At 38.7% G+C, this 72,089-nt stretch overlaps 2 protein-coding genes across 3 annotated transcripts; both read right to left on the bottom strand.

Annotated features, from left to right (window-relative positions):
• Window positions 1-51,969: 51,969 nt before the first annotated feature.
• On the bottom strand, window positions 51,970-52,398 carry LOC145994054 (protein GVQW3-like). Its single transcript, XM_083130138.1, has one exon. It carries the CDS (start codon window positions 52,396-52,398, stop codon window positions 51,970-51,972), a length of 429 nt encoding a protein of 142 aa, XP_082986264.1.
• A 3,888-nt stretch (window positions 52,399-56,286) lies between these two features.
• Window positions 56,287-64,632, bottom strand: LOC145994320 (uncharacterized). 2 transcript variants are annotated; one of them, XM_083130424.1, is made up of 3 exons: window positions 64,525-64,632; window positions 59,717-60,289; window positions 56,287-58,151 (listed from the first exon to the last, which is right to left on the bottom strand). In XM_083130424.1, exons 2-3 carry the CDS (start codon window positions 60,215-60,217, stop codon window positions 56,583-56,585), a joined length of 2,070 nt encoding a protein of 689 aa, XP_082986550.1. In that variant the 5' UTR covers window positions 60,218-60,289; window positions 64,525-64,632; the 3' UTR covers window positions 56,287-56,582. The 2 variants fall into 2 exon arrangements, with proteins under 2 accessions (XP_082986550.1, XP_082986551.1); XM_083130425.1 differs by having other exon boundaries at window positions 64,453-64,525.
• Between the last annotated feature and the right edge of the window lie 7,457 nt (window positions 64,633-72,089).

Genomic DNA, 72,089 nt, shown 5'->3' with positions numbered 1-72,089 from the left:
CATGATGAAATCACGATAAAACAAAGACCGAGTCTACTGCCACGCGCATCTTTTTTGAGGTTCCAGCAGAAAAAGAACGTGGCAGCAGACACTGCCATATATCTTTCAGCACAGCTTTTACTCTTCTTCTTGTAGTAACTTACCGGAAAGAACACTTCATCATAACATTACTAACACGCTCGCTGGTGACCACAAGCCATGTTGTTTCTCCATTTCGCATGTTGTGCAGATATTTACCTGCAGATCCATAAAATAGACATTTCTTTGCAGATAATGCCTTTCTTGTCAGAAAAACAATTCCCACGGCAACCTTGAATGTTTGTTTACAACGGAGTTTCTGATTTGTATCACTTGGCGGCGCCACAGGGCTCCTCTGGATGAATGACTTTGACGTCATCTACGAGTACTATACTACAGCGCCTTGAATAAAGTAGTGTGGAAAACGACCCAAGAAACTGGATCCCCGAGACGATGACAAGTAGATGGCAGTGCGATCGGCACAGGTGCTAATTTTGTTATGAAAGTAATGCGGCTTAGTTAGTTTTTGGAATATATCAGAGGCGAAGATATAGTACAAGCAATGCAAGCACTGCTTGCATAATTCGAATATCATTTAATGTACTTAATGTTCTAACCGTATTTAGATTCCATCGCACTCGATTTCGCGAAAAAATGCGGCCGCAAACTCCCCAGCAGCTCTGTAGCAAGCACCAGCCTCAATGCTTCCAGCCGTTCTGCGGGAAAATAAGGCCTCCGAAGGAGTCACATGGCGAAGCGTGAAATTCTGGTGGAACCCGTCCACAAAGCTTCTACAAAAAGCTGTGCTTTCCGAGCTTGCGTGATTCCCGAAAATAGCCGAGTTCAACCGAAAGCAGGAGGATTCATCTATGGGTACGTTGCCAGCAAAAACTAGTAACGAATATTTGTCTTCATGAACACGTAAACAAGATCGCAAATATAATAATAATTGTTTGTTAGTCATAAAATAACTAAAAGAAGTTATTATCACTGTTCTAAATTCCATATATATCATATTATATTACAAATTATTTTAGATTTCGCGAAATGTAAAACGCGTAAAAAAGTTGACATTGGGAGTTGGGGCAGTGGAATTTCTGCACCCCCGTGAAGAGTTTTCTCAGGGAGGGAGGGAAGATTGGACGGACCTTGGTCCTGCACCCTGCTTCCTGGTCGGTCCAGCTCAAATTACGCCAGAAGTGTTGACCGCTACCAGTGTTTGCAACTGCCAAATTATTTACGCAGTAATTCAAGTGAGCTCTTTCACAAATTTTACAATCAATAAATTGACTGCTTTTGAATAAAACTTGGGGTGAAAATAAAGCTATCTGAGAAAGAACTATCTACTGATATTTGTACATGGCATAGAAGTAAATCGTATACATTCTGCATATTATGAGCACAAGAATATGTTTTAATGATTGATTGATTTGTTGTTTTAAGTCCACTTTATGCACAGTAAGGCTAATCGGGACTGGACCTACAGTTTAAAATGGGATCTGAAACACTTGTGCCTCCACCGGGTATCGAACCCGGAACCCCTTGATTACAAGGCGACGACACTACCACTGCGCCATCGGGGAGGCCCGAATATGTTTTAAGTTCTATTATTATGACGCAAGTGGTCTTCCCAGGGTCTTTTTACGGTCCCCATTTTGTCATCTTTTCCTTCCTTTGACGTTTTTTCTTAGATATACTGGGCCAAAAGGGGGTTATGTCTACCACCCACCCACCCCTTCGCCCCGGGCACGCCATTGAATGACACTTTATTAGAGTGCCACACACGTAAATTTGCCGTTGCGTAGAAACGTATTTTCGTTTCGTCTCCCTCTCTCTTAGCATCACGTGTTCTACCCTGCTCGAAAACCTTCGCTATTGTTGCCATATTGTCATTCCATTCCTGGACACACTCGCGCAAACTTCATTGAAAACAATTGAACAGCGCTCCAGCTCGCGGTTCCCACCGGTCAGCAGGGACGGCAATGTGGCAATATAGCACGGCGTAGTCGTTGCTTCTTTTATGCAGTGCATGTTCATTGGCTAGCTAGTAACTAGTGTTGCCACCTGTAATAATGAAGCACTATTTCTGTCACGGAAGGGGAAAGCAGGTAAAGTGGCGGTGAGTTTTGTTGGATTGGAAGCACCATATTTTTATTTTATACTAAGTATTTGACCGGTTTGACGTTGTGTGCGTGTATTGCGTGTGTTTATGTAAAAGTGTGTGTTTGCTGATGAACGTTAAATTCCATAATGCCTCCAGTTCTGTCGAAGTTGAAATCAAAAACCTTGCATAGCCAAGCTCGGGAAATTCTAAGCAACGTGCACGAGTTCATGAAGGAGGAAGCCAGTCATGGTGTTAGCATCCCAATAAAGCATTTTGGCAAGAGAGCAGCGAACAGCAGCAACAAATTGTTCATATTTCATAATTTTGGAATTATTCAAAATAAATAAATTATGTGGCTCCAACATCATTTCAACTCTGGCTCCGGCACGTGTTCTTGTAGAAATTGCATAGAGGAGGCTGTCATTTTTGCTGCTTAATGCGATACATATTGTTTTCTGTGTTAAAATTGCCATGCTTTGATGGGTGACCAAGTTCATAGCAGGGCCGGCGGAAGGGGAGGGCGAACCGTCCCATCGCCCAGAGCGGCAAAATTTGAAGAGAAGAAAAAAATAAGCCTATTGAAAACTGTGATCGAGCGAGATATTCTTTTGCGCTGAATAGTATTGAAATAGCATAAGAAGTCTCATTATTTATTTTATATTTTGATGTTTTAGTTAGGAATATATTGATTTTCAATTTTCCGTTGCTGCGTAATGACCGGGGGGGTCGAAATAGAGCGGCATGTGCCGCCACCTCCCAGAGAGGCAAAATGACTAGCGCCGGCCCTGGTTCATAACATTTGTAAATGTACAACAAAGGCAACCGACTGTCGCCGATCTCAGAGAGGAAATAATAATACTGCTTCAGGAGGAGTGTTATGGTGCAATTGTAGCGGTTTAACACGTTGGCATGTTATTATCTGCCGTTGCAGTTCCATACCAGTGTATACGGGTTTTGGGAGTGAAAAGTTAGAACGCCACCAGTGCATTAATGCAATGAAAAATAATATATATATTTTTTTATTTTGTTTGAAATCACTCAAATAAGGAATCGTATGAAGAAGTCTTCTTTGCAGCATTTTTGGTAATTTTACTTATGTGTTAGTTCATATTTTGCGAATTTTTAGTCCATATGTATGTAGCTACATACATAGTCACTTGTTAGTACATATTAATCCTAGTCCCGGTATAATGCATGACGTTTAAAACTCAACGTTAGATAGACCTGAATTCTCTAATTTTATTGTTGTACGTAACAGCTGTGCATCGGCGCACCGCAGCGATTTTTCTATCTGCTCCATTAGCAACACTGCTTCTTTAGTTCTGTCGCGCATTGCACGGCAGAATTATCTGCGCTGGACTCTACTTCAATATTAATGTACATACTCGTTCTGCTGAAATGATTCTGATTCCTCCGCGTAATTTTTATCTCCAAACTGATATATCTTTTGTGACGGATAAAAAAAATTAAGGAAATAGGTTGGTATCACTTTCTGTTGTTTCAGAGATTTTCAAAGTGATCTTGTGTGGATACTTGCAGTTGTGGAAAGCGCGTGGGATAGTGTGAGTGTTTGTTGCTTCGTGTTTTGTGCTGTGAATTTATCGGAATGAACGCGTATTTAGGAACGGTTGATGTGAAGTGCGGGTGTATTATTGAGCAATTGAAAATTGCTTCCTTTCGCTCGAGAGAGATACCAACACCGCATTTACCGGACTTAAAAACAAGTTAGCCCAAAGGGCTTTGTGCGACATTTCCAAAGGGTGGCATCCAATGGACCAAGAGTTTGAAATTTATTGTGGTGAATACATCGTCTATGCATGTGTTTCTTTGCTTTGAAATGAATTTTTTTATTGTTTGTGTTTAACTTTTTATTTAGTGTTTAAGTTACTCCAATGCGGTTTTTAGGGTGCCCAAAAATACTAAATTACATCATGCAGCGTAAAATAAACAAATGATTCCCATTTTTTTTTATCTAAATCGGTTTGGTCACCGTTTGACCATATTAAATAATAATGAACAAATAAAGGTACTAATAAGTAAGTAAGAAATTCCGTCTCCCTTTAGTCGTATGCGGAAAGTTCGCATATGCAAAACGTTTAATATCATATGAATAACGTTACCTGGATTTTTTAAAAAAGTAAATGTGACGTTTGCGGATCATATGGTTTATTTTTAGTACAGTCACTTTATTACGATATTTTGACAAATCCAGCGACTGGGTAAATGAGGCTATAAACCTTGAATCTTTCCCCTCGGCATGGAAACATTGCTTGCCTCCTTCGTAAGACTACGCTTCGCTACTGGAATATATTGTGTAGATTTGTTTCTCTAGAAAGGCGGTACGTGAATTGATGGAAACAGTTATATTTGTGGAGTGATTTGCAGTCACGAAATGGCATTAATTTGGAAAGAAAAGTAAAATAAAATGAATAAATAAATAGGATGCGTGCGTAACACAAGAAGAAACATCGCAATGTGATTCCGGACGTCAGGTCTTGGACTGTGTATTAGAGTTTATTTTTCTATGTTATTAGAATTATTAGAATATAAATAGTATCCTGAGAGATATTTCATACCGAGGCGACAAACCACAAATGTCGCTTGAAAGCGAGCAGTCGGAAATCAATGCAGCCTTTCGAACCGTAGGGACAAAAGCTCTGACTGCACCGTTTCCTCAAGGAAATTTTACACCAAAGCGACACGCGACAAACGATACGAGGATTTCACATCAAAGCGACACGGGTCATTCGGTTCAAGGCAACTTTCATACCGAAGTGACACATGTTGCTTGGAAAGGAGCCAATCAAGAGCAACATTTCACATCGTAGCGGCATGACGAGAAGCACAGGCCAGCGTTCGGTTAGTGAAATCCTCAAGCGATAAGTGTCGTGTGCCGCTTGTCGCTTTGGTGCGCAATCTCACTAAAGGAAGACACTCATTGCATCGCGTATGCGCGAACAACAAACCACGGCAACATGTTGCAAGCTATTGAGGAAATGTCCCAGTTTGAGCGACGCAGAAGCGACAAAGCGACACGTGTGGCTTCTCGTATCGCCTAGATCTCTTGTTGTAATGTGCGGTTTATCGTGTCGCCTATCTGTTGTTCGCAAGCAACGCTTGCTAATAGACTGAAGACACCATGTCGCTTGTCACTTAGTTGGGAACTCCCCCCTGTAGCGCGTCGTTTCGGTCTCAGCGCCCTTCCTTTAAGGAGCTTTCCGACAGAAGTAACAAGTAGCACGCGAATACGCCATATGAACGTGTCGCTTGCTGTTTGGACCCTCATGTGCAATGGATGCTATTTTACAATCTGGAAGTGTGTGTCACTAGTGTGACAGTGTGAACATCCCGTGTCGCTTGTCCCATTGGTTTGAAAGTTGCCTTACACTCATGTCGATGGCACTAAGAAAGTTTTGTGGGGTTCCCCTTGTCGTTTCATGCAATCATCATTATCATCATCGCCGCGATTAGTTTAAAGCGGAAGAAAAGAGACAGCAAATATCAAAAATACAAATGCTTCAGTGTGTATATCTTTAAAAGAAATGATGATGATGATAATAATAATGAACCTAATTCATACACAAAAATTTAGTTGCCAAGAGCATTCCACGCGTATTTTTTCTCCCATATTATTAACGAAAGTATGACGATAACAGGACGTGGTCGACTGTCTAGAATATTCGTTAATATCTTCGCGACCACTGTACCAAATATCATAGCAATTATCACATTCATAGAAATGCTTCATGTAAAAGAATCAGACGTTGCAGCGAAAACTCCATTCACTTCCATTATAAGCAGTCGAACACCAAGCACCGGTGTCAACACCAGCGCCTCTAGCGGATCATTTTCGAGTGGAACCAGCCAGGGAGCGCAGAAGCATGCCGTTTTCCACACTACGTTATTCTAGGCGCTGTAACTATACTCCATGAGGACTTAAAGAGACCGCTTCGCGGGCTTGCAGCAGACGACAATATGGGGGTTTGCAGGGACGGCGACAGGGGTGGGCAAGCGCCAACTCAAAAATTCCTGTGCGCACCCAATCAAATTCACTATGTACATATACTTAGTGAAATGTGAATCTTGCAATAAATTAGTGTATTCTGGTGTTCATTACATGTATATTTTACTCATGAACATCATTCCATAAAAAGCTGATTTAACTTTGTGATTGGAAAGCAAAAGGAATTACTAGAGATCTTGAAACAAGAAAACTGTGACTAATTGAATACTTCTATGATTAGAAGCAACTACTGGGCTTAGGAGGCCCAAAATTATGCAGGGTATGGTCAAAATGAGATCAGGATTTACGGTGAGCTTGAGGGCTGCAGCCAGGCACGTATCCAGGAATTCCTTTCGGGGGGGGGGCTCAACACCAATTTTTAAGGGGTATAGTAAGAACCTCACAATTGTATGTTTAAGACCAGTGGTGGCAATTGGGTTCCAAAACGGCGGGGGTGGGGCAGAGGGTGGTGCAAGGAAAGTTTACTTTCTCTTGGTAGACAAGGCTTAACATAGAAAGGCCATAATGTTGAGGCAATAAAATGGGGAGCAACTATCCCTTAAATCGTCGCCACTGTAAGGCTGTCATTTTAATCAGAACGTGAAATCGGAACATTTTTTACCACTCAACTCCTCTGTTTCCATGCATTACACATGCACGGGATGGACAATCCACTCGACAACGCGAGATTCAAATTGTGGGCTGAGAAATGGACTCTGATTCGAGCCTGAACACCACTAACGTGTCTTGTACTCCCATGTTTGCAGCTCTTAGCCAGTAGGCTTAAACAAAAGTATTTTTTTAGACCATGAAATTCTCGGACTGCATATACGAAATTTAGTTCTGGCAAAACTAAATCATCACTCAAAACTTTGATTTTCAGTTGATGTATGCAGTTTATATTTGTTTTAATAAACCACTCCAATATCCGGTACTGCTGAAATATTCACTTTAGAGAGAGAGAGAGAGAGAGAGAGAGACCTTGATCTCTTCGGCCCTCGACTCGAACTAGCACTACATTGAACCCCCGGAAGTTCTACTGTCGTCAATGTCTTCATTTTCGAATCACTATATCCTATAAAGCAACCAGAGGACGCTGACTGATCACTACTTGACTGTATGAATTGTCACACTTACCTCTGAAATCTCATTAACCGATTCTTTGTAGAGATGAACCGAAAAATTGAATCCGCGTATTTATATCTTCATTATATTCTAGAACGTTCCACAGATAAAACGATTCGTTAATATTGCCAGTAATTGACTCCTTCTCTCATTCAAGAACGTACCCTCTCCAGCCTTCCAGAGATTATAAATTACAACAAATCGTCCTACGTGTGGCGCTACCTTTGTTGTGCAGCTTCCAAATGCTGACAAGTCTCTACATAGTGCTCAAGTGCGCTGCGACAACACCGAGAGCGCAAGAAAAGTTTACGTGCAATATTATCAACAACAGGGTTATAGAACTTTCTCTGTCTTGCCTCGATAATTGTCTATCTCCTTAAATCATCGTCACATTATTCAAAAAGCCAAAAACATAATTTTATCTAGTGAAACAGAAAAAAAAATCCTGGGGGGGGGGGGGCTCGAGCCACCTCAACCCCGCCTTGGATACGTGCTATTAACAATAACAGGGTTATAGAACATTCTCCGTCTTGTCTTGATAATTATTTCTCCCAAATTATCATAACATTATTCAAGAAGCCAAAATCCTAATTTTATCTAGTGTAAACAGAAACATTTCCTGAAGGGGGCTCGAGCCTTCTGATTCCCACCTTGGATACGTGCTATTGACAATAGTAGGGTTATAGAACACTCTCCGTCTTGTCTCGATAATTATTTCTCTCAGATTTATAAATTTATTATCTTCACATTATTCAAGACGCCAAAAACCTAATTTTACCTAGTGTAAATTTCCTGAAGGGGGGCTCGAGCCACCTCATTCCCACCTTGGATACGTGCTATTAACAGTAACAGGGGTATAAAACATTCTCAGCCTTGCCTCGATAATTATTTCTCTCCTTAAATTATTTTCACATTATTCAAGAAGCCAAAAACCTAATTTTATCTAACGTAAACTGAAAAATTTCCTGGGAAGAAGGTCGAGCCCCCTGTGCCCCATCTTGGATACGTGCTATTGTCAATAACAGGGTTACGGAACATTCTCCGTCTTTCCTCGATAATTATTTCTCTCCTTAAATTATTGTCACATTATTTTATTTCACACCACAAGAAACAAAAAACCTCATTTTATCTAATGTAAACCTAAAACTTTCGGGAGGGCTCGAGCCCCCTAAGCCCCCCTCTGGATACGTGCCTGGCTGCAGCTACGGGCTTCAGTGGGGGGAAAATGCTTTTAAAAGTACCACATAAAGAAAAGATTAAGTACTTCGGATGTGATGAAAAAATGCCGAAATACGTATAACTAACCACCTCATGTAGCTTGGCGAAAAGTTATAACTGAAACTGTGGAGGGGATTGGGGTGGGTTCTTGGTGTTGTAAGCTCTGGGCCTTCACATATATAAATCCCGGCCTGCGTATGATTAAAATAATCTCTAAATAAACAATTAAAAACCTCAGCGTTGCTTCCTCCATCAACTCAATAAATTATTTCGACTTTTAATTAGGTCTGCATTGAAATTCCAGAAGTATCTCTTTTTTTATTTTATTACAATTTTTATATTTCATTTTGAAATATCTACATGGAATTCAAAATAACAACTTTGTACTCGTTCTACTAATAAATACTAATAAGAAGCAATCACAATAACCACTACAATACCGAGGTATATTAATTTTGATGTAACAGTTATGTGGGTTTGGATAAAGCAACAGAATTATTGAATTGATAATGGGTGGCTAATTCTATTTAGAAATCCTAGTTCCACACATAATTTTTGCCTATCAGTTACGTAATCATGCGATTTTTCTTGTGATTAACTTACGTAGAATTAAAAGAAGAAAATTTTGTTTATTTGTTTTTAAGTCGAATTTTATGCTCAGATAGGCTAATCGGGACTAAACCTACAGTTTAAAGTGGAGTCCGAACCAGTGTGCATTGTGCAGAACCTCTTCATTGTAAGGCGACAACGTTATGCCATTGGAGAAAAAAATATACAGAACTCACAGGGAACGTGTTATACCACCATCATAAAAGATGCGTTCATGTAAGAGAGTGTATTACCAGAGACAAATATTTGAGACTTTCGGAGAACAACGTTATTGTTCACGGAGTTAGCTGCCTTGATCCAACAATGAAACACTGTGAACTTGAAACTACCACCCATAGGCGCCGACTCCATAGGGCTTGGGGGGGGGGGGCTCGAGCCCCCCCAATGTTAGCGATGTGCAGAGCCCCCTAAATATTAAGAGGATCTAATGTATTATTTTGCTTCTCTTGTAAAGTTTACTCTGAATTGTGCCACATGAACTTAACTTGAAATACACATTTGAAATGTTCTAGACCATCAACTTTGGGGGGCTGAGACCGCTAAACCATCAACTTTGGGTGGGGGGGGGCTACGACCAGAGACTGCAAAACACATGAATTATTACTATATACTAAGTATATAATTATGAGTATTGTTAAAATATTTACTAAAAAGAGTTTCAAAAGACGATGTGCATGAACTAGGAGAGTGTGTAATGATGCGATCATTACTGGATCCTTTTTATGTTATAAATTGTGTATGTCTATGTCTATGTCCTGTACGTTTGAGTTCTTGGCCGTTGGGGAGCGGTAAGTTTCCAGTAACGGTTTAGGTCATTAGCGGGGCCTATAAAAGGAAGGGAAGGGAGCAGTCGGCCTCAGATGTTTCGGTGCAATACGGCGAGGTAAAGAGGTGTCTCTTCTCTATGGGGCGAAACGAAGACTTTTCTTGATAATATGAATAGGCGGATACTTTAACTTTCTCTCTTTCTTTTAGTACACACACTTGCTCTTTTCACATTATTCCAATAGTTTATTTCATGTGGGAAACCGGGTACACAACACACATACCTTCAGCCACCTTTTTTGGTACTGAGGGTTATATTTTTTTTTTTACTCGTGGAGCCAGTGGCTACGCGAGTCTACACACTCTCTTCGGGAAGGGGGACAGGGTACACCGGAATGTAATTTTGTGAATAACGGCCAAGAATTAACTTCTGTAAATATAATATGAATAAACCTATATATATCTAAAAGGAAAAGGGCGTTAAGTTGTAATTTGAAGAGGTACGTGTCTATTGCCTAAACTAGCATCCACAGAACTTCGGGTACTGCAAGTTTTGAACCTCGGGACAAGGATTCAAAAATGTATGGTAGTGTATATTGTGTATGTTACTGACAATCAGCGTAAAAGCACAAACTATACCGTTACATACTGGGGGATCGTCCGGGATATCTTTTTGTGAAAAGTACTGAAGGCATATGTTATTGCGAAGTGGAAAGAAAGTAACAGAAGACAAAATGGCAATTCAAATAGACAGGGAGCTCATTGGCAAGTTGCTAGGCAATGCGAACTTGGAGGGAAGGCCTGAGGAAGATATTGTTGGGGAACTTGAGAGACTTTCTCTAAACCGTACGCAAGGAATTTCGACAAGGACGGCCGAGGAGAAAATGAGCAAAATCTTGGAAAAAAGCAACATTAACATTCCGATCTTTAAGGGAAACGTCGGCGATGTAAGTCCACACGATTACTTGTATGAATTACGCAATTATCAGGAAATCATGGAAATTGGGGATACTTTTCTCTTAGATAGAATCTTGCCGCTTTCGTTGAAGGAAATCGCTGCAGATTGGTTCAGATTTTCGAGACCTTTCGGCACTTTTATGGAATTTGAGAAGGCGTTCTTGGAAGAATTCTTTAGTGTCGATTATGATTCGGAAATAGCAATGATCATTCAGAACAATTACCAGTCACCAGACCAGTCTCTTCTTGCATTTATTCGACACACCAGGAAGCTTTTCGCAATGAGGGAGAAATGGGGGACAGAAGACGAGATTATCCAGCATGTTTTGAAATTTTCCCATCCTAAATTCAGAACACACCTGTACGACAGAACATTCGCAACAATCAAAGATTTGGAAACCCATTCTATGGACATTCAAAAGAGATTGTATTCAGAAGCTCTGTACTATTGTCCTGAACTAAGAGATAGCAGTTTACCACTAGCGTCAACTTCAGGGAGTGTCGCAAGGCAATTAGCAGCCTCGGGGACAATGAACCCTTTCGGCCGCGTGGGAACAGAAGTATCAATGAGTGCCATAAATCCGAGTCTTTTCAACCGCTTGAGCCTTTCCGGGAATATTGGAACCCCGTCGGGAACAGAAGATCCAGCGAGGAGAAGAGGGTATGATGGTCAGCAGAAGGGCGCCACCTTTGCCATTTCTAAAGATACCGTTAGACCAGAACCAATAACTCCAGTTCTTGCACACGTAGAAGGAAAGCAAAACAGGGGGAGGAATAGGGAAATACGCAACTGCAGAAATTTCACTTCTGGCGACAAAAAACCGTTAGTCACCTGTAAGGTTCAGGGAAAGTACTTCTCGCTATATTTGGATTCTGGTGCGTCTGTGAGTACCGTGTCTGTTGAGATCGCAAGAGAATTGGAAAAACAAGGAAATAAGATTCACAATAAACGTATTAATATTTCTTTGGCAGTAGGCTCTGTACAATCATGTGGGGAAATGTATCTCACATTTGAATGGGATGAAATTTAAGCATAAATTCGTCGTTCTGCGCAATTGTTTCACGGGATTTATCGCAGGTCGTGGGTTCATAAGGAAGGCCGGCATATCGCTACATTTGAAGCAGGGAGGCTACAGTTTCGAGGACAGTAACGTCATTCACTTGTTTTCTGCGGAGAAGAGGGAAGTGGGAAAGAGGCTTCCGTTCTCGCAGCAGGAGAGAACGTCGACTGTGGAAGCTGGAGCTGTTCTAACCGCGACGATGGAAAGAAATGAAACTGTTACTGAAGCAACCGCGACGATGGGAAATTGCAAACCACACCCCGAAACTGAGGATATGATTGACCGTGTTGAATGTTCGACTGACACAGTGCAGAAATCAGTTGCAGATTTCAGCGCTTTGTGTACTGCAGAAAGTGCGAAGCAAATGAGGAAGAAACAGAGGGAAAATTTGCTTCCGAGCACAAAACTGCCCATGCTTCGTCTCTCGGGAAGTAAAGATATGGAAGATTCTTCATTGTTGCCATTCTCTGCCACTGAGGGAAATGAAGAATACAATTCTGAGGAGCCACGTAGGCTTCTGAACACAGCATCCCTCATTTCCGAGCAAATGAAAGACAAGTTTCTTGCTGACGTAGCGAGGGTTACAAGGAATGAGGAGGTGGAAGGAAGGAAGAAGTACAAGGAAAAGGTGAAGACCCAGGCCAAATCTTCGTATTTCGACAACGAGGGAGTTCTTAGGAGAAATTTGCCTACGGAAAAGTACAAAGAGAAGGGAAAAGGGAAAATATGGGCACCTACTTCTCTACGTTCGCAAATTCTCGTGTCGTTGCATGATAATGCATTCGCTTGTCATCCTGGGAGATTGAAAACGTTAGCGAAGGTTAGGGAACAATACACTTGGATAGGCCTAACTAAAGACGTTATCCAGTATTGTAAGTCGTGCCAGCCATGCTGCGTATTAAAAAATGACAGGAATAAGCAAGATTTCATGTCAAGTAAGGAGGAAACGAAATTCAGGATGGAAGACGCCAAGAAGAAAGCTTGTGATAGGAAACGCCGCAAATGCACGTTTCAGGTGGGGGATAAAGCTTGGCTTAAGGAACATCCTATCTCTGGTAAGGCCCGCAGAGAAACCAGTAAATTCTCGGGGAAGTCCTCTGGATCACACGCAATTGTGGAGCAAACTTCGGCAAATACTTTCAAAATGAAACACAGCGGGGACGGAAGAATATTGAGAGCCAACAGTGACCAGTTGAAGCCTTATTCTTCGCCACCTGACTTTGCAAGGAAAGTAGCCGAACCCAATTCAGCAGAGAGAGCGCACGTAACTTCGTCAGGAGGAGCAAGACGAAGATATATCCCGGATGCGTTACAAGCTGAGAAACAGATTCTGATCTAATTTCAAAAGGGGATTTTTGTAAATATTGTATATAGGGATTTATCTATCTTTTCATTTCTTTATTTTCTATGTTTCATTTCTTTTCTCTCTCTGATACCTCACACTACTCGTGCAAATGTTTCGTTCCGCAGTCATCTTTGCCGCGAAAGTAACGCAAAAATTTAGTGCATTTTTTTTTTTAACTCTCTTTTCGTCAAGGTCACAGTTCGGTGGCGAGAGAGCTCAGTATTAGCGGGGGGTGTGTCAGGTCGAGCTACGACAACGGGTGCCACGTGGTGACATCCAAAGAGGCAAGAGGGAAGTAGACGAATCCCAGGAAGATATCTTGGTTCTGGACACCGACACAGAGTTCGAAGACGAGCCATCCTTGCCCCTGACCCCAGGAAAATCTATCCCTTGGACAGAAATAGAAGTGCTTCAGAAGTACGGAGAGACTGCAATGAGTGCCCGCAGGAAGCTGTTCTGATCTTCAGCAACGAAGGAACGACATCCAGGTATGTGAAGTGATGTGCTGTGCGTCGGACCAAGTGATATATATTAACTGTGGGACTTCCGAAAGCTTCGTGTGAACATTGACTGTGAATTTCGGGTGAACTGTTAAGTGAACAGAAACTGCGAACAAGTGTTTTGTGTATATTATTATTTTTTTTTGTAGGTTACAGAACTTTGATATCTCTCTCTTCAGGAAGGGGGGACTATGTAATGATGCGATCATTACTGGATCCTTTTTATGTTATAAATTGTGTATGTCTATGTAGTAGTGGGGGTTGATGCTACTACAAGCGCAACTTTTAAGTGTAGAAAAGGCGAGGCTATTTGATTGAACAATCTGATTTGCCTACACTTAAAACAATGCCAAGAGGGGCCTATACCCCAATTTTTCAGGTGTGATATGCTCTGATTTTTAAGAAATTCTGAATTTCTAGTGTAGAAAAGGCGAGGGCTCAACAGATAGATTTACCCATACTTAAAACAATGGCAAGAGGGGCTTATACCCCAATTCTTCAGGTGTGGAGGTTCGGGTTTAAGTCCTCATAAAATGTGAAGCCTCCCCTGATGGCAAAATGATAATATTGCTGTCTTGTAAACAAGGGGTTCTGGGTTCGAGTCCTGATAAAATATTTAAGATTGAAAACATGTGGCAAAATAATATGTCCACAAGTGAGATTTTGAGAATAATTACTGTTAGTTGATATACAACTCCCAGATCTGAAAACCTGGTAAAAAGTATTTTACAATAATATATTGTACAAAAAACTGAATTTTCTTATTTTCTCATGTTTTATAACCACCTCCTCAATACAATAGGAGAAGAGCGGGTAAGCATAATTAATTGCTTGCGTGCCGGCAAGACACGCAAGAGACACGCTAGAAGGGAGCATTAATGATTTTTCTGTACGATTCACTGAAGGGGCCATTAATCTTTCTGTGCGACAGGGGAAAAAGTGTAACATGTCTGCAACATGTAAAAGTGTAACAAAGATTATTGAGATAAAGATACATATTTTCACACAGTGGCAATGAACTGCATCCCCTTTATGCTGAAAGCAATTCTATTCTGATAATATGAACATAGGCAAGACTTGGGAGAATATTATCACAGTTCAAAATCCAATTTTGTCTGTATAAGGGTCTCAGAACCCAGTAAAATGTGGGCATATTCCATTTGGAGACGTGTTAATATTGTGGCATTGTAATCAGGGGCTTTGGGTTTGAGTCCTGATATAAGATTGAAATATATACAACTGCCCACACATAAGATATTAACTGTTAGCTGATAAACAGTTGAGGTTTGTGTGTTGTACAACAGGATAATATCTTCTAGAACTGCTCTGTGACCCTCTCATTTCTTACATCATAAACATATGATTTTTCACCTATGAGAATAACAGTACAAATGGTATCATCAGGTAATGCCTCATGGAATTCACAGATAATTTTAATGTTTGTTCTATCATTTACCACAACTTGTTTTCTTTTTGAAGTGTTAATTACAAACATGGGTCTCTGTGCCTTGAATTCATCTGGTGTGTAATATATATCCGTATTGCCAGTAGTGACCCTTTTGAAAGCCGAAAAAGCTTCATATAATTTGAGGAAATCATTCTTGGACATGTCTAAATTGTAATTTTCTCTAGGAAAGACCTCATTTCTGCCATTTTTAAGATATATGTTCTTGATGTTGCAGTTATCAAATTTACTTGAATTTTTTTCCTGATTGTTGTGTCTTCCAGTCTGAAACAGTACCACCACAAAATCAGGCATGTCGTATTGAATACTGGAGAATGAATTTGTAGCATCAAATTCATAATATGTACCAGATGCGGGCTTCTGTACAGATTGATATGTGTAAAATTGCAGAGGAATCTGTGGATTTTTTATTATATCAGCTTTGTATTTAAGAGCATAACTGGCCTCATATTCAACAACAGGGATTCTTAACTCCATAGTCTGAATAATGCATTTGCCTGCATCAGGTAGGGTATTAGGCAGAGCTTCCCCTGTAGAGTTTATTGCACTGTACCTCATCAAAGCATTATTATCATTGGCAGCTCTTCTAAATGTGATTCTTAAACCACCCTTCCACATAATATCTTTGTAATCCGAGAAGAATCCTGGCAACAGGCGCATGGGGAACAGCACAGTGTGGTTTTTAGATAATATTTTATCACCAGCTTCAAATCCGCCGATTCGGTAGTAAGAAGCCTCGGTTTTGGATAATTTTAGTGTGGCCAAAGCTGTAGAGGTAATGCCGGGATAATCTATTCTGTTTATAACAACACCATGCTTTCTGATCTCAATTTCAGAGAACAGATGCGGCACAAAATTGTCTACAAGTCTTATATTAGAATTTGCCGGATAATCTGTTCCATCGAGCTTTACAACATCAAATTTGATGTATAGATCTGCTCTGTGAGGGTGTATAAAGCCATCCCCTATATCAAGATCAACCTCTATTTCTGTGTTGGGTTGATTTAAATTTGCAAATGTCCTCCTGTTTGGGGGGAATGATTGTAGCTCATAACTCTCAATATTTTCCATTGTATGTATTTTTATTTAAATATTAATCTCTATGATAGCAGTTGTTGTGGCTCCAGCAAAATCAACTAATTCTTCTTTTTCATTAGTGACCATCAACTCAATATAATCTATTCTATTATGACACACAGGAAAATATAATGTTGGGGATGGATTGTAGATGATTGGCTCCATAAATTCAGAATTAGGTTTGAATGTTGCAATGATGCCGGTTTGTTTGTGAGTGCCTATGCCATTTGATTTGGTGATCATACCCTCAGCCACATTGCAGTGAATATTCAGAGTCTCTATGGCTAAGAATTTAGGTATATTCATAGCAGTGTGTTTGATGCCTGCTTCAAGTTTTGTGTTGTTCTCAAAGCCTAACAGCTCTCCTATAGTACCCAGATCCACTGTTTCTGTAGCAGATACAATCTCTACTCTGTGAGTGACAGAATTTTGACTTAAAACTATACCTCTGGGTAATTGAGCATTTAGAGTGGACAGATTATATTGCCCTGGAGTGATGACAATTTTTTGATCCCCTACTGCAATTGTGTTGTTGTGGTGTGTAATATTGGGGATCAAGTACATGCCGTAAAATGCTCTGAGAGCTATTGTTTTGGGATACACTATGTCATCATGCAATTTGAGTTTCAATATTGAATTTTGGCTGGTGAGATGGAATACCCCCATGATGTTTCAGATACCACAAGGCCTTTTGAAAATTTTCAATTGATGGTTTATTTATTTGAGACATGTATCTGAGAACAGATAAACACAAATGTCCACAATTAACATCTTTGAAGTTTTGAACACGGGCATTATTGTAATAAAGATTAGCTGAATTTAGATATTGTACTAAATTTTCAGGTGGAACACCTCCAAATGAATCAAACACAAATGCCTCATTTTTTTAAATATTTAAGATAACAGATCCAGTGAGTGCCCTGATTTTTGTACTCATCCAAATTAACAATGCCACACTCTTTGTTGAGTGGTTGTTCCGGTAAAGAATCAGACATGTACACACCTCTAAAATGTTTGATGCCCAGTGGCTTGATTAAAGCTTCAATATCTTGGTTTGTAAGCGGCTCTTGTTTTTTTTAAACTTATTCATAACACCTTTGCCTTTTTTCTCCATAGCAAGGTTATGGCGCCTCTGCTCATCTAATTCTGCCCTATTTTTCTTGGCATCTATTACTGTTTTTGCTATGGCAGCTGATCCCCCCGCCAAGCTCCCAACTGCCCCGAGAGCAGCTAAGATGGCAGGGATGGTAAATATGAAACCCCCCACATGTGATTTTTTTCTTGATTGCTGTAATTTTTTTAATTGGGGGGTACTAAGCAACAATTTCATACCATGGCCCTTGGCAATACAAGAATTTTTTTTCTTGCGCTGCTTTTTGGTCAAGAGACTGTCAATAGTTTTAAGAGATTTGAGACCTGCATAAGGTATTTGATACATAACACCCTTGGCCTTCATTGTAGGTTTATTATATACATATTCACAGCCCCCACCCCAGTTTTTGTTTGGTGTTCATAGCTATGGTGGTCCCCAATGCTGCTATTTTTTCACTCAAAGAAGCATCTTTGCTTACAAATCTACCAAATGCAGCCTCTTCTAATTTTTTGTCTGCAACATGTCTCTTGTCAAGATCAGAATGTGTGTTGTATGCTATGTCATGGTCTCTACAAGCAGCATCTAGGGGATTAACACCAGGATCACCTCTGTTTAGTCTATGATCCAATTTTGTGCCTGGACCACAATACTGATAGCCTGGAATGTGTAGTTCAAATGGCAGCTTGTTTATAATGTCATTAACCAAGCCCCGACCCTCAGAAATATTCCAAAATTTAGGTGGTAGAGTATTAATAATTTTTATGAGATATCCAATCCCCTTAGTGTCATTCACTATAAAATTAGACAATTTGGTGCTTATCATGTCCATAATTCCAACCTTTTCATTGTAAAAATTGTGGTTGCCAGCATTTTCCTCCCCAGCTATCACCAGCAACCTATCTACAAGTTTCCTGACATCATCAACCCACACAAATTCTTTAGGCAGAGTGTTGTATTGTTTGATTCCACTGCCAGTCTTGATCTGTGACCATATGGGCTTGATTAAATTATTGTATTTTGCCCCACTGCTAGACTTGACTCTTTTTTGTGTGGGATCATTGTTCTGGTATAGAGCATCTGATTTTATTAATATTTCTTTGTAATCCTCATAATCTTGATCTGTATAGCTGCCAGGTCTCTTCCTAGTCATCAGTTCCCATAATCCAGGTGTTCCGGAGTACTTAACAAAAGCACCTTTTTCTCCAAGTCGAGATTCTGAATATACAATTATATCATCCCCCATAAATGTTACTCTGAAATTGCCAATTCTATGTATGATGCTGCCATCAAGCTCTGTATCAGCATATAAGCCAAACACCTCATCTTTGTTGTCTTTAGGTGTGGTTAAATATTTTTGAGCAAGAAGACCCAATTCAATAGGATCCTGAGTAGCTTCAATTCTTCTAGGAGCAACAGGACTAGGTGTATGAATACTGGAAAGTGGGGTGAATGGATAATCTAATATGTTTCTTGCAGCTACAGGTACAAGCTCCGTGATCAAATCTTGATTTTGCTCTGTAACAGTTTTGATATTCTTACCTAAATTATTAATAGCATCAATTACAGGCTGTTCTGTTTGTTTGTGTTTTTCATAAATTCCCCGGTTCTGTGATTTCCATCCCTTAAATCTTTTTACAAGATAATCTCTTAACTTAAGATCGTCAATGATTGGCCTTTTCATGGTTATTTATTTATGTCTCAACGTCTAGAAAATCGTTGATTTTATTTCTGTATTTGCCAGTATTGGGTTTTCTTGTCATATCAATTGTGACAAACCCATAACTGTCCTGGTTCCAGCACCTACTGCAAAACTTGGAAAAATCATTGTAGCTCAAGTCCCCACCTACATATTCATCATGTATGTGTTTGAGGTTGGTATGGTCTTGATGAAACACGCATATAAAATTGCTGTTGTCCCGGATCAGCTGCTTGGGTATTTTTGAAAAAGTCTGTGCCAGGTAGAAGCAATCAATGTTTTTGTGTCGGCCCTGTGTAAAGAAATTTCTAACCTTGTTTTGATTATCCAGTATAATGTCATCAAACACAACGACAGAATTATCGAGACATTCATGAAGTGGCTTAACATCTGGTTCAAAAGTGGCAATATCCAATCCATCATATAGCTTCATCAGCTGCTGATATTATAATTGTTCCAAGCTCTTAGAGAAGACATACAAGTGCCTGTTTTTCCAGTCTAACCAGTTGGGTGCCAATAAAAAATTATCAACCATTAGTGTAGTTTTACCACAAGCAGATGGCCCAACAATAAGACATCTAATATTTTCAGGCAGCAACTTGCCATTTCTCTTAATCTGCTGTTCAGGTTCTGGCAGCCTTTTTATAACATCCCAGGTGTTCATATTATTATTTTGTTTGCATCGATCCAGCTGTTTTCCGGATGACCTAGCCATTTGACAAGTAACTTGTTGCCTTTTCTGCGGATGATTTTTTCTATGAGATATGTGTCAGGCTGTTTAGTTTTGCTGAGCTCTTGTTCATAGAATCTGCCTTTGAGAATTTCTCCTCGGTGATCTTTTATTATATATGTGTTAAGGGTCCCAGGTTTAACCTGAACCACTGTAAATAATTCTGTACTCCAGTTTCTTGTAAAACCTCTCTTGAATAAGTGCTTATATTTGCTGATTCTTACTTGATCACCAATCTTGTATTTGGCCTTTCTTGTTGTTGGCTGATATCTAGGATAATAAACAGTGCTGATCAATTTTTCCTCATCAGATGAAGTTACTTCAGAGGGTTTCATGTTGATTGTGGAATGGACCGAGTTGTTATATTTATGTAGAAGTTCTGGAAGAATATTAATCCATTTATAATTACCTTGGAGTGTAAATTGTTTATACATAAGATTTTTTAAGGTTCTGTTGAATCTCTCTACAATTGAGGCCTTGAGGTCACTGTAACTCGAGTAATGTTTTATTGCCTGGCTTTTAATAAATTGTTGGAACACAGAATTATAAAATTCTTTGCCATTATCTGTTTGCAAATAGCGCGGGGATCTTCCACTCTGATTGATGATTGTCCTGAGGGCTTCTGTAACACATTTTCCAGTCTTGGATTTGAGTGGCACAGCCCAGGCAAATTTTGAAAATGTATCTATTACAGTGAGTAGATACTTGTAGCCCTTGTTGATTTTGTCTAAGTTTTTCAACTGCCCACTTGACAACTCAATCAAGTCGCTTTGCCATAAATCATCTATGCCTTTTGTGACTACTGGGAGTCTCTTAAAATTATGTCTGGCCTGTCTGTGTAATTCATCAACAATAATTTGTCTAGACATAATATGTAAACAAGAATATTGCAACTATGGGGTGTTCAGCAGCTGAGACTGCAGGATTTTCTAAATATAATTTGTCTCCTATTTGTATATGAAATTCCAGAGAGCCATCATCTTCAGTATAGGCTGTTTCTAATGTATTGGGATCTGTAAAATCCTCCAATTCTACACTGGTGACTTTCACTTTGTTATCAGCATTTGTTATTGATAATGTGGGGTAGTGGTGTGCCTGGGGTTGAAGCCAATATTTGATCTTGATTGGTCTCAATGTGCCCCCAACAAAAAACTGGTAATAAAACTGTGCAGGGGACAGCATATATATTTTGCCACCTGGTGTAAATGGAGAATCATATTCTTTGTTGGGGATGCTGTACAATTCAAGAATTACTGTATGTTTAGGATTTTCTATTATGCCTGTTATTTCTTTTTCTGCTGTAAGCAATCTACTTGTTACAGATTCAAGGTGCTCATTGATCGTTCTGACAACATCATCATGGCCTGGCTTGATTTTTATGTCCACAATAAGTTTCTTGTATTGTTGCACAATCTCTTGTAGCTGGGTAGCAAAAACAGAGAGGGCATTTGCTTGATTGGATTCCATGGTCCCTAGCTGTTGCTTGATATTAGCTACAATTTGTTGCAAATTTTCAACAACTGCCAATTTTGAATTTTGAGCTGTAAGATCATGGACCTGTCTTCTGATATCCTCAAACAGGGCATGCAGTTCATTAATATGTTGATTAGTTGGCAGAGTGGCCACTGTCTGAGTGAGTTGTTTGATCTCTGCCTGGATATTCTTGATATCTTCTGATTTCAATATGCGATTCACTGCTCTCTTAATATTTTTAAGTTCCTGTGATGTGGGAAGATTTGATACTGTATTTTGTAAAAATTCAAGTGCCAATTTCACTGTATTTAATTCAGATGCATGAGCCACATTTTGCATAGCATTTTGGAGCAGGGCTATATCTGCCTGAGAGGGTGTGGATTGTTGTAAAATTTCAAGCTTTGTTTGGATATCATCGATCAAGTGATGAAAATGAGATAATTCAGATTCAGTGTTGAGGTTTTCAAGCTTTGTGATTTGGTGCTGGACACTTACAAGGGTGTCTACAATACCGGGCAGGCGAGATTCTAATACATTTGCCAAATCACTTTGCACTGCTGCTATTGTACCTTCAAGATGGGTTATGGAACTTTGAATTTTTCCAAAATCTTCATATGTTTCAAGTTGCAGCTTAATATTTGCTACACTCCGAGTTATTGCATTCAAAGCATCAGAAGATGGCAAATTGTTCATAAAATTTTCAAGTGTCTCAATTTTTTCTTTAACCTCGGCTATGGCATTGTTCAGAGGGTCCAGATTAGGTATTTGGAGTGACTGAATCTGTTCCTTTAGAGTGGAAATCACTAGATCAAAATCTTCTTGTGACTTTATGCTTTTGACAATTGTTTGGAGCTGTGTCTGGACATTATTTATCTGCTCTTCCAATTGTTGCTTCAATTGCTCAGAGTTGGTGGCCTGGGTCTTAAATTTGGCTTGAAGAGCTGCAACAGCTTCTTCCAAACTTTGAAAATTATCTAATGTTGCCAGATCAGTATATTTCTGAAGCAGCACTTTGAGTTCAGAATCAATTTTAAGAAGAGGGTCCATGCATTGTGATTGCAAATTTGTAATTTCTAATTGAAGACTGGCATTGAGTGTAGTTTGTAAAGCTTGTAAATCACTTCTTAATTTCTTGACTCTGACATCAAGCATCAAAATCTCATCACTGTGATCTTCATGTCTTGTATGGCCAAATATATCATTAGGCATTTTTGTTTTAGTGGTTATTTATTATTGAATATCTGATTCTTAATTCTATAAAAAAGGGTATAAGCTTGTCATATGATCCCGGGACCTCAATATATAAGCAGTCACCAGCAGAAACAGTATAAACAGTGCCAGAAATCATGTTTGAGTGCTTAATTCTGTAAATATTTCTCCCTACTGAAATTTTGACATCACCCTCAGGAGTTGTAATAAATTGCAATTGCCCACCTACAGGTAATTGGTAATGATTTAAATTATTGTTAAATATGTACAATGTTTTGCCTGTTTCATCATCAATATCTGTAAGTATGCTGTTCAGATGAATAATTAACAAGCCACTCAGTTTAGATATTATATCAGGAGAGGGTTGTGGTGTTGGCAGGTCCATAATAGCCTGTTTTTTGAACCCAAATAAGTTCATAGGCATGTTTATTTATTTCAAATCATGCTCTGTGCTTGTGCACTGATTCCCATTTTTCAAATCACAATGCCCCCAAGGTAAAGTATGTATGCCACATGATAAAATGCATCTCTTGTCATCATGTGGGTCCAGAGCCACTTTTCTTACAATATTTGAAGTCAGCAAGTGATCCACACTCTGAATTCTGCATTCTGATGTTTTGATTGAACTCTGGGATTTGATGCAATTTTCATAATCTTCAAATTTAAGCTCTTTGTCAACAGTCACTCTGCCAATGCCCTTGGCTTTTTTGACAACAGCACTACATGTTTTAAAAGTGTACATCTTGGCACTTAACCCAGCAAATTTCACAATAACATCACCAAGTGTCTCATCTTTTAACTTGCCGGGCACCTTTTTGTTGTGGTGGTGTTGAATTATTGTATGTTCACTGGTATCAAAGTATTGAAACAATTCAGGCTGTAACATATCTTGATAAACATCTTCTGTTTGAATATCAAGAACAAAACTATCCGTATCCATGTACATCAATTTTACACGATCACCATAAAAAGGTTTCAACACATCATAATACAATGTTAACATATGTAATTTGGACAATTCCAATATTGCAGCCCCTACATAAATAGGTTTATCAAACTTAATCTTTGTTTTCTTCATGTTGAAGAGTGCCATGTGCTCATCATAAATTCTTCTGTAATTGAAGTTGGGCTTTGCAACCAATTTTTTGCTCAGGCTGGGGTCAGTAATTATTTTAACATCGGTATGTTTTCTGACATTTTCAATTGTTTTGCCATATACAGAATTGACCATCAATTTAAACAAGCCCTTATCAAATTCGCTTTTTGCAGATGTTCGAAGCTCCGTATTTGTATCAATGTATGGTTTCAACCATCTTGAGTGCCTGAACCTCAAAACTTTTCCAACTTTGGTTACTTGAACACCATGTTTCATCAGGAACTGGAGGTTTTTGTAATATATGACATAGCCTTGTTTCGGCTCCAATGTCATCATGAGCTTCTTCTGTTTAGAGCCAGGTGAGCACTGAACCTCGGGAATTGGGGGCAGATCAGAAAATTTATTGTGCAAATCATCAGGAATTGTCAGATCAACCTCTAAGAAGAGGCCATAGTCACTGTCATCAAAGTCCTGAAGATCCTCAATATTGAAATCTTCAACCCATTCAAGCCCTGCATGTGGCAGTTTTTGCATCATGGCATGACCATAGAGGTTGTTGGCATCTACATACAGTATATAATTTGATGGCCGTGCTGGATCATAATTGTGAATATGCTTGTTATTTGCTCTGGCATATCTCTGGGAACATTGCACCATCCCTCCTCTTATACCTTTCTCCATAAACAGATACGTATCTTGATCGTGGATCAGATCCAATTGCATGTTGGTGTTCAAAAACATTGCGGCCCATGCTAGGCCCGGGGCACTGTAAAAATACACTGGGTCCAGTCTATAATTTTGCATGGAAGATTTTCTGAATGTCTGTATTATATCAGCTAAGAGGGTCCCATCAAGTTTCGAATATGCCTTGTGATAATCACCAAATGTCTTGCATTTTAAATTGTTCCACACCAACTGGGCATGGTGATAATCATCATCAGTGATTCCAGATCCTCTGATTCTGCTGTAAAACTCTTCTTGAGGTGGCAGGGAACACTCATCAAATTTAGAAAAATCTGTGACATAGTCATATGGATATACACCCTTCCGCCTAATTAATTTCAGGTCCTGATTTGGAAACGAGGCACGTGTAATTTTTAAGTCATCATCAGGTAATTGACTGGCCAGTGTAGCCAGGCTAGCAGATAAAAATCTGTGAGAATCAAGAAATCTTAATTGAATAGGAACACCATCAACTTTAATTATCTTGGTAATGGCAATATATTTTTCATCATTTTCAGCTAAAATATTTAAATTCTGCTTGTCAAAACCCTCGTATCTGATCAGATGATGGAAATCATAATTGGATGCTCCATGGCAAAATATGGGGATAAATCTTGGTCTCTTGATCTTAATATTGCAGCTTTTACACAGGGCCATTAAGAATTTACCATCTGTATGAGAATGGTGATGTACCTTGATATTTGCATCTGAAAATTCAGAATCACATACCGGGCATTTTTCTGCATTGTTGAAATCTTCAATCTGTTCCTCTGTTAAAGGCAACATAGGCTTTGATTTTAATAAGATGTTAGATGCTATGTCACGGCACTCATTTTCTATTCTTTGTGCAAATTCTTTGACGGCATTTGGTCCCATGTATAAGCACAGCTCACCAGCTACACCACCCTGTACAACCATATAATAAAAACTGGAAGGTTCATGTAGCTGGTATGGTGTAATTGAGGATTCTTCAGGATCTGGATTGCAGAATGCAAGAGGCTTGAGGTTCGATTCAAAATCATAGACAATAAATGCTGGGTGTTCCAACAAGGCTTCAAACTTTTTGAATTTGCAATTTTCACTTGGATTGGGCATCACCATATGAACAGGTTTATGATTCCCACAGTATTTCAGATGCTCAATTAACTTGTTTTTGGCAATTTCTGCACTCTTTTCACGAACCCCCTTCACCATTTTTTGACCATCAAATACAGTTAAACATCTTCTGCACAACTTGAATATTCTATGAGTTTTGTCTAGTTGTGTTCTGACTAAAGCTTCAAGATTTTGTATCAGAGTGTAATGATATGTACCACCCCCTTCAATTAAGAGCAAATCAATCGGAATAGAAGATTCATCATCAAATGTACTGATTCTGAGAGGTGCTATCAAGCAATTGCCAGTGGAACAAATAAATACATTAATAGATAATTGCTTGCCATTGATGTGCCTGGCCTTTTTTTCAAATTTATCAATATTCTGGACAGACATTGGATATTCCAAACCCTCCATTGCATCGTCAAAAAGATGTTCATGTTGCTTGTAATAAGTTATTCTCTGAGGATCCCTTGAAACTGGATACAAAGCAGCTAAAATACACCACAAAAAGCATTTCTGGTCGGCATTTTTTATATTAACCACGGCTCTTTTGTTTTTGATATTGTCAGGTAATGGCAGATAAGTGGAACCTTGTAATGGGCTGAATTCAGAAATATGAACATATAACTTGTGTGAAGAACCGCATAGGCTCCATCCTGACTCTTTTGCCGCAAATTCAGAGTGTTTAATATTCAGTTGTTCTATCAACCTGCTTATTATTGTGTCTGAATTTGTATTTGAATATACAGGTACAGTTTCTGTTATGTGGGGCTGTGTAAATTTTGTGCCATTTGGTTTCTTATATTGTACAAACAATTTGAGGGACAGCTTATAAGAGCCATTTTGTGCATTTAGAATTGCCTGTACATCAGGTTTTTTACTGTTCAAAAAATTCTGAATGCAACATCTTGGCTCTGATACAAACCGGTGATCCTTTAATTGGCCGTTAAAACTGCTGTGGATAGGTTCATAGCGTGGCTGCTTTGCAGGTAAAGCATTAACAGGTGCTTCATGCTTTCTTTTCAGACCAGATGTGGATGGTTGTGAGGGCAATGTTGATGACTGTACATAAGAATTACACTTATGCCATTTGTAATATGCCTTGCTTAATATTTTATGGCATCTTGGACATATTTTCATGGCCTTTCTGCATTTCCTAGGCTTACAAATATGCCGGTGCCTAGCCCAATGAGAACTAGATATATTTTTATTACACTGATTGCAATATTTTTGTTTTGGCATTTTTTCTTGTTGTTTATTATATAAGATTTTCTGGGCTTCAATTCAAAACTTTATACTTAATAAAAATATCAGTTGGGTTCAGCAGTTAATAGCTGAGCTGGTGCTTTTATACCCAAAACAACAGCAGTAACTAGGTTTTGGTGATAGTTTTGCTGATGTACAACACACTTCACCAGGTTTAAAACCTCATCTCTATATCAACTAAATACAATTCAAAATTGGATTTTGAACTGTGCAATAAATATTCTGTAAGTCTCACTTGTGTTTATATTAACAGAACAAGACAAAACCAGAATTGTATTCAGGATTGCATGTTTTCATACAAAAAAGCCATATTTTTGACAAGTTTATAAACAACAATCATACAGATATAACTTTTACACACATGGCCGAATCTGTCTGAGCAGAGGAGAAAGAAGGTTTTCAGATCTGGGAGTTGTATATCAACTAACAATAATTATTCTCAAAATCTCACTTGTGGACATATTATTTTGCCACATGTTTTCAATCTTAAATATTTTATCAGGACTCGAACCCAGAACCCCTTGTTTACAAGACAACAATATTAACATTTTGCCATCAGGGGAGGCTTCACATTTTATGAGGACTTAAACCCGAACCTCCACACCTGAAGAATTGGGGTATAAGCCCCTCTTGCCATTGTTTTAAGTATGGGTAAATCTATCTGTTGAGTCCTCGCCTTTTCTACACTAGAAATTCAGAATTTCTTAAAAATCAGAGCATATCACACCTGAAAAATTGGGGTATAGGCCCCTCTTGGCATTGTTTTAAGTGTAGGCAAATCAGATTGTTCAATCAAATAGCCTCGCCTTTTCTACACTTAAAAGTTGCGCTTGTAGTAGCATAAAACCCCACTACTCTATGTCTATGTCCTGTACGTTTGAGTTCTTGGCCGTTGGGGAGCGGTAAGTTTCCAGTAACGGTTTAGGTCATTAGCGGGGCCTATAAAAGGAAGGGAAGGGAGCAGTCGGCCTCAGATGTTTCGGTGCAATACGGCGAGGTAAAGAGGTGTCTCTTCTCTATGGGGCGAAACGAAGACTTTTCTTGATAATATGAATAGGCGGATACTTTAACTTTCTCTCTTTCTTTTAGTACACACACTTGCTCTTTTCACATTATTCCAATAGTTTATTTCATGTGGGAAACCGGGTACACAACACACATACCTTCAGCCACCTTTTTTGGTACTGAGGGTTATATTTTTTTTTTTACTCGTGGAGCCAGTGGCTACGCGAGTCTACACACTCTCTTCGGGAAGGGGGGACAGGGTACACCGGAATGTAATTTTGTGAATAACGGCCAAGAATTAACTTCTGTAAATATAATATGAATAAACCTATATATATCTAAAAGGAAAAGGGCGTTAAGTTGTAATTTGAAGAGGTACGTGTCTATTGCCTAAACTAGCATCCACAGAATTTGGGTACTGCAAGTTTTGAACCTCGGGACAAGGATTCAAAAAATGTATGGTAGTGTATATTGTGTATGTTACTGACAATCAGCGTAAAAGCACAAACTATACCGTTACAAGTGGATGGGACGTTCTGGCTACAAATGGCTCTCACATGACATTCAGAACGAGATCATTAGGAAGATCTGTTTTGCGCTTCGTGGTAGCAGATATTAAAAGTCGGAAGTATTTTGCTATTATGGTTGACGAAACTTGTGATATATCCATCCGTGAACAATTGACATTTTGCATTCGAACAGTAATTGAATATTTTTGAGGAATTCATGGGCTTTTACGAGATTCCGAACACTACTGAGGCCAAAACTTAAAAAAGGGAGGGAGTGAGTCATTCATTAATTTCAATGATCAGAGCCCCCCCCAAATAATTTTGAAAAGCCGGCGCCCCTGCTACCACCTCAACTTTGGAAGTGGTATGAACTAATGAAACTCCACTTTTGGAAGATTAAGTTGTTGCTGATTCGACTGATTTGTTCTATGTGAAGTCACTTTTCTGATAATTTTGCTAATGGCGACAATGAGGTTCGGTGATTAGATGAAAGTGACGAAGGACGAAAACAAATACATGCAGACACTGAAAATACAACCCCCACAAATAATTATTTTGACTATGGTTCCAGGTGCCAGAGACTCGTTTGCCTGCAAGATTAAAGTTTCCAGGGTATACTGCGCAGGATAGAGGTTGACATTTGAGCGCTTTCGAAAAGGTCACGCCATACAACCCAAGTCGTCTGTGAAAAAGAGATGAATTACCGGGTATGGGGATCAATTTCGATGAATTCCTTGTATCCAAAATCACATTCTACAAAATTTAAACTATTTGTTACCTCAGTGCATGTGTTTACCTAATCATACGTTTGGTTTGAGTTTTAAGTCCACTTTATGCACAGTAATGCTAATCGGGACTGGACCTACAGTTTAAAGTGGGATCCGAACCACTTGTGCCTCCACCGGGTATCGAACCCGGGACCCCTTGATTACAAGGCAATGAGGCTACCACTGCGCCATGGGGGAGGCTCCCTAATCATACGTGTATCACTTCTCCTGCATGAGTAACGAAGACTTACTTCAGAAAACGAAAAACAACTTAGTTAACAGATTTTTCAATGTTACTTGATTATTACTTTTGGGCGATATTTTGTCAAAATAGCCTTTCATAAGCCTGGGTATAGGCTACTCTATGCAGAATGAACAAAGAATTGGTTTTTCCGTGTGTGTGTGTTTACATTCCCAATAAGACATTAATGTCAATCCAAATATCCAGTGGCGGCGATTAGGAGGAGCGAGGGGGAGGCCTCCCGGCACATTTCGCCACTTGTTGCACCCGCACTATGTCCTCTTAATGCTAAGACTTTTCTAGCAAAAAAGTAAACTGTCCTAGCCCACAAGCTTTGGCACCCGATAGCCCTTACTGCAAACGTTCAGATACATTTGTCAATTGTAATAATCTTGTAAGCCAAGAAAAGTAAACCCCAAATTTCAGTCAAAACCTCATATGATGAAAAAGTAATTTAATTCTTCACCATTGTCTACCATCACAATTTCTATCACTGTCGCCTAATATATAAAGTGGAGTAGGTATGTGCCTTGTATTTTTGCACTTGAAGGACTTGTGATGCTACCAATTAACATTTATTTCACTACATTGACATGAAGGAGAGAATGTGATTAGAATATATGGCTGCACGCACACAAACACTTCTTGAAATAATTGTGTCCATCGGAGACAAAGAAGTAGATCAAGATGCGAGAATAGATTAGAATAGAAACAGGGAAGGCACCGAACAGGCACACACATACATGTGATGTGAAAGAGAGAGGGGGATACATATGCATGTATGTCGTACATATATGTGTCTTTCATGCATATATATATGGCCTTACATTTATGCCTGCCCACCCTAATCTATCAATATACAGCTTCTGCCAACCCGGTCGAAAATTTCTGGCTCCGCCCCTGGGGGTTTGTCTGGGAAAACCAATCAGGTCCGCGAATGAGCGAGCCCGGTTGCCACAGCTAGTTCGCTGGACCCTTCTGGAAGGGTGAGTGACCTCTGCCTCTTCCTACCTCGGCTGAGGAGCAGACGACAGGAGAGTATCGGCAACAGTGTGCGAGCGACGTCTGCTGTTTGCCCGCGAAGCGCTCTTTCTAAGGCCTCCTGCAGTTTTTTTTTATACCAACAGTCATTATGTAGGTGTTATATCTTTGGTAGTGTCTGCTGCCACGTTCTTTTTCTGCTGGAACCTCAAAAGAGATGCGCGTGGCAGCAGACTCGGTCTTTGTCTTATCGTGATTTCATCATGCTATGTATGCAATTATGCCTGTACCACATACTGTGAAGTTGTAGCGATTACTTTCACAAAAATGTTTTAAGTTTATGTCCCTTAGCATTCGTCTAATAAGCCCCCCCCCCCTAATTCGTAGTAGTCCTCCTCCGTAGCCGAGCGGGTTAAGGCGTTCACTCGTCTTGAGATCGTTCGCTGCGGGACGGCGTAGGTTCGAATCCGGCTCTGGTCGGCATTTTTTCGGCTTACTTATAGCGCCGGTGGCAACCCACCATCGTGAGGAAATTGGGGAGCTCCGAGTGAGTGAGCGTAATCCGGTCACTGGGACCTACTATAACGGCTGGGGATACGTCGGGCTGACCCCCCGATTATTCCAATACTGGTTGCAGATCTCCACGCTTAGAGGTGACGGAGGAAAGCGTGGGAGGGAGACCGGCAGTCGGTAGGTATGCCTAGGCCCTTCATGGGCTGTTGCGCGACGGATTATTATTATTAAATTCGTAGTTAGGTTAGGTTCTGTTAGCATTAAAATAATATAGCTAAATGCTTTCTAAAGAAACAGGTTCTAAATTACCTGTACATTTATTCCCACTAATCATAAACTTCCATTTCTCTCGTCTCAATCTGTTCTTAAGATTTGTAACATTCTCTTAGCAAACGAATTACGTGGCAGGAGCAAATTCCAAGCTTATACTTACTGCTGACACGTGCGAGTGTCTGCTCACACTTTCATCATATCAACACTCGTCCCTATCTTCGAGATTAGCAAAAAGTGCAGAAATGTGACGTAAAAATAAATCAATCAGTGATTCGATAACGAATTCGTGGCCAGGAGTAAACTTGTCCTACCTAGGATATTTGACCCAGTTTCAACATAGTTTTTCTCTCTAGCAGTGGCGCAACCACAGGGAAGGTGGGCATTGGCCCACAACCTTCGACAGAAGTCAATTCTAGGGGAACAAGGGGGCAAACATTGAGGGCCAAGGGTGCCTGCAGGGGAGGCACAGAAGAGAATTGCCCCCTTCGATTTCAAATTTTATGCAAATAAAAATACATTTTGTAAAATTTTCTTGCTCACTTCGCTTGCAAAGCCACTGCCTGGAGTAAAGAAAAACTTTTCATGTAGAACACTTTTCCGTAAATTTATTTATAAGTCTCCTCTGCGTACATGGGCGTCCGGAAGAGGGGGGTAAGTGGTGGCCGTGCCCCCCCTGGAAAATGAAAGTCAACCAAAAAAATATATATTTGTCACAAATAATTTCATTTCAGCCACAATAATGTGTGTTAATTATTGCATGAATATGATAAATTCAAATTTAAACAATGTTTTTTTGAGGAACAACACTATTATTGGGGAAAATGTACCTTGCTTGCCCCCCTGGAAAAAATGTCTTCCTTGCCCCTCCCTGGAAAAAATCCTGCGGACGTCCTCCAACTTTTGCCACAAATGAGGAAGTACATGGCCTAATAACAAGAATAAAGACAAACTTCATATAAAACCCTGCCGGCTTTAAGTAAAAAAAAAAAAAGGTCCCTTAAATTCATCCATTGATCTTAATAATAAACTACCACAAGATGTGAGGAGAGAACCAAAATTGATCATATTCAAGCACAGTGACGTGCGGTGCGTTTCAACTCTTGGGGTAGCAATCAGTGGCATGCTCAAGGAGGGGTTGGTTTGGGTCATACCTCTTCCCCCCTTTAGGGTGCAGTATTCCTAAAAAATGAATGTCAATAACAGGAAAAGATTGCAAAATGATGAATGAGTACTAAAAAAAAAGTACACGTAACCTCCACCCCAATCGAAAATAAAAACTATTTGATTCGACTACTAAGCCAGAGATCCTGGGTTTGAATCTCGGCTCGGCCATGGGTATTCTTTGTGTGTGTCCCTTCATCAATTTTATCGTATCATCTTCGCGATTAGCCAAAAGTGGCTGAAAAGCGAAGTAAAATGAACCAAATCAAGCAATCAATCAATGATTTGATTTGATTTTTGTTACTTAGCGTCGCTTTTTTGTTACATTTGGTTAATTGAGAAGATGATACGATAACATTAATGAAGGGACAAACACAAAGAACACCCATGTCCAGGTCTGGATTCAAACCCGGACCTCACTGTGACAACCACTCCCCCACAGTTAGTTGATCTGGCGTTTTAAGTCCACTTTATACACAGAAAGAAAACAGGTAACAAAACACAGTTTTTTGTAGTTTCTTCAATAATATTAATTTGGCTTTTTGAGTTCCGAGATAAATTTTTCATTCCAAATTATTTCCTTATTCACTGCAGAGTACAACACATAGGAACAAGAGTGTGCGCTCATTATGAGTTCGAATCTTGGCCTGGATTGTTCATATGAGGTCCCTTCATCCATTTCATTATATCATCACTCATCTTCATTTTCGCGATAACAAAATGTGGCAGAAAAGCGAAGTAAAATAAACCAAACCAACAATAATATGAAAGCGCATTCTCTTGCCCAAATAAATACATCCGTATATAACGGTCAAATATTGAGTGACAAGTAATTAATCTAATTGCCCGTTAGTAGGAATTAATTGCAATTGGTAATATTAATATCCGTCGCGAATACAGGTGTCTAGCGAACTGTCTTAGCCAGCACTAGCTTGCTCAACCACCGTTTTTCGCCCGAATTCGGGTTTACATGCATTCTTATGGGAATATCAAGAAAAATGCAACTTCTAAACCAATGGACCGAATTGGATGAGATTTCAACCAGCGGAAGAACACATCATCAAAGTACTGATTCCAAGATTTGAGCCTAATCAGAACAGAAATACGGGAGTTATGAATTATTAAAGATTCATCGCTGAATTGAAAGGGAGACGGAACCCTACTGAGTTGGCCTCTCTGAACGTGTCGCATACAAAAGAGGAAGAGTTAGCCCAATCTCTGCGCGAGGGGCTGCTGCCAGGGGTTAAGGACCGGAGTGAGCATTGACCAGGATAGGAGGACAACGGTCAAAGCACCAGAAACAATAAACAAGCACCTGATCATAGAGGGTAGCGCGTCACCACGTTCAAATCTGGAATAAAAGGATTGATTTGGAATAGCGAGACACAGTTTTGCCACAGTTTTGCCTACAATCGCCACCGGAGTGTGAGCTACGCGCGACCTAGCTGCGAGGTCTGGATTTGTTTTCCTCGAGTGAGTGTTTCAGAGCCATGGAGTAGAGCAGAATAGAACCAGGGGGTCGTTCTTCCCCCTCGCCGTCTACGCATCCGTGCACATACGTGTGGTTATGTGAGAATAACGCCAGACACGTCCACCCGTGTCAATCGTCCGAAACAACGTCCTAAGTAGTAAAAGTTAATAACATTTGATATCCATGTGAAACCGCGAATTGTTATATGCTCCTGATTTTTCAGGACAGTCCCAGAATGGTATCATTTGTCCCAGTGTCCTGAAAAGTTTCTTTGGGGCACACTAATTCCCCAGATTCTGGTGGAAAACCAGAAATGATCAAGACTATACCTTCATGAACATATTAATTCTGTTTAAATACATGGACGTAGTCTTGAGTGTTTTCTATATTATTATGTTACATAAATTGATTTCCAAGAACAGTAATTTGCTTCTAAAAATCCACAGCAAATAGAAATATAACTATGCAGGAAAACAAAATGACGGAGCTGAAGAAGTCTATCTAAGTCTACTTAACAAAGTTTGTGCTAATTACATTCTTATACATGAATCTATTATCAAAGGTACAAAACAGTTTTCTGAAAATTCATGATGTCTTCAATTTTTGCAACTCCTGTTGCAAGATCATGTCTTCTAAAACTAAGCTACATAATGACATTATAATTTTCCTCCAAATCCTTGAGAATAGTTTCTGAAATACCTTACTATCTTAGGTACCTCATGGTAGTTTCAGTGTTTTGTCCATGATAATGATGGAGCCCAATTTCCTTCCCCCTTCTCCTCACCAGACTTCCGGTCAGTGCAGGGACGGCGACAGGGGTGGGCACGGGTGGGCAAGCACCCACCCAAAAATTCCTGTGCCCACCCGATTGCCCACCCAATCAAATTCAATAAGTACATATACTTGGGGATATATGAATGATTCAATAAATGAGTGTATTCTGGTGTTCATAACATGTATATTTTACTTGTGAATATTATCTATGCTGAAATGTTCACATATTATCAACCCATAAAAAGTCAATTTTGTCATTAGAAAGTGAAAGTAATTACTAGAGCTATTGAAACAAAAATTGTGATCAAATGAATACTTCCATGATTAAAAGCAGCTAGTAGGCTTAGGAGGCTCCGGATAGGGACAGATGGAAGGCTTGTGTTGCTGCTGCCATAAACCTTCGGGTTTAAGTATGCTAGAGAGTATAATAAAAAGTAATGTAAAGTGCTCCCCTATGCTTTGCACCATGCCATGAAGGCATATAGGGGGTGTGGAGTTTGGGCCCCATACTTTCTTGATCTCGGCCGAAGCTGGAGGTGATGTGATCAGAGTATAATATAGTTTTAATTAGCTCTGCATTGAAATTCCAGAAGTGTCCTTTTTTTTTATTTCATTACAATTTTTATATACCTGTCATCTTCAAATATCAATATGGTATGCGAAATAGCAACTTTATAATCGTTCTACTAATAAGTAGGAATCACAATAATCACTACAATACCTAAGTAAATAAATTTTAATAAACCAGTTATGTATGGAAAAAGCTACAGAATTTTTCAATTGCTAATCACTGGCTTATCCTATTTAGAAATCTTCGTTCCACACATAAATTTTGCCACATGAATCAGCCAAAAATGTCAACAGAATCTGTAGATGCAGCTGAAGTAAAGAAAAAAAGTTATGTCACGAAGCATCCAGAAGACGATTTTGTTAAGTTTGTTTTTAAACCCACTTTTATGCTCAGATAGGCTAATCGGGACTAAGCCTACAGTTTAACGTGTAGTCCGAACCAGTGTGCATTGTGTTTCCACCAGAGGAGGGGGGAGTCGAACACAGGACCTCTTCATTTTTAATGCGACAGCGTTATGCCATTGGGAAATAAATATACAGAAAGAACTCGCACCAAACGTGTCATTTTATCACCACAGAAGATGCGTCCATTTTAAGAGGGTGATTGCCTGAGACAAATATTTGAGACTTTCGAAAAACAATGTCATTGTTCACGTAATTAGCTGCCTTGATCCACTAATGAAACGCTGTGCAATTGAAACTACCACCTCAACTTTCTAAGAGGTATGAACTAATGAAACTCCATTGATTTGTTTTATTTTAAGTCATTTTTCTGCTAATTTTGATAATAACGACGGTAAGATTCAATGGTGATTAGATGAAAGTAACGAAGGGGCAAAAAGAAACACATGCTGACACTCAAAATATAAACCCTCATGAATTATTACTTTGACAGTGGTTCCAGGCGCCAGGGACTCGTTGCCCTGAAAGAATAAAGTTTCCAGGGTATGCTGCATAGGATAGAAGTTGACATTCTGATTCTAGTGTGTTCGAAATGGTCATGCCATACAACCCAAGACATCTATGAAAAATAGATGAATTATTACTGGTAAGGTGATCCTTGTGTTGTAAATCATTTTGTTACCTCAAAAAATATGTTCATGTAACCATACGTGTGTTGTTTCTCCCACATTAGTAACATGGCAGTTCAGAAAATGAACAGATTTTTCAATCTTACTTTTTTATTACTTATGAATGATATTTTGTCAAAATAGCCTTTCATTAGCCTAGGAATACTTCATGGACAAGGAACAAAGAATTGGTTTTCCGCGTGTGTTTTAAATCATTCCTAATAAGACGTTTATTTTAATCCAAACATTCAGTGGCGGTGATTAGGAGGAGAGGGAAGTGGAGGATGCAGTTTTCCCCGCCACATTTTGCCACTTTTTGCCTCCGCACTATGGCCTTTTTATCCTAAGCCTTTTCTACCAAGAAAACGTATATTGTCCTTGCCCTTCAAATGTTGGCACCTAATCGCTGCTACTACAAACATTCAGATAGTGTACAAACCTTGTATGACCCCCAAGGACTAAGAAAACTCTTTCAGTCAAAAACTCATACGATGAAAATACTATGCTCAGGAATATGCATTTAAATTACGAGAAACTTCACGATTGTCTAGCATCGCACTATATATTTATATGCTAATTTTTTTTCATATTTCCTATGAGTTTCAGAATAGTATACAACTTTGTATTGTCCCTCACAATTGAATACTCGATCCCCTTACAGAAACCTTGTGACAATCTAGGACTTAACATTGATATTTTATAGCTTGATGTTGTGGCCAAAAATTTAATCCTCAATCCACTCACCATAATGTCCATGGCAATTCTTTTCACTGAAGAATGTAGTGGGAAAATACTGAAAATAATGTATTGTATTTTGAGGTTCATTGCAATTATCCTAAGTTTCATTTATTATTATGTCAGATTTGCACCTTTGTGTAAAGTAAAGCATATTGGCAGCTCACTACAGCTCTGGTAAATCTAGGCAATACATACGCAAACACATTTTTTAGGCAGATTTTAACTATATAGAATCTGAAAAACACCCTGTGAAAACATGTTACATCATCTTGTGGCAGCAATCAATACACAAGCACATTTTAGGGGGACTTTAAGTATATAGAATTTCAAAAACCGCCTACAAAACTTTTTGTCAGAAGAAGTTACACTAAATATGTTTCCGTTCCACAATGCACTTGCAAACTTGCTGCAGAAGTTCTTGTTCATGGTATTCTATTCACTTGTACTGGTACATAGTGATACTTGAATGGTTCAAACAACAAGTGATCTTGAAACTCCCATACTAGATTGCCAAAAGAGTAGGGACTATAATGCACTGAATGTTATTTTTACATTCGACTGATTGTTGATTCAATGTCAAATAAAAAATATGTTGTAACAAAGTACTACTCATCAGTCCATATTGTACCTTATAAGGCTCTATGACCAACACAAAGGTGATAAGAGGAATATACTCTCTCCAGCATGTGCATTCCCACATATTCCACAGCAGTTAAGATGCGATTTTTCAACTCAACCACAGATGGTATTGTGCATTTAGCCTCCTAAGTCACCGGATCAGCTTCTGGGGATACGATACGGATATATACACTAGCGGCAGAAAGTTTAGACTCACCTGTAAAAATTTGTAATCCACTGAAAGTAAAGTTTAAAATGTGACAACAGGTGACACTACTGTGCTGGAGTTTCACTATTGATATTTATAGAATGTTTTTAAAGCTGTTTTGATATGTCTTGGAAATTTTCATCTATTTATCTATGATGTTTATGTAATATCAGTGTCCAGTCCTCTTCTATAAACTTTTTCCTCTGTTATCGGTATGCTCTTAACAAGTTCTCACTGTCTTTTAATACATTCTCGCTATGTTAATCTTCAATGTTGCAATGATATTACTGATTGTGAGTGGTTGCATCAGCCTACTGTCAAGTTATTGTGGGGTCAGTGGTACTTATACCAGAAGTGATTGTGTGTCATTTTAACTTACAGTACCTGCTATTGTGGTGCTATTTGTATTTGAACCTTGTGAAGTATTAGTGCCCAATTGGACGTAAAGGCGGGAACAAGTTCGCATTTACCAGCAACTATGTGGAAAAAGGCTAACATAAGTCAAGAAATTAGGGCCAAGGCATGTGCATATAAGGAAATTGGATGGTCAAACTGACAAATAGAAAAACAATTAAACATTTCCGAATGCAGTGTCCATAGAGCAGTTACACGAAGAGAGGAAACTGGCAGTCATGAGGATCGGCCACTCTGTTGGTGTCGAAGGAAGATGTCTATTGTCGAGGACAACCACATTGTCATCCTCAGTAAGCATGAAAGAAGGTGTTCGGCAGTGAAGATATGCGCAGAAATAAATAAAACAAGAGAGCAACCAGTGTCTGTTACAACAGTGAAAAGTCATCTGCGCGCGGCTGGATTATTTGGTCGAGTAGCAGTTCGTAAACCATTGTTGAAAACCGTACACAAGCGTAAAAGGCTGGAGTGGGCCAAAGATCATGCTAACTGGACCATCGAACAATGAAAACAAGTACTTTGGACGGATGAATCAAAATATGAAAAATTTGGTTCTAACCACCACCAATACATTCGTTGCCGCCCTGAAGAAAGAGTTTTGGAAGCTTGTATTATTTCAACAGTGAAGCACGGAGGTGGAAGTGTCATGGTATGGGGATGTTTTGGTAATAATATGGTTGGTGATTTAGTGAGAGTGCAAGGAACACTGGAACAGAAACAGTATCATCTTATTCTTTCATGCAATGCTGTACCATCCGGGACAAGATTAACTGGTCGAGGATTTGTTCTACAACAGGATAATGATCCTAAACACACATCAAAATTGTGTAAGCAATATGTCGCAGGAAAGGAAGCCAAAGGAGCATTGCAGTCAATGATTTGGCCTTCCCAATCACCTGATTTGTCACCAATTGAGCTATTGTGGGAGGAACTTGACAGGAAGGCAAAAGCAAGGACCCCAAGCTCTGTGGAGGAGCTGTGGCAGTGTCTACTGGAAGCCTGGGGAGGTATATAAACAGAGACATTAGAAAAACTCACAGCAAGAATGCCACGCATATGTAAAGCTGTCATCAAATCAAGCGGAGGACACATTGACGAACAGGCAGTGTGATGAAAATGCATTTTGATGCCTTTTTTTATTATTATTTTTTAACATTTTTAACTTTTTGTGAAAAATTGGTGTCTTCTATAGTGTTATTTGTAGGTTGGTTTGTAACATACCCATACAAGTTCAAATATATGCACTATGATGATTGGTTTCAACTAATAGCATTTTATTTTCATTTAAACAATAAATTTCATAGGTGAGTCTAAACTTTCTGCCGCTAGTGTACCTGCTACCATTGCCCACAACTCTGGATGAGCTGAAAAATTGCATTGCAACTGCTGTGGAGACAATAAGAACGGACATGCTGGAGGGGGTGTGGAATGAATTCCTCTATCACCCTGATGTTGTTTGTGTAACTAAAAGAGGCCACTCAGTGGCATAATATGAACTGTGATGAGTCTCCTTCAGATTGACATTCACTTTCCACTCTAAGCTTGTAAACTACAAATATAAGACCATTTGAAACTGATGAATTATTTTGTAACACCCTATATTAGACTTTGTGAAAGTATCATTCAGCATTCTGTGGACATTATAAGATATCCCGACTACAGCAAAGGATCAGCTGGTATTGCCCAATACTGGTACCAACTCAGCTTAAGTAAACAAATTTCGTAGACATAACCTTTTGAAATTATCCACATCAAATATTTTACAGACAGCAAATCTTAGAAGGGCCAGTTACCAATGCAATATGTATAGACACTTATATGAATGTGATGGTGTTTATAGTAACAGAAAATAAATGCTCTTCCGTTGTAAATAATAAATATATTTCACAATAAAATAATTCAAACTGATAGGTTAATCAATAATAAAATTAAATTGCTAATTAAATTATTTTCACAATAAGTTACAAAAGTTATTAGAAGCTTAAATACTGCCTTGTAGTCTGCAAAGAACACAAAACTCACAAAAACTTCAATTTTCATACATACGACAAAATGAACAAGTATCATAATTGGGTAGTTAGTGAAAATAGTAACTTGTTACACTTAAAATTACTACACATCAGTTTCCTCAATATATTTTATCATATTGTAAAAAAAAACGTACAAGTTCTTGACTTTCCTGCAGAAATGACATTTTTTTGTTAAAATACACAGTTTTCAAATTTATGTTTTTTTCCTACTTTTGCGTCGCTTTCCTGTAACTTTTTCTAATCATGGCAAAGAGGATGCATTGTTTATTTAGTTATTTTCTTATCTAAGGCCGTTTTCTGCCACTTTTGGCTAATTGTGAGAATGGGGAAGAATAATGAGTGGGGAATGGAGGAGCAGGAGGATCCCATCTTCCCAACTAGGAGTCTTTCCTAGTGTTTGTTTTAAGTCCACTTTATGCACAAATCAGCTGATCGAGACTGATATGAACCACCATGTGCCCTCCGCCAGGTATCAAACCTGGGGCAATTTGAATACAAGGTGACAATTACAATTTCCACTGTGTCTTCGAGGAAGCATTTTCAACGGAAAGACTTACGTAAAGCATTGTTCCACCTCTTTCTCATTTATACCATTAGAAGCATCCCCCAGCTATCCTCAAGGTTCGAGCAAATATCTGCCACCCCCAAATAACATTCTGTTTAAGTTAAGAAGATTAAATTGCTACATATCACATTTTTATCTTATTCCCATTTTGTGCAACACGTTCTAGTTAATTTCGATACATGTGGTATTCTTCCAATTAATTTTAAAAAGAAGTCTGTCACATAAATATTTTTCAAATGACAACCAGAACATCACGGATAACAGTTGGGCTGAAAAGTTCATAGGCTAACATAGTAAAAAAGATTTTTTTGACAAAATTCGATTTTATTATTCAATATAGTTGCCTTCGAGGGCGATACAACGATTATAGCAGTCATACAATTTTTCGATGCCATTTTTATAGTACGATTTCTCTTTAGCCTCAAAATAGGCCTCAGTTTCGGCGATTACCTCTTCATCAGTGCTAAATTTCTTTCCAGCGAGCATTCTTTTAAGGTCTGCAAACAGGAAAAACTCACTGGGGGCCAGATCTGGAGAATATGGTGGATGGGGAAGCAATTCGAAGTCTAATTCATATAATTTTGCCATCGTTTTCATTGATTTGTGACACGGTGCATTGTCTTGATGAAACAGCACTTTTTTCTTCTTCAAATAGGGCCGTTTTCGCATGTTCAAATATTCATGCACAATATGTCCAACACGTTCCTTTGATATTTTTAAAGTCTCAGCTATCTCGATCAACTTCACTTTACGATCATTTAAAATTATTTTGTGGACTTTTTTGATGTTTTCGTCAGTAACAGCCTCTTTGGGGCATCCACTGCGTGCATCGTCTTTCATGCTCATTTCGCCTCGTTTAAATTTAGCAAACCACTTCTCAACGGTTGATTTTCCTGGTGCAGAGTCCGAATAATGTTTATCAAGCCAAGCCTTGGCTTCAATAGTATTTTTTTTCGCCAAAAAGCAATGCTTTATTAACACACGAAATTCTTTTTTATCCATTTTTTCACAATAACAAAAGCTGCTTCACTCACAATGCTATATCTCACGAACTAATTATCCGGCAGCTGTGAAATTTATACACGTATCTTTTGAAGGTTAGTACTAAGTAAAAATCACATGGATTTAATTCTAGTAACGCCATCTATGAGTCAGCCTACGAACTTTTCAGCCCAACTGTTATGTGTAAGACCTAGTTTTTTGAATTGATATGCCACTTACAAAGGTACTTTATTCTCAAACACTTTATTAAAATTATGTAACTAAAGTAACACTGCTATAAAAATTATAGAATGAAGGGAATCATGGTAATAAATAACAGAATCTATTTTTCAGTATGTACAACTATCATACTAGGGCTTCTTTTGAATAGCCATAAGATAAGATAAGTTGTTTAAGTTTTTAATACAGAAGTAGCGCAAAAGTAGCGAGTAGCGAACAGGAGTAGCGTAGCGAGCTACTTTTTGGTAAATGTAGTTGTAGCTGTAGCGAAGCTACATTTTGGAAGAGTAGCTGTAGTTGTAGTGAAGCTACTTATAAAATGTAGCGTTCTGATCACTGCTGAATTGTGTCTTTGTAGTGCAGATGAGGAAAACAATGACTTACAGGACAGAGACTCAGATCAGAGTGACAAGGAATTGAATAAAATGACTGTATTGATGGCATGATATTTCCCAAATGATTACAACCACTCTCAATCTTGATAACAGGTGAGCCATCTTGGATGCATGATGTCACACAGACAATTCGCCACAATAGTAGGCATCAACAAAATATCACAGGCAGTAATTTTTCCACTTTATATGCCAGAATGTCAAGTAAAGTATAAAATATGCATAGAATCCTTGCACAAAAGGGCACAAAATAGTTTCACTGGATATATCTTCATAAGAGTGCGAGATATGAAAAAAACTGTAAGAATAAATTTTGTTCCTTTTTCAAGTCTGAACAAAACATGTATCTATAAAAAGTTTTCCAAAACCACTATTAAAGAAGTTATGATGGATTTTTAGTTAGTGCATGAAGCGGTAGCCATCTTGGATTTTATGACGTCACACAGGCCTTCTGCCACAATTGCGGGTAAAACACATGATTTTGTACTACACTAGCAATGTATTACCGGCAGTCTTATATGCCCTTCATTCAAAAACCCATGGGACTACAAATACCCCTGGACTATTATGCAATTCTGATTATACATCCTCGTGCAAATAGCAAAAATGTAACATGTTACTTTTGCAAGTACCAAAAAAATAAAACATTAAGTTACTCTGCAACTGTACATAATATAAATCAAAATAACTTAAAAACCAAGTTACAGCTGCAAGAACTAAAAACTAATCTTACACATTATGTAGCAGAAGATAAATGTTTTAACTATAGACCTCTACACATACACTATCCTTCATACCTTGTATAGCACCACTCAGAATACAATAACATGTTTGTTACACTATTAAAAGTCTCTTTAAAAGGCCAGCCAGGTGTACATTCGTCCTAAATTTGACCAACATGAGGCAAGTCTCTGGCATTGTTATTTTCTTAGTTATGAACCATTGCACATGTTTTTGGATTAGTGTTACAATTTGCAATAAAATGACTAACATGTATGAAATAAATATATCTCCAGGGACCTCCATGGTGGCATAGTAGAAACACTTGTCACCTTGTAATGAAGGAGTCCCTGGTTTAGTCACCAGTAAAAGGCACATAGCGGTTCAGATCCTACTTTAAGCTGCAGGTCCTGTCTCGATTAGCCATTCTGTGCATAAAGTGGACTTGAAAAATAAACTCAAACAAGCAAATGCTTGGAACTATTATCCTTAATTCACTAATTAAAACTATACTTTTTCTTATACGTGACTAAATTTTTTTATTATTGAATATTTTGACAAAATTTCACATGTCTTTTTCAGGAGTTACATAATAAAAAGTATAGTTTTAATTAATGCTACTATCAATGCGAGAATTTGCAAGCATTTAATTGAAGTGTACATTGGTGAATATTGTGTAACAGCATTGTTAACATATTTTTAAAAGGTTTTATCCTTTCCTGACAATGGTATGCCATTCAGACTGAAGAAGCAATAATAGGTCCTGAAGAAAACAAATTTAATTATAGCATTCCAGTAGGTAATCTTTTGTCTTAATAAAATAATTGCATGAAAAATGAAAGCTTTATGTGGTCGTATGAATATTAATGAAACATACTGGACAGTAATTTCACTAACAACTTAATCTTAAAACTTATATACACTGAGTATTTGAAATTTTGTTTTAAAAGTTCTTTTGATTGCATACACATCATGTTTCACACAAATTTTTGATAAGTCCACAGATTTCCTTATTAAAATGTAATTCCTTACATGTATATTAAATGAGGTTCCTTCCAATGCTTACATAACATACTTTGCAAAACACAGAAATGCATCGATAGCACCCGAAGTCATTTATCTAACTGTTTTAGCGAAGTTCGTAATACAAAATTTCATACTGCTTTAACTTCTAAGTGAAAACTTGTTTCTTTTTTCCCATAAACCTCCCTGCAGAAACAATAAAATAGGTTTTCTGCTTATAAAATCATTTACCTTAAGACTCAGCAGGACCAATGACAGGGCAGCTCTTCTAGAGCATTCATATGAATCTTCTTGTGGCTTGTGTTGCTGTTGTCCACATATTCTCAATAGTTTCATGGCTATGTAAGTCTATTAATAATAATTAATAATAACATCTACACAACAGTGAAAGCAAACCACAAAGTAGATTCACGAGAATGCTCTAGAAGGAATTCTAAGCATATAAAATTTTTCAAATTTTGGGATATCATATCGGTTTTTTGGAAGGAGAAGAAAATTCGAAAACAGAAGCTGCTGCATTGGCCAAAGACCCAGCAGAGGATTAGAAGTACAAAAAAGAATGTGTCCTTAGTTATCATATAAATTTTTTATTCATGTTAACATATTTAAACTACAAAATTTAAAAGGTTACTTTAAAAACACCACCAGATTAACTTTTTTTTTAAAATTTGGTGAGGACACTCAAATGTAACAATGCTATCTGACACAAACATAAAAGTAAAAAAAAAAAAAAAAGTAAGTGCTCCCCTGTGCAATGCACCATGCCATGAAGGCGTATACACAATCATATACAAGCACAATTTCTCCTATTATAATTTAGTTGTAGTTTACCAGTGCTTATGTGAACACTAATGAAGAACATAATTGCTAATTTGATTTTCTTGTAAATAACAGAACCACATCATGGGCAGTTTGAACCTTGTGCCCTAAAATCACATTTGAGTACTCCATCGGCATCGGTCAATATAGGCAGTGTATTATTTTATGCAAAAAAAATACCGATAATATTATTGACCAAATAAATAACCTGTCATTTTGAACAAAATTATGCCATTTTGTTTACATGCAATTTTCTTTTTATACGTAAACAAACAAGTGTTTGGAATTATCTAGTACAATGCAGACTAGCAAGGCTCTGACATTTGGACTCATAGCCAATATGATCCCCTGGTGGCTTGTGTTTCTGAGAAACATATATGTTTGTGACTGCCACTTCAACCCCCGTCACCTTATCACCAATCATGCCAGAGCAAGCCTTAGGTGGAGGCAAGGCCTGGGGCATGCAATATACACAAGGCCTGTAACCAAAGATTTTCAGAGCTCTGAAATAATCACAGATTATATTTCTTAGTCTGAAACCCACGTGTCCTACATGATCACAATATAAACATTATTCCAATTAATAAAAAAATAATTTGCATATTTCATATTATTACCTAAGATAAATAAGCAGAACATGTTGAAAGTTAAAACCAACAATTACATGATGTACCACTGGTGTGATGTTCGTTATACAAAATTGAGTGTGTTCAATATGAAATGATTATATTTACTTACCGAAATGGCAATTTTTAGTTATATCCAATAATATTCTCTTTTTTTCAGTAATTTTACATATTTTTAAGTACAAGGCTCATTCAATATATACCCGGAAATACGTTGTAACAAATACTTATTACAAGCACCAAAATAACTACAGTACTATGTTTCAACATAGTCCCCCCCCCTCCTCAGTCGAATGCACCTATGCCAACGCTTCATATGGGCACTGATTCCACAGGAAAATAATTATTTTGGACGCGTGCGCAACCACTCATGCACCACAGACTGGATTATTGTAGTCATTCTGGAACCTTGATCCACTTAGTCCATCTTTAAGTGGGCCAAAGGTGTGGAAAGTGCGAGATCGGGCCAAAGGTGTGGAAATCGGAAGGTGTGAGATCGGGCAAATATGGAGGGTGGGGTAAGCACTCAAACTTTAGGTCCTCAATGGTAGACAATGTGACACTGGCAGTGTGTGGTCTCGCATTGTCATGGAACAAAATCACACCAGTATTCACCAGACCACGTCGTCTCTGCAGAATGGCTGGTTTCTGTTTTTTGTGCAAAAGGTTGGAGTAGGTGGTACTGTTTACATTATGACCTCTGAGCATTGCCCCCTTGTGGTCCCAAAACAAAGTTAACATGACCTTTCCGGCACTCCGTTGAGCATGCACCTTCTTCGGTCTGGGAGACAAAGGATGCCATTACACTGTTGTCCTCTTACATTTGGGTTTATAGAAATGAACCCAACTTTCATTTCTAGTAACAATACAATGAAGAAATGCCTCACCGTCAGCTTCATAACAGCACCAAAGCTCCCTGCACACATCAACATGTCTCTCCTTCAATTCCGGTGTCAAACATTTCGAAACCCACCTCGCGCACACTTTGTTGAACCTCATTATGTCATGACTGATATGGTGGGCTGATCCTACACTTATTTCCATCTGGGAATCAATTTCAATGACAGTAATATGCTGGTTCTCCTGCATCAAGTCCTCCGCTTGAGCAATGTTGCTTTCCGTGACTGCCGTAACCGAGCGACCTGGATGCGGAGAATCTTCAACACTGGTTATACCCTGTTTGAACTTCTCAGCCCACTTGTACACTTGTGATCCACTCATACACTTGTCACCATACTGAACTGTCATGCGGCGATGAATTTCTATCAGTTTCACGCCTTTCTCTCAAGAAAAATCTCACGACACTTCACTGCTCCAGCTTGGAGCACTCCTGTAAGGGTGCCGCCATCTTGTGTAACTGTTTCCCAGTGTCCCGTGCACGAGGCAGGCGTACCAGCCCCAGCTATGAATAGCTTACAGATGCCTTCACGAAATAACAAACATATAATAATAATGATATTTTAGATACCAGTTTTCTGGTTATTTATTGAATGCACCTTGTATGTCAAAACAATCTATGAAGAGAGGAAAATTAGGTTAGTTACTTAATTAGAAGCACCAGAATCCTATAAGCTGTGGTGGAGTGGTTAGCATAGCATTCTATGATGCCAGGGGTCCCTGGTTCGAATAGCATTCTCTCATTAATTTAATCATATCATAACACATCTTCATCTTCGCAATAGCCAAAGCAAAATTAAATACACCAATCAATCAATCAGAATCATATAACTCGTAATAAACTGAACATGCCCCTTGAAGGGCCTCAGGCAACTGCCCAAGTTGCTGCTCCCTAGGGCCACCTTTGATTCATCATCATCTTCGCAATTAACCAAAAGGAGAAGAAAAGCCAAGTAAAATAAACTAAATCAATGAATCAATCAAAAATATGCCAAAATGTAAGTGACTATGGAATTATCTGACAAGAGTTAAAGCTGAAATAAAGCTGGTGCCACTAAACCTGCCATATATGTAGCTAACTAGTCCACCACATGCGCACACTAACTAGGACTACATATGTACGTGGGAGGACCCAAAAGAAACTGGAATCGTTCTATGGTGGGCTGGCCCATTGTGGTACATGCTTGCACCACTAGATGTCTTTTGCGGGGGACCCTTCTGCATCAGTCTGCTGAGTGATGTCCTCGAGTGAAGTTGTGGTGCCACATAGTAATTTTTTTTGTGAAGTGCCTCTCGGTTGTTCGTCGATTTTTGTGATAGCTGAAAAGTTTGAACAATGTGCAGTTTCTCAAGAGAAAATGCTTGTAAAAAGCTGCTCTGGGGAAGACAGAAGTTTACGAGTGGTTTTCCCCACTTCAGGAATGGTGAATTGTCACTTGCAGACCAACCTTGCTCAGGGTGACATGTCAAGATGATGCTGATTCCTTTTTCTGATGCCAACGGCATTGTTCACACAGAATTCGATCCTAACGGTCAACCTGTTACCCAGACGTTTTACCTACAAGTTCTGAAACGTTTGCTTGACGCGATGAGATGAAAAGGACCCAAGTTGTGGCAAAGTGGGGAGGGGTGGCTTCAACACAACAACATGCCAGTGCACAAAGCTTCGAGTGTGACACAATTTTAACCAAAAACAGCATGACCCAGCTTATCCACCTGCCATATTCACCCGATCTCACTCCGTGTGACTTCTTTTTATTCCCTCGAATGAAGCAAGTCCTCAAAGAAAAACATGTTGCAGACGTGGAAGAGGTGAACACAAAAAAATCACAGAGAGGCATTAAAAGGCATCTCTTTGCAAGAGTTTCAGGACTGCTTCAAAAAGTGGAAAACACATTTAGACGGGTGCATTGCATCAAATGAACAGTACTTTGAAGGAGATTAAATTTGTAACACTACACAATTTTTTATTACAAAATTCCGGCTTCTTTAGGCCCCCCCCCCACATATCTGTCTGCCAATAGCACTGTGGTAAAGTTGTCGCCTTATAATCAGGGGTCCCAGGTTTGATACTCGGTAGACGCACATGGCACAGTGGTTCAGATCCCACATTAAACTGTAGGTCCAGTTCCGATTAGCCTTTGTGTGCATAAAGTGGACTTGAAACACAGGCACGGTTGGCTGTATAGCGCAAATGTGCAGTGAACCCCCAGTAATATACAAAATAAACAATAACTGAGAAGTTCATATGCGTAGATTGCCAAATTCTCTAAGTGAGAAGGAGAAACTGCGGGCCCGAGCCACTCAGCTCCCCTCTAGTTCCGTTTCGTGCAAAGCCTCCGCAAGCCAACCCCTACCATGCTAAAAGCTTAGGACGGCTAGCAGAAGCTCGACGCGTACATATGGCGAAAATACATGCAGTCTGAGATTGGAGGAAGGTCGTCTCGTCAAAACGGACATGCGCAGCCCTTGCACAGTTCGTAGGATCACCAGCGAGCTGGAGTCAACCACGCTCTTCTCTCTTCCAGTGTTGCACTATGTGTTTCAATTTGAATTCATTTGGCATTCTCTTTGTATTATTTATATTTTACAAGACTTATTAGATTAATGAAGAGGGTGTAATATAAATGTAGAGGTGACCCCAAACGAAAGCTAGAAGTAAAGATGATGGGACAAATAAGATAAATATGATAGAAAACAACTTGCCTACACATTCAGAGTTTTCGTCTTTAAGATGGAAACACTTCAGGTGGAAGGAGCCGAAAAGTCAAAAATAGCGCGAGGGCGAGGGGTTGCTTATCGGACAAGACTTAAACAACTTTTTGGTCTTCTTACGTCAGACTAAATGCTTTCGTTGACATGTTAGGCTTTTTAGGTTTAGTTGTCTTAGAATATATACACTCAATTTTCGGGGCTTACCGTGCTTGACCAAAAATGTAATATTTGCTATTTATTCAAGCCTAACCTAACAATGAAGGCATTTCGCACTTACGTCAGAAGACGACCAAAAAGTTGTTTGGGTTTCGTGCGATCAGTGTTCGAATGGAGAGGGTGTTCGAACGGACGTGCGCATTTAACTTTGTTACATGTCATTGTCTCCATACTTGTTAGTTTGTTTTGAAGTGCATGGCTGGTGATTGAAATATATATGGCATGGTGATACGTTGAGTGAAGTGAGGTGGATTGTGTATTGGAAGGAGTGTAGTTGTTGCTGTGCGAGAAGTTAACATATTGCATAGAATAGAATCTAATCGCTTTGATTTAGCGATATACTTTCGAATAGTTATATAAGAATTATCTTGTAATCAAGGGGTCTTGGGTTCGATTACTGATACATACTCATTTTAGCAGGCAGAGATTTGTATTTTTAACTGTAGGTTCAGGATCCAGTTCCAATAATATAGTATATTTGACAGTGGTGGGACCAGAAAAGAGTTGGCAAGAGTGGAAGAGGCAAAATTGAGGCGAGAATATTTTCTGAATTCTGAGATACCCCTAAATACAATACCATACGAAAATCTTAAATTAAAATGATCGCCCCCTACACACACACTCCTTGGTGCTGTCACTGTTATCTGAACATAAAGCAAATTAACTTTGTCAGTAATCTACCGGCCAAAATTTGATAATTTTCTCAGTACTATCTGTACAAACCAAAGCGTGTAGTGTCTCAAAAGGTTTAGATAAGTCCACTTTGCATAATTTTGGTGAACCCCCAGGAAAATTATGCACGAGCCGCGCCTGTTGAAACAACACATCAATAAATCAATCAATATATTAGTATCTGAACCACTGGTGTGTCCTCTCTCTGGCAATCAAACAACACCCCTTGATTACAAGATATAGGCAGACTGCAAATGATACTGTACGACTAAGATTTTAGCCTGTTAAGAGCCTGAGTGGTTAGCATATCAGCTATGATGCCAGGGATCCCAGATTCGTATCCCAGCCTGGGCATGGATGTTCATTGTAAGTGTCCCTTCATCAATTTCATCATATCATCACTCATCCCCAAAAGTAGTAGAAATGTGAAGTAAAATAAAACCAAATCAAATCATACTAAATACTCTTATATAATTTCCCTAGTTTTCAAGATCAGTCGAAACCATAACAAAATGGCAGGGTTATGAACTCAATAACAGGATATTTATAGAAACATGAGACTGGAACATTTATTCATAATTCTATCAATAAATATAGAGTACCAAATAATTTATTCCATCAAAAATCTCTAATAACGCTGACAGCATCCAGCAGTGTCAAATATTGTATAAGTTACATAAAAGGTTCATTCCATGTGAAATCAACCAATGAAGCAACACTTGTCACCCTCAATTTTTTTAGTTTTGAAACTAAACATACTGAAAAGACCACCAGAGATGCACCTATGCATTTTTTTAATTCTTGTTTTAAGTCTACTTTGTGCACAGATAGGCTATTCAGGACTGAACCTACAGTTTAAAGTGGAATCCGAATCAGGTATTGAACCTGGGATTCCTTGATTACAAGGTGAACGACACCTATGCAAAGCTGTACATTCTATTTCTTTTTAAATTCCAAATTTGCAAGAGTGCAATTTCAACCAAATTTTTCACCAACGATATAAATTGCAACATTTTGGCAATCAGGGCACATAGAGAAGTGATTCAGATGCTGTTGGAAAGGCATTGAAAGGTTCTTTCACATGAGATTTTACATGCATATATATCGGGGGGATTGCGAAGATGGTGTAATCAAAATTTGGGTAGTTACTTTCTCAGAAACAGTCTTTTAATTTCTTCCAAAAAATTACATGCCATGTATACATTATATATAGCTGTGTGGTCTAGTCGGTAAGGCATCTGACTGCCTGCCATGTCGGAATGGGTGATCTAAGGTCGGAATCTTTCTAATCTTGTCCCTGAATAAAGTGGTTCTGGGGCTCAATGATACCTGGGATCAACCCTGGGGAGTAAAGGTGGTCAGAGCATGGTGCTGATCACATCATCTCCAAAATGACAGAGATCACGAATACGAGGAGGTACCCAAAAAAAACTGCAATTTTGTCACCTTGTTTTATTTTGACCGTACATGTACATGTTGTAGGTACATTCAGGTAAGCATGTCTACTCTAGTCGCCTTCAAAGTATTGCACATGTGCTTTAATGCAATTGTCCCAAAAATTTTCCCACTGTTGAATACAGTTTCGAAACTCCTCTGGCGGAACACTCTTCAAGGTTTTGTCCGTAATGTCCTTGACCTCATTGACGTCATGGAATCGCTTCCCTTTCACATTCCTCTTCATCCGCGGGAACACAAAAAAGTCACAGGGTGCTAAATCAGGTGAGTATGGGGGATGGGGCACAAGCACCATGTTCTTTGCCAAGAACTGTCGCACTGACATGGCCATGTGGGCTGGGGCGTTGTCATGGTGCAGTAACCACATTCACCTTCTCCACAGTTCTGGATGCTTCCGTCGCAAACTTTTATGCAATCTTCTCAAGACATTCAGGTAAAATTGCTGGTTCACTGTTTGTCCTTGGGGAACAAATTCCTTGTGCACAATCCCATTCACATCAAAGAAACAAATCAACATTGTTTTCACATTTGATCGAACTTGACGTGCTTTCTTGGGACGTGGTAAATTTGGAGTCTTCCACTGGCTGGATGCTTGTTTTGATTCAGGATCGTACCCATAGCACCAGGACTCATCCCCAGTCACAATTCGTTTAAGAAAATTTGGGTTCTTGTGCAGTTCAGCCTTCAAGTCGCGACAAACATTCACTCGATTCTTTCTCTGCTCCTCTTGACAGAAAGCAAAGCACAAATTTAGCAGACACCCGTCTCATCTTCAAATTGTCAGTTAAAATGCGCTGGCAGGTACTCCAGGACAACTCCACTTCTTCAGAAATTTGCTCGATGGTCTTTCGACGATCTTCATTAATGGCATGTCGAACTTTTCCAATGTTTTCTTCATTTCTGCCTGTCGAAGGATGGCCAGGCCTTGTCAAGTCTTCAGTTGACATGTCGCCATCTTTGAACCGGGAAAACCACTTGTAGACTTGTGTCTTTCCCAAAGCAGCTTCATTAAAAGCTTGGCGAAGCATAACAACGGTCCCAGCAGCCGTTTTTCCCAACAAGAAACAAAATTTAACACAGGTCCTTTGCTCCTTGTGGTCCGCCATCTCAACAATCACTCAAAAATCGCCCGACTCTTGCCGCAACACCACAAATGAACCGCTCAGCACAGAATAATGCCAACTTGCAGATGGATGCAAGATATCCCATACTAATGACACCTAGTGTCACAAGCCGTAACTACATCGGTAATCCGCCCAACATTATGATTCCTGTTTTTTTTGGGTACCTCCTCTTATGTGGGGCTTAACCCTGACATCCCTTAAGTGTGCCTTCATGGCATGGTGCTATACGCACAGGGCATTTTAGCTTTAACTTGTACACTATAACTCAATAAATGTACATTTTTTTTAAAAAAAAGGATACAACGAGACCTGGAGTTATGCTAGATTGATAGGTTAGGTTAGGTAATACACATTACCTATTTTGGCAGATAAATTCCTGTAAGCCGAACTCCGTAGTCAAGTGGTTAGCACAGCATGCTATTCTGGAGTTCAATCCCAGATCGGGCCTGGGTATTTTTTGTGAGTATCCCGACATCAATTTCATCATATCATCACTAATCCTCCTCTTTGCGATTAGCCAAAAGTGGCACAAAAGTGACACTAAATAACAATTTAAAAATCAAAAGTAACTATCTAACAGAAATAAATATTAAATTTAAACACAATATTGTTTGATATACATGAAGCTGATATTTATATTTGCCGCTCTTGGAAATATATTACTGCTTAACTGCTAACCAACTCTCTAGCCTTCTTGAACCCGAAGGTTCATGGCTGCAGCAACACAGGTCTTCCATCTGTCCCTATCTTGAGCAAGATCTATATACTCTATTCCATCCCTACCGATTTCCTTTAGGTCCATCTAAACGTTATCCCTCCATCTTCGTATTGGTCTTCCTACAGATCTCTTACCATCAGGTTTCCCAACAAGAATCCTGTAAACTCTTCTTTCCTCTCCCATTCGTGGCACATGGCCTGCCCACCTAAGTCTTCTTGATTTAATCATTCTAATAATATCTGGACATGAATACAAATTATGTAGTTCTAAATTATGTAACCTTCTCCACTCACCTGTCTCCTCATCCCTTTTAGGCCCAAATATTTTTCTAAGGATCATATAATCAAATACTCTCAATTTATGTTCCTCTTTCAATGTAAAGGACCAAGTTTTGCATCCATATAATATTACAGGCAAAATTACTCTTTTGTATATTATAACTTTTAGTTTCTTAGATATTAAACGAGAATACAAAAGTTTATGAAGAGAAAAGTAACATGCATTTCCTGAATTAAGCCTGCTTTTTATTTTGTCTTTAAAATCATTTTTATTTGTCAGAATTACTCCTAAGTACTTGAATTTAGAAACTGGTTCAAACGAGTTGTTATCAATAATTAGATTTTGATTATTACCTAACACTTGATTTCGGCCTGTAAGCATATATTTAGTTTTCTCTTTGCTAACTTCCAAACCTATCTCTTAACTTAACTGCAGACTGATTAATAATAATATAAGTAAAACTGTAATATTTTGGGGCAACTAAAGTTTAATCCCATCCATAATGTATCAATGCATATTGTCCATGTATGTGACAATTGCTCAAACATGTATTAATATTTCTCCTATCAATACACTTAAATGTTAATAACATTTGACGAAGGGTACCAAACATGCCTGAAGTTTGTAACAAGAAAACATAGTAGTCACACGGTTGCATGTATAGGTATATTAGGGATGAAATTTTCACTTGTCCAAAAATTTAACAATTTTACTTGTATTATTATTATTGATCAATCCGCAGTTAAGCAGAATTATATCCTAACAGCTGCAAATGTAAATATCAGCTTCATATATGTTAATTCCAACAATATTGTATTTACATTTAATTTTCATTTCTGTTAGACTTCTACTTTTGAATTATAGGAATTTATCTATCAAAATACATTATAGTGCATTACCTAACATACCTTAACCTAAACTAAATTTAACATAACCCTTGTCCCCTTTCCTTCCTATTTTCAAATTTTGTAGTTATTGAGTAATAGTGCAGACTTGGCATATCATTTTTTGAAAATTAGAAGACCAATTTTTGAGAAATTTGATTACACCACCTTCACAAATTTTCGTCCTGGACATATGCATGTAATATCTCATGTGAAAGAGTTCCTCAAGACCTTTCTGAATAGTCATATCTGTAACCCATATATTGTACCCCTGTAATTTTGATATTCCAAAAGACATGATTTTGATTTGTTGTTGTTTTAAGTACACTTTTTGCACAGAAAGGCTAATTGGGACTGGACCTACAGTTTAAAGTGGGATCCGAACCACTGTGAAATGTGCCTCCACCAGGTACCAAACCCATGACCCCTTGATTACAATGCCATCGGGGAGAACCCCCACAAGACATGGATATGGAACTTTGTATAGGTTCATTTACTAAATCAGGTGGACCTTTTAGTATGCTAAATTTCAAATTAATAAAAAAATGTAAGTTTGAGGAACTTGTTGATTTGATTGGTGGGCTGATTTTGCATTTTAAGTCCACTTTATGCACAGTAAGGATAATCGGGACTGGACCTACAGTTTAACTATCTGCCTTCACCAGGTACCCGACCAGGGACCCCTTGATTACAAGGTGATGATGCTCCCCGAACACCATTGGGGAGGCCCCTTTGTTAATTTGACATGAAATGACCCAATAAATATAAGTAATATATACAGGGTGTTATTTGAATGGCACCCACGGACCACAAAAACTACAGAGGACATCAAAACAAACAACTTTTCTCAGTAACATTTTTCTCGTTGGTACATCATTACAAATAAGTCATTAAAAAAAGCCTGTTTTGCCACCTGAATTCTGGCAACCACACACAACATTTGATTGCATTCGAGACATTTCCTATCATGAAGCGATGCATACCAGGGTTGCCAGGAACATGGATATTCTGTGAAAAATGGCATACCTACAACCAGCCACATTATGTACCGTAAAACAGAGCAAGGAAATGCATCCTGTTAACCAACAGGAAGTGAACCAACCATGAAAAATGGTAGAAAAACAATGCATTCAAAAGGAAGTGGTAATATCACATTTTGTCTCAGCCTACATGTCAAATATTTGCAAAACTCTTTGCCAAGTTGACATCTACAGTTTAGTCTGTCCACTTCATTCTTCTGATACTGGTTGTCTGTGACACACTGAACAGTTGACTAATGAAAGAACTCAAAATTCCATAGGTAAGTAATATGTAATATATATTCACCGCATTTTACGGCAAGGGGCAAAAGTGGTTCAAAATAGAGAGACATAAGTAGCAGTAAAACAAGCTCTCCGACGACTGTTTATCTACACACCGGATACACATTTAACGGTTTGCAACTGTCAATATGTCAATATATTCGCTGCTGATACATGGTTAGATTGTTACCGTGCTTTTATGTGTTTTAGCCATAATGTAACAATGTTAACATTGGTACTTTCATTATCAGCACCACAATACCACAATGCATTTATCAGGACAAATGGATATACAAACCTGTAGATATCAACCTTGAAATGAGATTTGCAAATATTTGACATGTAGCTGGGCGTAAACAGCCAGATGTAAACTGTAAGTCCAATAAAATTGATGTTGATGATGATATTTGACATGTAGGCTAAGAGACAAACCAAATAACTTGGAACATGTGGTTTTTCTACCATTTTTTGTATCGTTGGTTCACTTCCCCCTTTCCTTGGATTAATTGCTGGTCTTCTGGCTGGCAGGCCTTGTTACCCTAGACATTCGGTCTACTGGACACGTTCCTATCTTCATTTTACAGCTCTTAATGTGGTTGGTAGTATGTCATTTTCCACAAAATTTGTGTGTTTCCTGCCACTTTTGCAACACTGCCGTGCACTGGAAATGACATCACAGATGCGATCAAATGTTATGTTAAATTGCCAGCATTCGGGTGGCAAAATGGGCTTTTTTGAACGACTGTAGCACTGAAACAATGCACCAACAAGAAAAATGTTACTGAGAAAAGTTGTCTGTTTTGATGTCCTACATGGTTCTGTGGTCTGTGGTGCCATTAAAATGACACTCTGTATATCTTTCTAATTAGTAAGATATTATAAATAAAATTATATATTTAGTAATGTAACAATAGTTTTCACCTGAACTTGTTATGTGTTAAGGCAATCAAGTTTACGTAAAAAAATATATAACTGTATACACTTTCATGATCCAAGGGATGATGTATCAGGGTATAACTGGATATGGGCTGGCACTGTTTCAGTTGTAAGCAAGTTATTTAAGCACTGCCTAGAAGTCATATCCACCATTAACCTTCCGTCAATCGAGAGAGCATTCGATGCAGCCAATGTGGATATGAATTTGCGTTCTTCCTGATGGTCATGCGACTTTCCAACAATCAAAAACTGCGTTTCTGTTTGGTTGCTGTTGTTCAGGTGTATCTCAAGCTGAACGACATCACTTGAAGACTGGGGAAGGCACAGTGCTTGTATGTTGGAGGATGAACACGAGGACGACGATTCCGTTACTGGTGTCTGGTACTGGAACTCTTGTGAAATCCATTTATGTGTTGCCATATGCTCGTCACATTTGCTTTTCCGATCAAAACTCGCATCGCACGCATTGCATTTGTAGGCTTTGACACCACTGTGCGTACGCATGTGTGCGTAGAGGTTATAACGCTCCGCGAACTTCTTTAGGCACGTCTGGCACTCAAAACGTTTTTCACCGGTGTGTATACGCATATGACGCTTCAAGTGCGATGCTGAAAGTAACGCGAGCCCACACCTGTCACATTTGTATGATTTCTCTCCGGAATGAACAAGTTTGTGCACTCGGAAACTCGTGTGGTGGACAAACGTCTTCCCACAGAGGTCACACTGGTAAGGCTTCTCCCCAGTGTGCATAGGAAGATGTCGCTGAAGGCCTCCCTTTTGTGTAAAAACTTTATTGCAAAACGTGCACCGGAAACGATTCTCTCCTTTATGTATCGCAACGTGAGTCTCTAAAGCATACTTATGCTTATATCCTTGGCCGCATATCTCGCAAATAAACGGCTTTTCTGCACTGTGGGTGGTAACGTGCATACGTAATTCCCCAGGCGTTCTGCACATCTTGCTGCACATTTCACACTTATGCTGCCCAGACTTTGACTGCCTTTTTGATCTTGGTTTGGGACTTTTCTCGATACCCCGTTTTGCTTTCGTACTCGGCACACCTTCCAACTCAATCCTCTCTGCCTCCTCCGAGCAGACATTTTCGTCGATCTTCCGGTCTTCGAAAAGATTCCCACTTTCAAGCTTCCACTCGAAATCATCGTCTGCATCAACAGAAGGGGTCTTATCCTCGTTCCCCTTCTCAGATAATGCCAATGCTTTTTCTACCTTAACAGGAGGGTTATGGACGATAATATTCCCCAGCTCGGCATGCTGCTTTACAACATGAACCTCAGCACCACCTTTTGTCGAAAAGAACTTACCGCACTTTTCACATTCATAAGGCTTGGCTCCACTGTGCGAGATCATATGCTGGTTGAGCTCGCAAGGTCTTCTACACACTTTTCCGCACACATTACACGAGTGTTTCCCCTTTTTCACATCTCCTGCTTTTTCGTCATCACAAGCTATTACCTGCAGTTTGTTGCTTTCATCCCCTGCACCCTTATCCTGTTCAAACAGATATTTGGAGTCACCTTGGGTCTCATGAAGAACAATGCCACTGTCTGTTTTTACTGGAAGCAAGCAGTCATCATAATTGTATACAGTATTGATTGCCTGCAAAACAGATATGCATCAGTACAAACATTTTTAAGAGCATTTAAGGCAACAACATAGTGTGGTTTATATTAAGATAATTATTATCATTACTATTTCCTATTTAGCATCTTTTAGCATAGCAAAATCATTATTAACTTAAATTGAACTGTTTATGGTTTGTAACGGAGTTACACCTAACCTTATATGGTTACTTTCACACCTATTTATTATGAATATATTGTGATCCTTGTTCCACATGCATAAAGAAAGAAGATGTTTCCTAACATAATTTTATCAGGGACATAGCTACATTATTCATTTTGGGGGGTCAAATCTGAAATTTTGAAATTTATTCCCATGAAACAGAAAGATAAATAAAACAAAAATATATATTGTGGAATGAAACAAGGAAGCCATCATAAAAATCTCAATTTTCTCAAACCATTGACCAACACTCGGTCAGGAAGCCAGCAGTCACACTCCACCGCTGCGTAAGCAATGATGTCAGGGCATGCAACATTTCTACAAGCGATACCGGATTTTGTGGTGTAACAGACTCATCAAAACACACAAAACCCGGAACAATTTATCAGCAAAAGCCAAATACAGCAACGATGTTAAAAAGGTCAGTAAATTTGGAAAAGGTGCCAGTTGATTGCAAAAGCTATCTGCAAGAGTAAGAGCTCCAGGAGAATCTGCTAGCTGAGGACACTGCGACGAGCATTAAAGGAGACCTGAGGGCAATAGCTACTCTGCCAGCATCCCATGGTAGCCAGCCTTGCTCCTCTGGGCTGATGCGGTTAGCCATCTCCTGCTCAACACAACGGGACAGACACTCGTCATTTACATCACTGTGAATCCCGAAGGGAATCCTGTCGCAGCGGCCGGATAGCCAAGGTCCACAAAGACATCCATCAAAAGGTCGTTCCGGTTTCAGAGCAAAGTGTTTGATTTCATGATGAATAGGGAAACTGTACATAGCGAAAGCACACACTTAATATTTAATTTTGTTGAATTAGTTTCCTATAAAGCATGCAGTGACTGCAGTAATATATGGATACAGCGGAAGGGAAGGAAAAATTCTGAAGTACGAAGCAGGGCAGTGTGCACTGTTTTTTTTTTTTTTTGGGTTCGATCAGTCTGTTATTAGAAATAAACAATGGCTAGATAGATTACAACTGATTTCCTTCATGTAATAGTTGGATCAACTTCTTTGGTGTACGCCAATGTTATTATTCTCCTTGTTCATTAATATCAGCAGAGCGGAAGAGAAAGTTCATTTTTCTGGCCATGTCTCTGCATAAAGCAGCTCTGGGGCTCACCCAGCCTAAAATAAATGGGAGCACGGTGCTGATCAAACCACATCCAAAATTGCCGAGATCAAAGAATGTGGGGGGCCCTACCAACATACTCCTCATATCGTATGTTTCATGGAATGGTACAAAGTGCATGGGAAACTATACCTATATGAAGAATATGATACAAAGGAAGACTATGGACAAAATGGAAGGTGTAAGAATTGTAATGGGAGACATGGTGTCAATACTGACCTTTCAAAGGATTAAAATGATGTCAGGACTTACCTCTACAGATTCTGACCCTGGAATACTCAGTACAGCTCTTTCTTCTTCATCATCATAGTGCTTATTTGGGGTTTCACTCGATAATTGAAGCAATTCTGGTTTCTTGCTTTGCAAGTGCATCACACTATCACATGTCAGATGCTCAATCTCCGTTTGACAGGCTACACTCTTAGTTTGATGAACACTGTCAGGCAGATCAGCACCGTACTCATACTTCTCAGAATTCTGCCTGAAACATGTAAAAACGAATCTCTGTATCTCCTCCGTTTTTTGTTCAGCATGATCCAATTCATCGAATAAAGTGAAACACTTGCCACATAACACATTCGTCTGGAGCGTTAATGTCCGAAGATTTGTCCTGATGATTTTCTCAATGCATTTTGCCAGTGAGTTGCCACTCTGTTGAACATATGTATAAAATATGTCATAACTGGACCCACCTCCTATTCTGTAGTCACAAATTAAGCATGTTGGCAACTTATCAAAGTTGGCTTCACACATTTTGTATACTGTAGCAAATGCTCATTTCCAAGTGATAAACAAATCTTAGTTTTCAACATCAAAGTTGAGACCCTGTAACAAAAAAGAAGAAAAATCTGTTCAGGTTGAAGTAAGTAACGAAGCTTTTCTTTTCTCCAATGATTAACATTGGAAAACTATGAATTTGTATTTTTTTTACACAGACTAAATAAAAATAATAGGTAACAGTTCCATACATCGGAGACGCATTTCTTCAATTTAACACAAAAAACTACTTACGGAAATGAGTTTCTCCAAGGTTTACAACGTTCGTCGAGGTATTTCTTTTCATTGTGGAATATATTTGACCGGGAAATCACGTACTTTTCAGAGAAATATCTCACCGACGCACAATTTCCATTGATTTCATTTGCTTGCCCTACGACAACCGGATGCTGCGTACGTTTGATGACGTAAGCCCCTGTCAGTGTTTCAAATCCCCCTTTTTTTACTATGCTTGCTTAACGTAACCTAACCTAACCTTATCGGAAATGGTTTGTGGGGCTATCAATCAGCTACCCGTGCATAATGTATAATTTCCACCAGTGACGAACACGATAGTAGGTATTTTTCAGTCAAGAAGGTGAAACACTGCATACCCACAACTTGAGTCAAGATGTGCCCGCCATATTGTGTGTTCCGGAAGCGAAGAAATTACAAACGAACCATGCAAAACACAAAATATCCGATTTTAATGTGTCTCCGATCTATGAAACTGGTACCTTTGGTAATTATGCAGTATCGCCCAAACACCTCTCACTCGTTTCTTTCGTTAATTTTAGCACTGATAGGCTACTTACCTATTCTGCATTGCGGAAGATTCCTTAAGGTGAAATAGTGTCAACTTTTCATATTACGAGTCATTATTTGTTTTCCTTGTTCCGCTTGTGTAACAGACAATATGGCGTGCACTCATCATGGATAATCGCGCGTCATGCTTGTGTTTTGTGGATTTGCAGTGCGCAAGCAGTGTTTCAAACCTTAATGACCAAAAATTGCGTACTATTACGACTTTTTTTTACATGTTTGCATGATTATCTCCACGAACCATGCACAATAAGGTTAGGTTAGGTTTGGTTAGGCAAACACAGTTAAAATTTGGGGTCGTTACCATTCACGTAAGTTAGTTCACAAAAGGGTATTTAACATCACAAATCATGAACATTTAAAGACATTAGGTTACGTTAAGATAGTTAAAAATAATTCATGACTAGATAAAATATATTATTTTCTTGTACATTGCATTTTACAAGTTCAATTAACACAAGACGCGCTATATTGTGTGTGCTTGGAAGTTCTATTTTTGTACTCACACGTACTGAATGGTAGCTGCTTTTTAAAAAAAAATCATGAACTCTTGTCTCCTGTGGAAAATTAACAATTTCACGATGCACCCTTGACACGTCATCTTATTGTAACACAAGGACGTGTTTGGAAACAGTGACACGGGGTTACGTCATCGGGTACTACTTTACTATACCTGAGACACCTGGGAATGATTTCTTTCGCACTTTTTTACATTGCTAACGCACTATTCTGCATTCCGGAACACTTATTTAGGTGAAATAATGGAATTTGTAACGAAAATAATGTATATTTCTTACATTTACGAGTACTTACTGTTCTTGTTTATTCCACACACAACATGGCGATAGCTTACCGTTGATCGTTTGTTGTGCCAGTGTTTGTCGATTTGGAGTGTGCATGCAGTGTTGCAAGCTCCTTTACCGAAAAATACCTACTTTCGGGCCGGATTTCAAAGTATGTTCAAATAAAAAAAAATTACAAAATTTTTTTAAAAAAAACACCTCAGAAACAAACCATTGACGTTATGTTAGGTTAGGTGGTATAATTTAACAATACAGGGAATTTCTCCAATTTGTTTGAATTTTCGGTTACTTACTAATTTGGGTCTCCTAATCACGAATCTGCACTTAAAATTTGGCGCTCACGTAAAAATTTGGCGCTTATTTGGGGCAGGTGAATCCGGCCACTTTCTAACATGCCCTTAACAGGGAGTCTATAGATATAGGCGGGAAGCCGGAGCGGAGGCGGGGCCGCGATAGCGGTTGGGGGCGGTAGGTCGATTACCCCAGGGGCGGAGCCCGGAACCGGCGGGAAATTCGGAAATCGAGGGTGTGGAAATAAGAACTTAATTTCGATTATTTTGCTATTTCCACGTGTGAGCGCCAAATTTTGACTGCAGATTCGTGATTAGGGGGCCAAAATTAGTGAGTATGCCGAATTTCAAACAAAATGGAGAAATTCCCTGTATTGTAAAATCGCTCCGGTTAGGTAAGGCAAGCATAGTTTAATTTTTTTTAAGAAATTAAAAACACTTTAGGAATTTTAAATTGACTTTTTTACTTACTTACGGGGACGAGGTATGCCTACTAGGTTAGGTTAGGCCTGTTAGGTTAGGTTCCATTAGAACTCCTTTCGTTCAATTTAGCATATACGGACAACATCGGCTTGTAGCAGCAGCAATATCGGGTATTGTGCTCTCGTGCAGAAAGCAAATGGTGGCAGCAGCAATAGCGCGTCGGAAATAATTTTTTAGGAATTTTAAATTGACTTTTTTACTTACTTACGGGGACAAGGTATGCCTACTAGGTTAGGTTAGGCCTGTTAGGTTAGGTTCCATTAGCACTCCTTGCAAATGGCGGGAGCAGAAATAGCACGTTGGAGAGAGATTTTTGTATAAAACCACATGGATTCGCATTAAAATGGACCAAAACTACATTCCGGAACATCAACAACACTCCAGAAAATGAATTCCGGGTAAGACTGCAGAATATGGGCTGCTTAGGAGGAACGCGGTTCATAATTTTTTGGTAACGTTTTATAGTTAGTAATCGGGAAAAGTAAGTTTGAAAGTGCGGAAAAAATTTTTTCTTTACAAAAACCAGATAAACGTGTCCAGGTTGGGCGGTATTGAAATCGTAGCAGCGAAGGAAAAGGCATATTCCTGCACAAATCTAGTGAAAGCAAAAAATGCCTGTGTTGTTAGGTAGCTAGGTTTAGTTTACTTAGCCTAAATAATAATTAGTCATTGTATTTATGCTAATGAAACCTAACCTAACAGGCCTAACCTAACCTTCTAGGCATTCCTCGAAGAAATAATGAAAGAAACTGTGCGTAAACAATATGGACACGAACGAATGGAGAAATGCATTGCTTTTAGTAGCAGGAAAAACATTTTTCAATGTATTTATGCTATTGGAACCCAACCTAACAGGCCTAACCTAACCTTGTAAGCATTCCTCGTCTGAAATAATGAAAGAAACTAAGCATCTGTGGGCGGAATCCGGAGCGACAAATCAACTCAAATTCCGCAAAACAAAGGGTCTCACTTATCGCACAACACTTGAGTGCGTAAACAATTTGGATGCGAACAAATGGGGAAATGCATTGCTTTTAGTAGCAGAAAAAACATTTTTTACGGGCAATAATATAATAGTAATCGTAAAAGGAACACCAGAAAATGGAAGTAGAAGGTATGTACTTTCAGTTGATATAAATTTAGTTCGTCTATTTAGAGGGAAAAGGCAGCCCATGTTCTGCAGTGAGACCCAGATGAATAGCTAGGAAATGGCAGCAATCGCCTCTGCATGTTGGAAACATTTCTCACGAAAGAAAAAGGTATTCCTGGTCAGAAAGCTTAAACGATCAAAGAAAACACCTTCATGAACTTACACAATGTCAGAGAAATTGATTAAAGTAAGTAGTTTCTTCTGTAAAAATGAAGAAATCCGTTCGGGCGATACCGCATATTTACCTAATATATTTTTTTTGGGTCAACAATTAGCCCTCGCTCCGCTATGACAGCAGGGCCCCAGGTTCGAATCCCGGATAGGGCATGTGTGCTCTTTTAAGTGTCACTTCATAAATTTAATCATATCATCACTCATCCTCATCTCCGCGATTAGCTAAAAGAGGTAGAAATGCGAAGTAAAATAAAACAATAATAAATAAATAAATAAAAATCTCCTTCGTTTTTCTCATGCAACTTTGCGAATTTTCATTTCTCTAAGTCTTCTTGCTCCTATCACAATGATGAGGATAAATGATGATTGGATGAAACAAGTACACGAAAATATAGCATTCTCCACGTTATAAATAAATGAATACAGACTCTAATCATTACAAATAAATAGAAGTACATAATTTACAAAGTATTTTCTTGACAATTATATATCTGGTGAGTTATGTAATACCTCAAGAATTTTCTGTATCCTAGCTTTCGTTAAAGTAATTACAATTACACGATGTTGTAACTTTGGACTTACTAATTATTGGATATTTATATTTTTTTAAAAAAAGTTCCAGGATCTACGACGTCCACTTACAAAAAATTTTTCTTTTTGTTTTTTTACATGGCAGGTCACAGATTAAATATGGCAAGCATAGTCTGTGTTACTACTTTATAAATTTCTAATTGCTGCATGAGTAGGCACCAGCTGATATTGTCCCCTTTCATATTTTTTTTTCAGAACTTCTTACGCACAGATAAACTAATTGGGGCCGGAATGATCATGTGGAATCCAAACTACAGCCTCTATTTGTAGTTGAACCTGATTATTGTGAAACAACCGATTTTGCTAAGGGTGTTCAAGTGGACAGGCTACCACGCACTTTTGATGTCGCCATGTTGGTCATGGGTCTTCCCCAGGGCTGTTTCAGTCTTATGGGAGATTGGTTGACCGTAGTTAGTATTCTGTGTTTCTACTGTTCCTCGCGAACCGGCTGAAGTCAAATTCCTGTCCATATTCACGAACCTTTTCTTGTACTAAATTTTATTGCGAGAATGTGAGTAGAATACGTGTAATATTTAAAAATAGCACCGGCAATGTACGTATTCTACAACTCTTTTATCTACACACACTATTTAGTTTTTAATTTGGATAAGTAGCTTCATCCGGCCGACCAGTCTGCTTAAATTTTGAAATTATGTCGTCTGATTCTTGTCATTAGAATATTATTTTGGGGATGCGGTAAGTGTTGCCTAATGTAGTTAATGAAATCGTAATTTAACATTGTATGAAATCACTGCGTAATACTTATCAAAGCTTTTTTTTTTCAAAAGTGATAAAGAAGTATCGCCAAACGCGAACCAAATTCCGTTCATTTCATACATCACTACAGGCTTGCATTCAGTATCGAAATCGAACTTTCTGATTGTAATTGTGTATCATTTGTTGTGTAAAATAAAAACTCAGGAATTTTAATGAAATGGTAATAATATTATATACTGTTCTGTATAGGGCCAAGTTCCATGTGTATAACTTAATCTGTGATGTTATGCTTCTGCAGTAACTTATTTTTTAAATTCCTCTCATATTTGCTTGCTTGCTTGAGTGATTTAGGTGGACCAGGTTTGGTTCTCTTACTTTTATAATTATACACACGCGCGGAAATAATCAGATAATGAAACATAATGATCCTAACCTACTTATGTTATGATTCCGGTAATTATTTTGCTAGTGAAAATAACCCTACATGCTATTCTCACCACCTGGTGAAAATAGTCACAGCCTTTTTTATTTGTATGTAGCTAATCCTTAAGGATCATTTGAGGTAAATGCAACTTTGTATTGAAAGCAGCATATTTTCAGTTACTATTTTCACCAAGTGGCCAACCTCATTTTTGTGCTATTTTCACCTAAATTCATGATTCCTCATAATGTGGGAATTATTTTATAAAACATTCACGTTCTCTTGTAAGATTTTGTTTTGCATTGCTTGTTAGGTTCTATGTCTCAAAAAATAATCATCTATACCATGTGATATCACTGCTCTCTCTAAAAAGTGGTAATAATAATCAATAATCAGCATTTTTAATTTGCAAAAATTGACAATGTGTGAAATATAATAGCATCTGTACTTAATAACAAAAGGTACCAGTTTCATAGATCGGAGACACATTAAAATCAGATATTTTGTGTTTTGCATGGTTCGTACCTACCAATTGCGTATTGCGGAACATAGTTCAAGGTGCCATTGTGCGTTTTCCACAAAAACAAACACTTTTTCTACGCATTTATCTAAGTGCTATCGAATGCACATAACGGTGCTATATCGCTTACTTGGTGAATGATATAGCTTCTTTTGTTTTCCAATATCAGTGTTTTCCAACCTTCTTCACCGAAAAATACCTACTATCGTGTTCGTAACGTGTGCAAATTGTACATTGCTGACGGATAGCCCCACGAACCATTCCGATAAGGTTAGGTTAGGCAAGCATAGTTAAAAAAAGGGGGGTTGGAAACACTGACATGATTTCCCGGTCAAATAGATACCACGATGAAAGAAAATACCTTGACTAACGTTAGAAACCTTAGAAAAACTCATTTCCGTAAGTAGTTTCTTCTGTAAAAGTGAAGAAATGTGTCTCCGATGTATGAAACTGTTACCATAATAATAAAAAAAAACTGCTGAAAATAACTTGTTCTGCTCGTCCCAACATCTCATGAATGTAGTTGCACATTTTTTTTTATTTTGAGAATAATTACTGAAAATCATGGTTCCCATTGTATGAAGTTTTTTTTAGAAGCTATACAAGAGAATGAAAAGTTGCTTTCAGTACTGCAAACAACTGTGGGAATAACTTTGCAGTTCGGAGAAACCTTTCTGTGGAAAAAAAACAACACTTCAGAGTGTGATCATTTTCACAATTTATCTATTTTAAGATGAACATTTTTGTGTTCAGTAACATTCATGTATCATGATACACACAGTACAGTAGTTACTGATATAACAGATTAATCAAGTCCAGTGAGATGTATGAAAGTAAGTAGTCTCTGCTGCAGACTGTTTATGCTGTACTTCATTAAATACTAGTTGCTCATGTTATAAAACTATGCGTAATAACTACATAAAGGAGGTACGGAGTAGGAAGGTCCAATATGAATTTTTCATTTTTGTAATGGTGCTCGTATGTCCTTAGGATAAAGCAGCCAAAGTTGATAATGAAGTCATGCATTTCTTAAAGTGAGTACATTATTTTTGTTTGCCATAGCTTCGGTCGACTTTATTTTTGCAAAGTGTACTCTCATTTATGTGGTGAGCACTCTAGCATGTTGGCTACTGAAATGTTAGTGTCACCAGGGAAACTATGTTACCCATTGGGCAGTTCCCAGTACATATTTTTTTAATAGTATTTGAACATGAAAACGCAAGAAAATTATTCCCACTGTACAGCACTGTAGAGCATTTATTTAATTTCTAGGAATTATCCACCTGTGCGCATGTTTTATGCACACATCAAGATAGAAGAGATACAAATGCAAAGTCCGGTATGGGACTTGGACGTGGGAAGTGTAATAAATATGGCACTTCTCTGTTTAAGTCTCGTATCAGCTAGCACAAAGTTCATCGTGGAGGGAAATAAATCAACATTTCTTCATTCATGTTCAGCTATTTAGTAAATGATGAGTATTTGGTTTTTAAATAAGCTGTTTTATGTAAGAGATATTGTAGATATTATTTTATGTATATGTAGATATTATTTTTGTTAATATTTTCTGTGTATTATTATAGTAGAAATATTAATTTTCAATATTACCGGTTTTCATTCTTTCAATTGCTTTAAATGTTGAAAGAAGTCTACAAGGAACAACAATTAATTTTCCAAAATGTTTTCATACTTTTCTTTCAAGCATATAGTATGTATAGTAGGTGCTGCTGCACTTGCTACAATAAGGTATGAAATTTAACTTCAACTTAGTGGTCATTGTCATGACGGTAAATTTGTGTTAGAGGCTGAACCTTTTCGTAGCATTCAACCTAGTACTTCTTATTTATTTGATTTTTGAGAAAACTTCCGAGAATTCTCTTAGTAATTATTATGTTTTTTCTGTACAGACTAACCTATTTCTAATCAGTACCTTAAGCTATATGATCTGATCAGTGGCATGCCCAGGATTTTCGAAAGGAGGGGGTTATGTATACATTTTTTAGTAGTCAGCACTCATTTTGCCAACTTTACCTGCATTTGATGTTCTTTTTTTTAGGGAATACTGGGCCAAAGGGGGGGTTATAATCCCCACCAACCCCCCTTGGTCACGCCACTGGATCTGATCCCTGACAGTATTGAATTTTTTATTATCGAATGGAGCGTAGTTGCTGTACACAGTCATTTTTTTCCCGTTGTATTGTGTGGCAAAGAAAATTTTTTTTATTGATCTGTGTAAAATCTTGCAATATAATCCTGTATAGCCGAAGAATCAATCAGGGAAAAAATATTTTTGCAAATATGGATTAGCATGACATAAATCATTCTGAATTCTTGTATACTTATTTCATTCCATTTCTCCACCCAAGAAAAAAAGTCACCTATTTTAAGACTGTTATTTTCGTATGATGAAGATTTTTAAAAAAAATGCTTTTAGAGGAAATTATATATTTCCGCTCAAAGTAATAATGCAATTTCAGGAAGTTTTGGTAATAGTATGTTTTTCATATAATTTTCGTATACTTTTATTTTTGTTTGATAGAAATCAATTTTAATGCGAAAAGTTTGTAATTAAACGAAATCATTGCATATAATTAATTTCCGCCACTTCTAACTACGTTTAGTCAATTTGCGCGTTTAATTTATTATACGCGCAAATCGGCTGAACGCGGTTAGAAAGTATCGGAACGCGAATGGTACGGAATACGATAGTGTTTTGTCGTTTCGAGAAATCCGCGAGTCCTTGCGCATAGCGTTCGTCTTCTGTTTTTTCCCCGACAGTGCTGCCGTCGGTGGTCGCGAGGAAACGACCTTCTAGTGCCGCCATACTGTCAACCATTTTTAACCCGCAGCTGTAACATCTTGTAGTAGTATGTCTATGGTCTTCCCTTTCGCACAGGAGTTTTGCTTTTGCTACCTTGTGTTCTGACGTCAGATGAGGTATGACTACGGGGTTAGCATAAATACAATGAAAAATTATTATTTAGGCCAAGAGAAGTAAACATAGCTAGCCTAACCCAGTGTTGCCAGGTCTACTGATTTCGCAGGAGATTTCCTGATTTTCAGCACGATCTACTGATCTCCTGACAAGTTTCAGGAAAATGTGGAAATCTCCTGATTTTTTTCTTCCTTAAATATTTATAATGAACAATTATTTTTAAAAAATCGAAAGTTGATTTACAATTTACATATTCAGCTGATGGAATGCAAAGACCCATGAATATTTCGCAGAGAGAGAGAAAGAGAGAGAGAGGGGGGTGGAGGAGGAGTGTCATACCAAGTTAGGGTCATACCAGGTTTGATGTCACTAGGAAAGACGCGCGGCTTCTTGAGCCCTTTGTGCATTGGGAAATATGATCTGTGATTGGGAACTCCAAGGCGGGTGTCCTAACTTTCCCCATCTGGTGAGGTTTTGTCAAAGGGGAGGCAACTGGAAACTGGTTACAACTAAATACCAATGTTGCCACCCACACACACGAACAAGTATTCAGTTTTATGGTAATGTTTATTGCAAATGCTAGATACAGGTTCAGGTTTTTAACTCTGATAAAATAGGGAGTCCACATTACGAATGCAGCCAAAAGTTATGGTTACAAAAGCTCTTAGTAAACTGTTGATTGATTGATTTGGTTTATTTTACTTCGCATTTCTGCCACTTTTGGCTAATCGCGAAGACTAGGATGAGTGATGATATGATGAAATTGATGAAGGGACAACCATGCCCAGGCCGAGATTTGATCCCGAGACGGGATCCCTGATCTCATAGCGCTGTGCTAACCACTCAGCCACGGAGGTCAGCTCAGTAAACTGCTGTTGCAGACTTATACCACAGTTATACGTCGCAGTTTTATTTTTTCTTAATCATCTCTTAACTTAGAAATCATAGTTCATGCTGTTATAGCATTGTTTTTTTAAGCTATTTCTGAGCGTAACTACTACAATTGGTCTTATGTCCCTTTCTACTCAATCAATACTGTGGCGGTAGAAATTCTCTTTCCCGATTTTATACCAGGTAATCCTTGAATGCAAGAAGCTGACTTAATTAACATTTACATTGTCTGGAGTAACTGGGGAAAAAGTTGAAGAAAAAACCTGCGACATGACATGTCTGATACTGGGTCCCGAGTTCGAATCCCAGACTGGGCTTGGGTGCTCTTTGTGAGTGTCCCTTCGTCAATTTCACATCTTGACCATTATACAAATATGGCAGATGCGAAGTAAAATAAATCAAATCAATCAATCAATCTGTCTAATACTGGTTGGTTACCTTCCGTGATTGAAAGAAAAGTTTTAATTCAAGGATATTTCGGGGGTTAAGGCATTATAGCCCTTCTCCATTACCATTAATGCGAGTATGCTTTGAATGTGTTGTTAAAAAAGTTTGGGTTTTCTTACATCCTGTAACTTTGGCTATTTTTAAATAAAAGCAATCTAAGGTGTTATCAGGTAGAGCATTTAAAAAATATATCCTTGAATGCGTACTGGCTGAAGCTCTAGATTTAGTTAACACAAAAATCACGAAATGTTTCCATAAACTTTTAAACGCCAAGTACATAAATTCACGCACAGTCACAACAATTTATTTTAGAACATTTGTGAGAGATGAACAGAAAATCGAGGTCGGATTTTCTTCAGTAATGTCACTGCTTTTTGCAATGTGTAGAGGCAGTGCCGGCGATTAGGGGAGGCAATCCTTGCACCCCCTCAGTTTTCCCCACTGGTTTGGGGAAACTGTACCTTTACCTTAGGTGAATTAAGGGGGTGGGGTTATCGTACCCTTGAAGTGCAAATTCATAATAAAGTGTGTATTAACAGAACAGTAATAAATTTATCTTTTGACTTCCAAAAATTAATAATTAACGTTCAATAGACGGTGTTAAAGGCGGAGCTACTGCGGAGCATGCGCACTCGTCTGGTCCCCCTCGAACATCCGGTTACACTTACAGTGCTATGGACGTTAATATGAAAGGGCAAAGTGGAGATTCTTTTACAAGGAAATAGGTTTCAGCTGTTTAGCATATGCTTGCACAGTTCGATCGGGAACATAATTATTGAGTCAAGTATCACTTCGTAGGTTTCCGAAGGACGTAGAGAGACGAAACCTGTTGATACAAGCAGAACGAAGAAAGGACTGGTTACCCGAAAAGGATTTGTACGACTTGCAAGTTGTTACAAACATGTTGATCGTTTATCTGCGTATTGTGTTGTGGTGAAATACACGCATCTTAGTGAGGTTTCAAACCGAAGCGACACGCGACAGCGGTGGTTCGTACCGAAGTGACAAGCGACACAGGCCCATTTAGTCTATAAATAAGCATTTACCGCTCATGGGAAATCAAGTCTCAGGCGGCACAATACACGCCATTGAAAATCTGAGCGACACGTGCAGCTTGTCGTGTCGCTTCGGTTCGAAAAATTTCATTGATCACTGAGGATTCACTTTATTTTAAGTGGCACAGAGATTACACACCGAAGCGACAAGCAACAGCCCCTTTACTCTAAAGGAAACAATCCACCTTGCATACGATTACAACAGACCGAGGCGACACGATGCATGGTAGAGAAAGCAACAGTCCAGTCCAAGCGACACGTACATTTTCTCGTGGTGAATTGGTTCGAAAGTAAGCTTTCAGACTGCAGCGATACATGTCTCTTGGAAACCAACATTCAAAAATAAACAACACCTTCCGAATTAAAGAGACACGACAAATTGCAGGTGTCGCTTGTCGCTCGGACTGGGCCGTTTTATCAATCCCGTGCATTGTGTTGCCCCGGCCTGTTATTAGCGCAAGCGTGACTGGTTTGCTTTAGATCGAATGCTTCTGTGCGAAATTCCGATATCGCTTGTCGCTTCAGTCTGAAAACTCTCTTGTTGTTTGAAGTAAATTCGTGCAAGCGAAA

Source organism: Lepisma saccharinum, chromosome 10, assembly GCF_977018435.1.
Source record: "Lepisma saccharinum chromosome 10, izLepSacc3.1, whole genome shotgun sequence".
NCBI lineage: Eukaryota > Metazoa > Arthropoda > Insecta > Zygentoma > Lepismatidae > Lepisma > Lepisma saccharinum.
The sequence above is the reverse complement of the archived record's forward strand: the minus strand, read 5'-3'. Positions and strand labels throughout refer to the sequence as shown.

Excerpts from the sequence above, each read along its gene's own strand:
- LOC145994320 (XM_083130424.1), bottom strand. The coding sequence starts at position 60,217 with ATGTGTGAAGCCAACTTTGATAAGTTGCCAACATGCTTAATTTGTGAC. Across the intron at positions 58,152-59,716 it reads CAGGGTCAGAATCTGTAGAG|GCAATCAATACTGTATACAA; the intron begins GTAAGTCCTGAC and ends TCTGTTTTGCAG.
- LOC145994054 (XM_083130138.1), bottom strand. The coding sequence starts at position 52,398 with ATGGCGGACCACAAGGAGCAAAGGACCTGTGTTAAATTTTGTTTCTTG.